The 68,586-nt window shown below is 48.5% G+C and overlaps 4 protein-coding genes and 1 long non-coding RNA gene across 14 annotated transcripts; 1 reads left to right on the top strand and 4 right to left on the bottom strand.

Moving 5' to 3' along the window:
• Positions 1-714: 714 nt before the first annotated feature.
• Positions 715-8,902, bottom strand: TREML1 (triggering receptor expressed on myeloid cells like 1). 4 transcript variants are annotated; one of them, XM_010977313.3, is made up of 6 exons: positions 5,245-8,897; positions 4,720-5,052; positions 2,630-2,747; positions 2,165-2,250; positions 1,610-1,653; positions 715-1,250 (listed from the first exon to the last, which is right to left on the bottom strand). In XM_010977313.3, the coding sequence occupies exons 1-6, from the start codon at positions 5,285-5,287 to the stop codon at positions 954-956; spliced, it is 921 nt and encodes a 306-aa protein (XP_010975615.1). In that variant the 5' UTR covers positions 5,288-8,897; the 3' UTR covers positions 715-953. The 4 variants fall into 4 exon arrangements, with proteins under 4 accessions (XP_010975615.1, XP_010975614.1, XP_064332543.1 ...); XM_010977312.3 differs by having other exon boundaries at positions 2,165-2,253; positions 5,245-8,895; XM_064476473.1 differs by having other exon boundaries at positions 1,112-1,250; positions 1,500-1,653; positions 2,165-2,253; positions 5,245-8,902.
• Positions 8,903-9,040: 138 nt separating this feature from the next.
• TREM2 (triggering receptor expressed on myeloid cells 2) lies at positions 9,041-18,125 on the bottom strand. Of its 4 annotated transcripts, none has more exons than XM_010977314.3 (7): positions 17,043-18,125; positions 16,471-16,793; positions 13,632-14,267; positions 11,777-12,127; positions 10,311-10,401; positions 9,413-9,609; positions 9,041-9,330 (listed from the first exon to the last, which is right to left on the bottom strand). In XM_010977314.3, the coding sequence occupies exons 3-7, from the start codon at positions 13,669-13,671 to the stop codon at positions 9,314-9,316; spliced, it is 696 nt and encodes a 231-aa protein (XP_010975616.1). In that variant the 5' UTR covers positions 13,672-14,267; positions 16,471-16,793; positions 17,043-18,125; the 3' UTR covers positions 9,041-9,313. The 4 variants fall into 4 exon arrangements, 3 of the variants coding, with proteins under 3 accessions (XP_010975616.1, XP_064332545.1, XP_064332544.1); XM_064476475.1 differs by having other exon boundaries at positions 9,174-9,330; positions 9,413-9,537; XM_064476474.1 differs by having other exon boundaries at positions 9,174-9,330; positions 9,413-9,606.
• Positions 18,126-18,262: 137 nt separating this feature from the next.
• Positions 18,263-27,530, bottom strand: TREML2 (triggering receptor expressed on myeloid cells like 2). The gene is made up of 5 exons (XM_010977320.3): positions 27,260-27,530; positions 24,990-25,310; positions 23,209-23,611; positions 22,031-22,137; positions 18,263-21,728 (listed from the first exon to the last, which is right to left on the bottom strand). Exons 1-5 carry the CDS (start codon positions 27,309-27,311, stop codon positions 21,634-21,636), a joined length of 978 nt encoding a protein of 325 aa, XP_010975622.2. The 5' UTR covers positions 27,312-27,530; the 3' UTR covers positions 18,263-21,633.
• LOC116147641 (uncharacterized) lies at positions 22,077-35,672 on the top strand. 3 transcript variants are annotated; one of them, XR_004131185.2, is made up of 3 exons: positions 22,077-22,166; positions 26,279-26,473; positions 35,251-35,672. It is a non-coding gene; the product is annotated as an uncharacterized LOC116147641 (long non-coding RNA). The 3 variants fall into 3 exon arrangements; XR_004131186.2 differs by having other exon boundaries at positions 22,080-22,166; positions 26,353-26,473; XR_010376902.1 differs by lacking the exon at positions 22,077-22,166 and having other exon boundaries at positions 26,149-26,473.
• Positions 35,673-43,083: 7,411 nt separating this feature from the next.
• TREM1 (triggering receptor expressed on myeloid cells 1) lies at positions 43,084-49,660 on the bottom strand. 2 transcript variants are annotated; one of them, XR_004131184.2, is made up of 5 exons: positions 49,506-49,660; positions 47,233-47,589; positions 45,775-45,976; positions 44,042-44,186; positions 43,084-43,486 (listed from the first exon to the last, which is right to left on the bottom strand). XR_004131184.2 is itself a non-coding variant. In XM_010977321.3 (4 exons), exons 1-4 carry the CDS (start codon positions 49,552-49,554, stop codon positions 43,381-43,383), a joined length of 714 nt encoding a protein of 237 aa, XP_010975623.3. In that variant the 5' UTR covers positions 49,555-49,660; the 3' UTR covers positions 43,084-43,380. The 2 variants fall into 2 exon arrangements, 1 of the variants encoding a protein (XP_010975623.3); XM_010977321.3 differs by lacking the exon at positions 44,042-44,186.
• Between the last annotated feature and the right edge of the window lie 18,926 nt (positions 49,661-68,586).

The following is a 68,586-nucleotide window of genomic DNA, read 5'->3' on the forward strand; positions in this document are numbered from 1 at the left end:
AAGAAATTCTGGCAGAAACCTTGAAGGCTCTCCCATCCCCAGCCTGGACTAGCTCTCATTTACTCTTAACCATGGCCACACCCTTACCATTTATTCCTCCTCCTCTCACCCTCATGCCCTTTCTCCACTGGGCTCTTCCCAAGCTCAGAGTTTAGGCCAAAAGGAACAGAGCTACCAGATGGCCCCCCAGTTGATAAAGAGCCAGCTCTGGTAAAACTGATGTCTGCAAGGGTCTTCTATTTCCTGGTGCTTGAAAATCCTTTGTCCTACCAAGGAATAGGCTTGATATCTATATCAGTTTTTTTTCCTCACTCCTGTTTCTTTTTAACCCCATCTCTCCCCTATCTGTCCTGAATCTCCTTTAACTAATTATTATCCCCTTTCTCCCACCATATGTTGTCACACCGTAAGATGTCACTTGTTTACAAGGTACAGAGCAGAAAGCAGAAGAGATTTCTAGACTGAAGCAAATGAATCCATACTTTCAGAAGTTATCATGATAAAGGAAGGAAATGCTTTTGAAGAAGCCTTCTTGATGCCCCTTATATCAAACTGCATTGCAGTATTCTGACCAGGAAGTGAAACCACCTTCCCACTGGCAGGACAGGCAGGAGATCACACACACAAACTCTGGACCAGTCTTTGGAGTTCACAGGCCATGTGAAGTCAAACTTGGGCCCTCTCTTTCCCTCTCAAGCATCAAGAGCTCATATATTATCACTTAAGAGTTTATTTATCACAGTGGTTTAAAGGCAGAGGAACTAGCATGGGGGCTTCCCAAGACACCTCGATCATATCTAAGTATCACTTTCCAGGTCAGAAAAGTCAAGATATTAGATCAGATCCTGAAATCCCTAGTTGCTCGGACACCCTAGGGATCTAGGGCATGGGCTGCATGGATGTACACAGAACCCTGGAGATGATCTCTGTGAGTTTATAGGAAGATGAACAGCTTAGCTGGGTGGAGTCTGGCTATTAGGTGGATCCTGGGCTGGCTCACAGGAGGCTCCTCCACTCTTGTCCCCTCCAGGGAAGACGACTGTGGCATATGTCACAGCCTTAGGAGGCAGAGGGGGCAAAGAGGATTGGGCTGGGGTTGGGGGTTTCCCTGGCAGAGGATCAAGAGGAAGGTTGCTGTAGGTCGTATTGTCGAAGGAAGGTGGTGAGTCGAGCCTAACATATGGTACATCCAATGGCAGATCAGCAGCCGGTCCAGAGTTACTGATGTGGTGGACCGCCGAGGAGGGTGCCTGTAACAAAAGCAGGCAAATCAAGCAAAGAGAAAATGCCTCCCACTGCCCCAGTTCCCTTTGGTGGGAAACCCAGGACTACACTGGATCTGTCTCCTCAACCCTGAGCATGTCAGTGGGCAGGAGGGCTTCGCTTTGAAGATTTTCAAGCCCCACGTTTCTCCCCAAATCTGGGTAGGTGGATAGCAAGATGGGAAGGTGGGAGACCATGGTTGCCAGGTTTACAGCATTTAGGAAGAGAGTTTGGACCTCGACTGGGTCCCAGTCTTTTCTCCACCTCATTATCCTGGGACTTCTCAGTGAGCAAGGCAGATGGAGGGTCTGGACAATTTGGCTGGGGGCCTGCAGAGGTCTCTTACTGTGCCTGGGACTCCATTGCTCTGAAATTGTCCAAGCCTGTTCCCTGTCAGGACAGAAGACAGAAGCACAGTCTGCTGCTTGTGCTGGCTCAGTGTCCACCCCACCGCCCCCGCCACCGCACTCCCTTCAGAAACCTCTGAAACCTCTGTCCTAGTCTATACTCACCTTCCCCACTCCCACCAGCAAAGATTTCCCCCTCCATTGCCCCAGCCCCCTGCCCCAGCCAGCCCTAAATCTCCCTACCTACTTACTGCTTCCACAGCACCGTTCAACCTGCCTCAGCACTCAGCCCATCTCCTGAAATCCCTCACCTCCTCCAGTCACCTGTCCCCCATCCCACTGTCTCACCATCTCCAATTCCTCTCTCTCCCTGGGCTACCTCCCACTGAATCCTTTCTCTCCTCCACCCGTCAGCCATGGGAAGTCTAGGCCAGGGGCCGTTACCAAAGCCTGCCTATAGGAGGAGCAGATCTAGATTCCCAGCCTCAAATGCAAGCCTGGCTGACACAGGACCAGGAGGCCATCCTGGGATAGGCAGGTAGACAGCCACATACCTTTCTTTTTGGCCATTACAGCTAACAGCACCGCCGCTGCCATCACCAGCAGGCCCACCAGGAGCACAGCACCCCAAATCAAGGGTCTGCTGAGGGACACAAAGGGATAGGTGAGCTTAGCCCTGAACCTAGTGAGGGGCTGCTTGCCAGGAATCCTGAAAAAGTGGCAAAAGGATACAGTTCTTTTCACTGGAAGGGAATGAGAAAGGCAGACTCAAGCAAGGCAGAAGAGAGATGCATTATCAGGGTATCCTGGTGGAGATCCACTGGGATGAAGGACTCAGCGCTGAAGTGGGGTAGAGAGAGGTATGTCTGTCTGCCTGCCTGCCAGCCTGCCTGTTCAGAAGTTCCCCGGGGGTGGAAAGAATCATAAGGTTTACCTCTGATTTAGCCTGAGGCTCTGAACATGCCATATCTTCACCATCACCCTTTTCCCAGACACCCAAATACAGTTCTTGTCAGTACCTCTTCTCATCCTGGCTGGGATCCAGAGGGTTGGCACTGCCCACAGGGTTTGAAGAGGAGCTGTCAGCCAGACTCCCAACATGATGGGTCTTCTCTCCCTCCTCTTCCAGGCCAGAAGCTGAGTCAGAAGGAAGTATTTAATTAGCACATGCCCATGGTGGGCAGGGTTCAAGGGCCTGGTGAGACCTGAGGGACTGGGGGAGCAGAGCTGAGGAAGGAGAGGTCCCAAAAAACACAAAGAAGGGGGGTTTGGGATAGTCCTTAGGGGCCTCTCATTCTGGAGGTCAGAGAATGGCCCTCTTTGTGTCTATACCTGGTTGTGAATATGCCCACTTTCCCCTCTGCCCCTGGCTCCCAACCTTTCCCCCTACATTCTTCACCTGTTTCCCTGTGCCCCTCTGTGTCCATCCCCCCGACCCCACCCCAGAATAGGTTTCTCCACTCTCATCCTCAGTGGAGACCTTGCTCCTGGCTCTCATCAGTTGGTCTCCCGAGGGACCTCAGCACAACCTGCTCGACTTCTCCACATACCTGCAACCGTGCGACAGCCCATGCAGGCTGGTTGAGCCCCATCCCAAGCTCTTCCTTCAGGATCTGAGGAACTTGGGGTCAGCTCTGATGTGACACAATGATGCTGACCCTTGCTGAGAGCCTTGCTTGGACCCTGAGACTCGGTTTTGTCACAAGGTTTCTGTCATCCCTGCAACATGCTCCACTCCCATCCGCAGCACTCAAGGTTGGTCTCTCTGTGCCTGAGGATCTGCCTTGGGAACCTGGGCAGTCCTTCTAGACCCTCTGAGACAAGGGTCTTGCCTTGTTCTTAGGGATTCACCATTCCCACTTTCCATCCCATATTAAACCAGGAACTGGAGATGCTGTGGCCCCAATCTTGCTGCATGTGTCCTGCTCTCCTGGTGCTTTTTAAACCACCCGCCTCCTCCCTGGATACTGTGCTCTGCCCGCCTGCCTGAACATCCATCCCCTATGGCTACTGGGGTTCCCAGCACCCGCCCCTCTGCAGGTACCTGTCTCCCTGCCGCCTCTTCCCAGTGCATGTCTTGTCACAATTTGCCATTAGGGAGTTTTAACCTTGACTTACTAGACCTTAGAGTGTCAAGGAAGGAGGCGGACAAAGGATGACTAGGGTTAACAAGAGTATGATTATAATATAAATAATAATTGTGGATTCGAGAGGGATTCTAATGACTGCTTAGTCCATTCTCATAATTCACAGATGGAGTAAAAAACCAAGAGAAGGAAAAATGCCTGTCTTAATTTCATTACTTGGGACACTTGGCACAAATTACTTGAGAAAAGAAGCCCTGAAAAGGCAGAAAATAGGAGCAGAAGGTAGGAGCAGTCTCTGTTTCATCAGGTAGCTGATCATTTTACAGACAACATTTTTTTTATAATATCCTATTTTTCTGGAAACTTTTTTAATACTTTAAAATATTCTTTCAATAAATGTTTAGACATGAGAAACTTACAGGCTGTGGAAGTGAAATCTGTGAAAACAAAACTTTCTATACTGAAAACAGGGCTGAGAATGTTGACTTAACTATTAAGGACACTTTTTCTGTTTTTAAAACTGAGTGAGTGGAAGGAACTCAGGCACCTAGTGTACCCTGCCTGTAGGTGAGGCATGTATTAGATGCTCAGGGAAGACTTATAAAACTAAATAAGATGTAAATCAGTAATTTTTAAGCCATCAAACTCATTATTACAGTAATAAAAACCTGGCAGATATTTTCAAAAAACTAATTCCAGTTCATACACCTGAATTAAAACTTTGTTTAAAACATTTCTAAGGGAAAAAATAGCATCAAATATGTAGAAAGCCAAGGCCATGGGTGGGGAAGGAGGATGTGCCTTCCTGTGGGGAAACCCGCTGTGCGGGAGGGGAAAGGAACTGTTTGGCTGCTTTATCTCAGACGTCTCACCGGTTTGGTTTCCGTTCCCTGCAGAGCTGCCCAAAGGAGATCCCCCTCCCGGTTCCTCCCTGACAAGGGCCCCCACCCCACAAGGACCCCAGAGCAGTAGGTAGGGACAAGAGGGCAGGTCAGAGGGGTGGCCAGGCTAGGATAACTCACCTGCAGGGTGCACGTTCAGAGTGACTCTGTGCACAGTCTGGGGCCCTGAGTGTCCCTCCACCAGGCAGCCATACTCCCCAGCATCCTCCTCCCGCAGGGAAATCATCTCCACCTGGAGCAGGCCGCCCCCCAGGTCAGTGAGAAATACGCGGCTGCTGGCTGGGGCTCTGCGATCCACGGCTGATGACACCAAGGGCTGGCACCCCTCCCGCAGGAAGCGACACCACACCTTTCGAGCCTTGACGTCTTGGAGTCGGTAGTGGCACTGCACCTGGATGGAGCTCCCTACAGGCGCCTGCAGCAACTCAGGGAGGCTGCCAGCCAAGCCCTGGCCTAGGGAAGGAAAGTCACAGGGATGTTGGGCAGGAGCCGGGGGCACCTCCTGGCCCACCCACTGCACAGGGCACAGGGATCTAGAGATCCTTCTAGGCCTACACATGTTATTGTTGCCATGGTAATGCCAGTGATTCCTGGGCATAGAGCGGATTATATGGGGCCCAGAGTGCAACTCCTACTGAACCTTACCTGCTAGTCCCAGGAGCAGCAGCAGGAGCAGTTTGGAGCCCATGGCTGGGCAGGGAGATGCCAGCTCTGGAGCTTGCCTGGGCACTGACACAGCATTCCCCTGAGGGCAGGAAACTTTTGCCTCAGACAGTCACGTGGGGCTCTCCCTGACCGTGGGATGGGAGGCAGGCATGGTGGGCCCCTCCGTGGGTGGGGATAAGGAGCTCCTCCAAGTCCTGGTTGGCTCAGTGCTCAGGAACTGACTCTGAGAGGAGGTGTGGGCAAGAGCGGGTGAAAAGGCCCAAGCAAATGCAGAAGCTTGGGGTCCTGGGGCTCCCCCTAAGGAATGAAGGGGGAGGAGAATCGTGGCAACCAGAGAGTATCAGAGAGAGAGGGAAGATGATCTTCAGGGTATTCCAAATACAGAATCTGATGAGGCAGAGCTGTGAAGGAGGGGAGGAAAGTGTCCTTCCCACGGCCCAGGGCCATCCTGTTTTTAATTTCTGTGTGAGAGCTCCACCCGAGCCCTCCTGGTCCCTGCAGCACAACCTCACCTCAGGAGGTCCCACCTCGACGGTGGCCCCTGGGCTGACCCGTCTTCATCCACTGTGCTGGGAGCTCCCTAGACACTCTCACTGTGAACCGCATCCTCCAGTTCTGGGAGTGGCTTTGCTGCATTGATCGTTGCTTCTTCATCTTCCTTTCTCCCCCTCTGTTTTCCTGGAACTCCTTAATTAGTTGGATATTGAACACGTACTCATGTATTCATCTCATTTTCATGGCTTTTCTCTCTTATTTTCCAGCTTTTTGTCCATTTTGGTCTGATTCCTAGAAGATAGCCTCATCTTTCTCTTCCATCCCTTCATCATGGTCCTTCAAATTTTTATCCCTTAGTGTTTTTAATTTACAAGATTTCTAATTCTCCAAGGATTTCTTATTTATAGCATATTATTTTTGTTTCATGAACGCACTCTCCTCTCTGTTGGGAGACAGTTTTCCATGAATGTTTTCATGTTTCTGCCTGGCCTGGGCCTTCCCAGGAACGGGCACTGACCAAGCTTCATTTCAGGGCCACTGAAGAGCCAACATGCCTTGGGAGTTAGAGACAGTGTATCAGCTCCAGAGAGATTTCCTTCCATCCTTCCCCTTCTTCCTTAGAGAAGATCAGGTCAGGTTCCAGAGTAAAAGTCAAGAGAGAGAGAGAGAAGATGGGCCAATGTGCCAGATGCTCTATATAAGCTCCAAGTCTCATAATTTGGGGTTCTTCTCTCATGACACAAACCCATTGCCTGCACCGGAAACATCTGGCCCTCATTCATGTCACCCTGTGCAGAATTGGGTTTTGGGGAACTTGTACAGAATGTGAGTAATAAACCTGCCAACACCAGGGGGAGCGCCAGGGCTCAGAAAGACAAGAGCTGGCAAGGTGGAGATGGCTGGGAGGACACACTGCCCTGACCTGGATGCTCCCCCCTGGAAAGGGGGCTGGAGAAACCGCCCTGCCTCCGTCCTCTGCCGCCCACCTTCCCTCGCTGCCTCCCAGCTTCCTCCAGGGAATGGGAGGCTGGGAGCAGGAGCCTGAGAAGGCCAGCTTCTGTGTTAAGACGTGGTGATAGGGTGACTAGCTGTCCCTGTTTACCTGGGACTGAGGGTTTTCTGGGGACACAGGACTTTTACCGCTAACAATGGCAGAGTCTCCAGCTAACTAGACAGCTGGGTCTCCCCGGTGAGTACATATACCTGTCCTGCTAATATGTATCAGGCTTTCTCTGACTTCCTTACAAGAAAGTTATTTCACACTAATAGTCACCTGGGAGTGCTGTGTGAAGAGGTGGCCTCTTCCTGAGCACCTAAAACGATACAGCCCCCTGCTGGGTGCCTAGGACGGAGGTGGCCAGGCGGGCTGCTGGCCTCCAGGGGGTGTCCTATCACCAGGCATTAGGGAAGAGGAGGGAAGCCAGCGCCTATCCAGGACCTACTATGCGCCAGACGTCTGGCCAGGGACTTTCATGATGTTATTTCTTTCAACCTCATAAAAACCTGCCGAAGTAGGATTGTTTTGGTTTGGTATGGTGTTGAATGTTTTGTTTGTTTTTTCACGCAAGGACCCTGAGGCTCAGAGGAGTTAAGGAACTTGCTGAATGGTTCTTAGTAGGAGGCAAACTGGAAACTGGAAAACCCCTTCAGTTCAGCGTGCACGCCAGAGTCCGGGGAGGCAGATCCCAATGGTGATCTGAATCCTAGGGTGAGTGTCTCCGACATGGCAGAGCAGGAAGGAGAAAAGGCGGAGCTTCCCAGGAGGAGGAACGTTCCAGTGGCACTCCACGGCCAGGGCCGCCCCCCGGAGCCTCCCCTTCTATCTCATCACACCTGATGCCTGGACAGGGCCAGAGGGAGGGAGGGAGGTGGAGTGGGCTCAGTTTGGGCTCTGCTCAGTCTTGGCTCCTAGACTGTGCCTCGGGTCTGCAGGAAGGAGACAACTTCCCCTGGGCCTGATGGGGAAGTTTCACGTGCCACTGAGTCAGGGAGGCCAAGGAAACAGACCCGAGCTGGGAGCAGAGGCCAGCAGAACAGCCTCAACAGGGAGTGGATGAAGCAGGGTGGGGCAGGCCTGCAACTCGGGGAGTCACGAACAGACGTGTGGCTGGACCAAGGGGCTCCTTCCTAATGATTCAAAACCCCAAAGGCCTGGGTGTCCACACCCAGGTTAGGAGGCAACACAGCCACGTGTGGCCATGGCCAGAGGGGCTCTGAGGCCCAGGACAGAGAGCCTGAGGACGTGGCCAGCTCGTGTCCTCCTCTTGGGGCAGCCCACCCTCCAGGAAGTCTCTGTCCAGTTTCCCCCTCACTCTTCACCCAGGTGGCATGTGTGTGTTGAAAGAACCAAGGTTCTCTGAGCTGCTCGGGCTGTTCCCTCTGCTCCTCACATCTCTGTGGCTCACTTCCTCACCTCCTCCAAGTGTTTCTCAAGGGGTACCTTCTGGCTACTCTTTAGAATTGCAACATCTGCCTTCTGCACTCAGCAGCTCCTAACCATCTGACTGACTTCTTTATTCTATTTGTCTGCTCTCTTCCCACTAGAACGTGGCTCTGTGTGGGCAGATACAGTTTTTTTCACTGTTGTGTCTCCAATGTCTAGACTATTTTTTTTTCACTGTTGTCTCCAATGCCTAGACTAGAACCTGGCACAGAAATTATTTGTAGAATAAATACATGAATAAATGATTGAGCTACAGGGAAGGATAGCTTGAATGCCAAGTGAAATCTGAATTTCCAGGCTCTACTGGGGACTTTGAATAAATCCTTTGCCTTTGAGCCTGTTTCCCATCTGTACAATGAGGGGCTTGGACCAGCAGTCCCCGGCTCTAGTACACTGCTCTCCACCACCCAAGCCCTTGTCATTTCTCCGGAGGGGAAGTAACAGGATGAAACCAAGCCTCTAGGGGGACCAGTGGATGAGTCAGCTGGGAATTGAGGGGGAGAGGGTACAGAGGGAGGGGCGGGGCCTGGGAAGGAAGGCTAGCAGTAATCCTAGGGAAGGATGCACAGGAGACAGGAAAAGAGAGAAAGCCTGGATGCTCGAGAAATTCCGTAGGAGGAGGCCGGACTTGGCAGTTAGGTCTCTGGAAGGGAGAGAGAAGAATAAAAAGATTGGCCAGTTTAGAGCCTGTGGGACTGGAGGAACACGGTATCCTAAGACCCTAGGCCCCAAGGAGCCAGACCTTTTATCTTTTCCTCATCCAAATTCACTCTCCTAGCCCCGTAGCAACAGAGTAGACCTTCGTGATGCCCTAAACCATCAGTTAAACATGAAGTCTTGGATTTATTTGTGAGAGTGTTTAATATCCGATGTGCAGAAGTTGGTAGATGTCCTTCCCACTTCCCATGCATGCACACGTGCGTGTGCGCGCGCACACACACACAAAACACCAATCCTTGCTTCCAGGGGCCAGGGAAGCAGGGCACAAGCAGAGTGGCCTTTTGCCATAGCAGAATCAGGAGACTTAATGGCCAAGGGAGTGAGTGTACAGGCTGGGGTGGTCTGTGCAGACCTTTCCCAGGCCTCTCCTCCAATGTGGGTCCTCTTCTGTCATGTGTCTCTCAGCCCTGCAAGAGACAAAGTACTCATTTGGCCCCTCTCAGCCCCACCTTGCTATCCCCCAGCCACCACTGTGCTCTCTAAGCTCACCTGTCAAGGTTTGGAGCTGGTAACCGGAGTCATGGCCACAGTCCAGCCTGCTGGTCTGCAGCCACCGCCTCCGTTTCTGCCCATGCCAGGCTGCAGCCCAGAGGGCGCTGGCTGCTAGAAGCTTGCTGAGAAAGATGCAGGCCAGGAGAAAAAGGATGGAAGTGGGTGGGAAGGGGGTCTCCTCGTCTGAAAGGCTCCTTGGAGAAACAAAGAGGGCCTGTAGGAGGCTGTGAGGTGGCCCTCAGACTGGAATCTGTGCTCAGAGAAGGAACGGGGAGACGCCAGGAGCTCTGGGGACTCAGATCACCTCCCAACCCAGCGCACCCCTGGGTGAGGCTGTGTGGGGCTCGGGGAGGGATCTGCCAGCTTAGTGCTTTTAAATAGTCACTTCCCTTGCTGAGCAATTTCCTGCCTTACGATTGGTGTGGTATATGTGTGTGTGAGTGTTCACACATGTGTGTTCCATGGTTATACTAACATTGTTTAAACACCAGTACATAGTCAAGAACCAGTCAGAACTGATTCTGGTCCCACCAGGGAAGCAGGGATCTGGGATTCCCAGTTTTGTACTGAAATACTAAAACTTTCATTGTTGCTAAATTCTGGGGATGTCTGAGGGCTGCCGGGGAGGGGTGGGAGGTGGACCGTTCAGGAGTCTTGTAGCAGCAGCTATTCACGGGCTGTCAGAGAGGTACTGCGGCATTTTACCAGCCGGCACAGTCATACCAACACACACTGGCTGTTTGAAGGGGTGTTTAGACAAGATCATAAGCAGACCCTTTCACGTTCTGATCACCTTGGAATTTGTAATTCTGGGACCCCTAACCCACCACCCCATGCCTGTGCTCTGCAGGGTAGAAGACTGCCCAGGGACCTTAGGAAAGACTCGTCACTATACCTGGAGATGCTATGCTCCACCTGGGTACCCTCGAAGTTCTCAGACTCCTCGGGGATCCAGAGATCTCCAGGGTCCTGGTAATCAAGGGGGTCTGCGGGAGACAGAGCCTGTGAGCTTGAGGCCATCTGCCACGGTGAAGAAAACCTCTCTGGGCGGGGTGAGGCCCCCTGGGCTCTGGCCCTACACAGATCAAGTTGTTAACCTTTCTGAGTCTCATTTTCCTAACCTGTAATGTGGGGCAATTAGGAACACCTCCTTAATAATAGTGTTGCAGGATTCGGTGAGAGCAGCCTGTGTAGCTGCCCACTGCAGCTCCCACCCTCCCATCACGCTGGGTCTTTGGGAAGACCAAATGGAATAATGTATGTCTTTGAAAGGCCTGTGTGAACTGTCAAGCCGTCTACACCAGCTTTGGATTAGTGCTTTTATTATTATTATTATTACTTTCCTGCCACACTCCTGAGAGTTGGCTGAGCCTTAGACCCTGTAGGGCTGAAAATTTGTGTCTCCTTGTCCCCTACTCCCCTTTCCCACTTAGAAAAGTGGTGGAGGTGGGGTTTGGGGTCTAGGACACGTGGTCTCCCCTACCCTCCCCACCTGAGACAAATGTTACTTTCGGCCTCCATTTCCATGATAAGGGAAAAGGAGAGAGTCAGAAAGTGGATATGTAACCCCAGATTTGTTCTTCTTTGGGACACAATCACATTCTGGAGACACAGGCAGAGGGCTTTCCTGGAGGGCATCCCCTGTGCAAGCTCAGGGATGGGGAGGACCCCCACCCCCACTGCCCAATCTCATCTAGTCAAGCCTGAAATGAGGACCCCAAGCAGTTAGCAGCAGGGGGCTGGGGCGAAGGCTGTCACTGACCCCAAGCGCTTTTAACTCTGTCAAGTATTTCGTGCCCTATGGGAGCCCTGTGGGGTCTGCAGCACAGAGACCATCACTGCAATTTAAAGATGGGGAAATGGAGGCCCAGAAAGGAGACACATGTTGTCTGGGGTCACAGCAGTGTGCCTTTCTACGGTTGTTTTTCTGTATCAGGCTGGTGCTTAATCTGTGTTGTTAGGTCCATTGGGTGGTTGGGTGAGGAAATAAATGAATGTCCTCCTACTCCTTGAGGACCACCTGCAATGCTCACATCCTAACAGAATGCCAAATGGATAAAGCTGCTTGGGGGAAGCAGGACCACAGCTAGCTCATATGGTGCTTTGGACAAATTAGAGACCTGTACCCTTCCTGCAAGTGATGCAGCCCTCCGCCAGGGAGCACAGCCTAAAGAGAGGCATCCCTTTTGCAGTCAGCAACCTGCAGAACCATCCACAGTGGTCCTGAGTCAGGAGGACAAGATCCACACTGTGGGAATTCCCAGGGTCCTGGAAAGCCCTCAGGGTGGTCCTGTACACAGACACCAAAGACATGAACCCCACCCCAAGAGCAAGTCAGGGTGCAGTCAGCTGCCCACTCACCAGCCAGCACCTCCACCAGGACCTTCCTGAGGGTGTCAGCCTCGCTACCGTGGAGGCTCTGGCACTGGTAGAGGCCAGCATCATGGGCTTGAAGATTCCGCAGTGTAATGGTGAGTGTGCCACCCAGGGCATCATCCGTGATGGCCGTGCTCCCATTCCACCTCTTCAGGAAGGACAGCAGCCATGAGGGGTGGGTACTGACCACCTGCTGGCACAGACCCTCTTCACCCAGCTGGCGGCACCAGGCTTTGCGTCTCCCCCAGTGCTTCAAGGAGTTGTAGGGACAGAAGACACGCAGGGACCGGCCTGCCATGCCCTGGAATACTGTGGTGTTTTGGGCTCGGGACAGTTCTGGGGAGAAGACATTCATTCACTTACCAAATGTTAATTGAACACCTACCATTTGCAATGAACCAAAAAGACAGAAATTCTGCCCTTAAGGGACTCAGGTTCCTACACAAGTTGGGAGAAGGTGGCACAGCCAAGGTATGTGTTTACTGGAAACTGTAAACCAGGAAACCTGGGTCCTGGGTCTGGCTTTATCACCACTGGACTTGCTGGACATCTTTGGAGAAGTAACTGACCTTCTCTGGGCCTATTTCCAGAGACACTTGGTCTTGAAGTTCCCTCTAGTTCTAGTCCACACTTCTCCCTGTCACATGGGACCAAGCCCTCTCCTCTTCCCCTCCATCTCAAGAGAGTAAGGCCAGTGGCCCTCTCAGGTCTGGGGCAAGTTCCACGGGGGGCTGGGTGCCCCTCCCTGCCCCCACCACGTTTGCTTCCCCTGCAGCTGCCCACGCTGGTGCCAGCCCCACATTCTCTTTCTGACCTTAAGCTTCCAGCTTCTCTGTTTCTGTGGCTTTGTTCCCCTTTCAGGAGGGACTCGTCTCAGAGCTATTTTGGAGGAGACATGAGATTGCTATTTTAGGGACCCTCCTTGGGGTTGGGGAGATGGGCTTAGAACACCAGTCTACTGCCAGGGCAGGGGCTGCAGGAGACTCATCTGGAGCCCTCTGCCTCCACCTCCCCTCTCTTCCACCACATCTTCAAGCACATGGCGACAGAAACGTGTAGGACAGGATTGGGGAGCTGGTAGCCTACCTTTTGGAAACAGAGAGACCTAGCAAGTGGTGCCCCCTGCTTACCACCCCATCCAGCCCTCTGCCGCTGGGCAGGCCCACACACCGCCACCCCCGTGCCCCGCTCCACCTCCAGCTAAGAAGCTCTAGCTCTGTTCGGAAAGTCTTTCCTCTCACCCAGGTGTGCCAGTTGTTCTGGGGGAGCAAGGGCCACCCTTCCCCCAGTGAGACAAGGCCCTTATGTACAAAAATGTGGGGTGTCAATCCCCACCCGTTCAATCACAGAACCTTCAGCCCCTTCACCTCCCATCCAGGGCTGAGGACGAGAGGACCTTCAGAGCATGGGAGGGGCACCCCAAAGATGCAGATTCCCAGTACTGGCTCTTTTCTCCCTCCCACCTTGTCACTCCTCTGGGGCTAGTTTTATGTTTAGTGGTTCATAATTTTAGGGGCTCTTACCTGTGCCTCTCAAAACTTCCCCCAACTACTAGCTAGTGCCTGAGATGCCACCATCAGAACTCCTTCCCTTTCCAGGTGGCTGAGTCCACCAGCCTCTGGTACCTTCACACGTGTGAAGAGTCTGACAGTGGGTTCTGATACCAGGCAGGGAGGGAGAGCCTGGGGAATAAGGGGCACCGTGGGAGGAGAGGGGTGCAGAACGTGCCGAGGGTTTCAGCCGCCTTCTGTGTGGCTCAGCGCTCCCCACCCACCCACCCACCCTGCCCTACACTCAAGGAAGGGGAAGGAACGAAGTCAGCAGAAGGAGGGAATCCTACCTGTGACAGAGAGCAGGATGAGCAGCAGGAGAGCCTCCATGTCACCCTGCCCTTGTGAAGGACAGCCAGCCACAGAGTGCTTGGCGCAAGATCTTTCCCTTAAACTACAGAAAGGGTCGGGCTTGTCAGGCGCTGCTCACAAGAACTGGCTCCTGGGGGTTGAGCAATCATCAGGACTGGGATCTGGCTTTATGATTCAGTGAGGGGAGTGGGGTCAGGGAGGAGCGGAGGGGAGGAGCCACCACTGCAGCCTAGCAGCACGATGCTGAGGATCCTAGACTGCCGAGAGGACAGCCCGCTGTCCTGCCCACACCAGCCAGGGTGACCTCACACGGCTGGGGCTGGTCAGAGCCCAGACCAGGGATCACTGCCCTCACTGCCATGTTCAGACCCTTCTCCACTTGTAGCGCCTGCCATTCTCTGGTTCCAGCCTTGCAAGGGATGGAGAACAGCTGCTCCTCTTGAAGGCCAGGACCCTCACCCAGGCCCTTCTAGCCCTTCCCTCCAGGTCAGCAACCCTGTAGTGGCAGCAGTGAAGATCATGGCCCTTGGCTTCAGGTCTCTCCGTCCTCACCGCCTGTGTGTGCAACCACTGCAAACACTGTCCATAATCTTTCTGTGTCTCAGTTCCCGTATCTGTAAAACAGGAATAATAATAATAGTGTAGAGAGTAATTGGGAGGATAACGTGGATTTCTACAGGCAAAGTTCTTTAGACCAGGACCTGACATATAGTAAGCACTCAACAAAATTAACTAGTACTGTTACCCTGGTTATCATGGGAGAGGGAAAATTGGCCATCCAGGAGAGGGAGAACTTTCTCTCCAATTTGCTGCCCACGTTGAGACTCCTTTGCACAGTCGGGCACCTGTGTGCACATGCTCACACAGGCATTATCCTTGGCGCACGCACACCTTGAACCCCTGACCATCCTATGAGCAAGACAGGACATGACATTTCCTGGAGTTCTAGGGCTGGGGTGTGTTTCCTCCACACGTGCAGATCCTGTGAAGGGTGATCCTGGCGCAGGGGCCTGGATGTAACGAGGCACAGAGGTGTGAAACGGCCAGGTGAGCCGCGGATGGGGGCAGGGAGGCGAAGCAACTCCCTTGGGCAGGAAATGGAGTTGCGCTGGGGGAAGCAGCAGGAGAGGCTGGAGGGGTCCATAGGTGCCTACAGATAATCAAAGTCTACTTTGGTTTCCTGAAAGCACTCATTGATTTGTTCTTTTATTCATTTATTTACCCATATTTACTGTGTATCTACCAAATGGACAAGGAATCTGGCTAGAGATGGGGAGTTAATGGTGAACGTAAAATAGCCCTTCACTAAGAGAGCCAACAGCCCACATTTCTATCAGCCCCAAAAAGTTCCCTGGCGTCCCTTTTAGCCAATCCCTTCCTCTGTAATCCTGGTCCTGGTAACTACTGATCTGACTTCAGTGCCTATAGCTTCCTGCCCTTTCTAGAATTACATGGAATCATACAGTATGTACCCTATGAGTCTGGCTTCTTTCACTTATCATATAATTCATGTAGCATGCATGAAGTTGTGCTTCTCAGTAATTCATCCCTTTTTAATTGCTGAATAGTATTTCATTGAATGGCTGAACCACAGGTAGTTTATTCACCAGCTGATGAACATTTGAGTTGTTTCAAGTTTGGGGAAACTATGAATAAAGCCACTAGAAGGATTCGTGTACATCTATTTTGTGTGGACATATATTTTCACTTCCCTCAGATAAAATCTGAGCAGTGGAAGTGCTAGGTCATGTGATAAGTATATGTTCAACTTTATAAAAGCTGCCTGCCCCACAGTTTTGCAATGTGGCTGGAACATTTTTGCATCCCTGTCAAGACTTGATGTTGTCAAGTTTCTTTTTAAACCATTTCAATAGGTTTACAGTAATATCTTACGATTTCGAGTTGTATTTTCCTAATGACGAGTGATGTGGAATATCTTTCATTATTTATTTGCCATTTGTACATCTTACTTGGTGAAGCATTAGTTCAAATCTCTTGTCCATTTTTCATTGTTTATTATTATTAAGTTGTGAGAATTCTTTATATACTCCAAATACAATTCCTTCATCAGACATGTGATTTACAAATATTTTTCCAGTTTGTAGCTTGTTTTTAAATCATTTCCTTAAATGTCTTCAAAGGGTAGATGATTTTAATGTTGATAAAGTCTAAATTATTGAGTTTTCATTTATGATTTGTGCTTTTTGTATTCTACTAAGAAAAATGTGCCTGTATCAAAGTCACAATGATTTTCTCCTATGTTTTCTGTTAGAAGGTTTATAGTTTTGGTCTATAAGCCATTTCAAGTTAATTTTTACATGTGGTATGCTTCTCAGCAACTCCCCGCCCCTTCCCACCTGGGCCTCATGTCTGCCTCACTATCTGGCTGACTCCTATCTATCCACCTTTCTTGACACCCCCCGACTCGGTTACCTGTGACCCATCTCCAGCATAGCCCTCTGAGAGAAGGTTAGGGGTCAGGGTCAGGGGTAGGATGCCTGGGAACGGACCCATAAGCCAGTCTTGCTCAAGCCTGAAGAAGCCCCTGTGATCATTACAGATCTATGGAGGAGTCCTGTTGGTAGCAACAAAAATGTTCAGAGAAATGTGTGTGACAGGGAAGGAAGAACCCCCTGAAAGCCTGCTGGCCTGAATTCCGGTGCTGGTTCACCCCTAACCAGCCAGTGACCTTGGGGAAGGGCCCCAGTTTTCAGCTATGAGAGGGTTGAAGGAGGTAATTTTTAGTGTTCATTCCAGCTCTGACATCTTGTGATTCAGGATGTCTGAGAAACACACAAAAGAAGGAAAGAAACTCACCCTGAGATATACCAGACGGATGGTCTGAGACCAGAGATCCTGGAAGACTCCTCGATTCCACACCAAGTCCTTTGCTCTGAGTTTAGCCACGATGAAGGGGCCTGAGTTGAGGTCATCCTGGCTGGAGATTAGAGGCTCCCAGGGCTTGTTGGGCTTGTCCAGAGCCTGGGATGTTGACTAATATAATTCAACCGTGTGCTGATTGTTTCCCTGCACTGGGTTTTCATCTTGAAGCCGTGCCAGGGGGGGCGGGTACCAGCATCTCACGGAGATTGTCTTGTCCTCCAGTTTACATAGCAGCTCTGGCTTCTATTCTCAGGAGCCTGAGAATAAACCCTCAGGTCAGGGAGCCTCCCAGCTGCCAATGCAGGGCTGTGAGATGGGAGCCTCCCCGCTCAGGGAGCCACCGTCTTCATGTCTACACTCAGAATGCACCCCAGAGCCAGCCTCTGGCCATAGCACCACCCTGTCCCCTACCGTCCCCACCCCATAGCCCCTTTCACACCTACCTCACCTAGTCGTCTCCCCCTCCTCTTTCCCCATTCTCTCTGTCCTTCTCCCCTGCCCCTCACCTGAGGCCAGAAGCACCAGCAGGACAGGTGGCAGCAGGTCTGTGGCCTCCCAGGCCATGGATCCTCATCTTGAGCTGGGGTTGGGGGAGGGAAACCCCTGAGGAAAGAGAGTCCGAGCGGCGAGGATTCAGCCCCACCACCAAAGCCTGCCTCGGAAAGCTCTGGGAACTCTGGCGCTCTCATGCCCAGTTTCTTTCCCGTCAGCCTGTCTCCCTCCCACAGGGGTCGGAAGAGCTATGAAAGCCCAGGAGGAAATGATGGTGAAACTGCAATAGGGAAGAACTAATCTGACTCCATGTTGGATCTGTTTCTTTTCCTTTAACCTGTGTATTCTATTGCTTTTGCTACAAATTAAGAATGCTGCCTATAGCCTGAAATGTACAGGACAGCCTATTCTCAAGGCTCTGACCTTTAAAGATACAACATTTTCCCATTCATACAGAGATAAAAAGTTGCAGAACAGAGAATAACATTTGCCTTGTTGGAGGTTTGCAGGAACATTGTGACCTGACCTGACCTGACCTGACAGCTGCAAGAACAAAGGATTCTGACAAGAAGAAGTTTGCAACAACCAACCACACCCCTTGTTCTTTGGGACACTAGTCTACCGTCTTGTCCACCTGCTGGCTTTCTGAAGAAAGTTGCTATCACTTGCCCCAACAACTCATCTCTATTTACAGGCCTCTCATGCAGGGAGCAGTAGGAGCTTGGACTCCATAACAAACTAAGAACCTGTTTCTCCTTCTTTCTCCCTTCTCTCCTACCATTTTCTCCTCCTCACCAAAGAAGCATGGAAGCAGAAAGTGAGTAACACAGTTAGGGGACCCTTCCGAGATCCCCAGCAGTCAGAGACTTCCCACCCAGGCCTGCCTGGGAATTGGAAAGTTCCATAAGGACTGAGAGAAGAGGAGAAGGGAGATGGAGAGTTTTTCCAGGAAAGGAGGCCCAGGGAGGGTCCCTGGCAAGGGTTGGGGAGAACAAAGCTGGGGACAGGAACACTGGAGGGGTGGGAGTGGGGTTGGCAGAGGGGAAGATGGGTGCAGAAGGAGGGGGAGGAAGAGAGGAGGAGAAAGAGGATCTCCTACCCCTCAGATCATCCCTGTGCCCCAGCTCCCAGCCTGCCAGAGTCACTCTGCAGTATTTGCTCAAAGGCCACACTAATCAGGCACATTTTAAAAAATAATTAACATTAGATGAGCTACAGAAAAACAATCGTCACAGAACAACAATTGTTTATGGTTAATAGATAAAGGAAATGTTGCAGCAAAGTGTGTTACAGCTCAGTTGTGACAGCAACCTAGATTCAGGCGAGAGACCAAGCAGCACTCGGAGGGCTGGAGAATTTAGGCTTATTACACCAGTGGGCCCAGAGGAGTTAACATTCCAAGCTCTGGACCCCATCTGTAGGGTTACACAGCCTTTTATAGGCTACAGTCTAGACTTCACAACATTTTGTGACATCATCTGCAAATAAGGTATAGCAAATGTGAATAATTAGGAACAAGCTTTGCAGAAATGGACCAATCAGGAGCGATTGAAATGGACCAATCAGGAGTTAGCTCAGGGAACCAATAGAATCTTAGGGGTAAGTTCCACTTTCCTAGAAGTAAGCCCTTTCAGAGTTTAAAAAGCGAAGTAATGCCGCTGGACCAGGGAACTGGCTGGTGCTGGCAGGAGAGTAATGGCCTTGCCTGGGGGTCCTGCTGGTCTTTTCATGGGGCTTCCCACCTCAGAGATGACCCTGTAAACCTGCAGTGGGGCACATTAGGCTTGTAAGGAGCAGACTCTGAGGTGGTGGTTGGTACGGGAGGTTTAAAGTGCTTGGGACCAGGCTGGGGAAGAGAAGGAAGCAGGATGGGCAGGAGACCCTTCAGGACTCGCCGCGGAGGCAGGGAGTGCCAGGGCTTCAAACTCCTGCACCAATCAGTGGGAAAGGCGGGTGGCTGCCCTGGGAGGGGAATGCCTGGGGCGAGGCCGCCTTCTGCCCTCACTACTCCCAGCACCTGGGCAAGAAGCCTATCAGCCTGAAGTAGGAGCTGAGCAGCACAGCGCAGTGTCCGCCCACCCAGTATGATGCAGAATGAGAAGCACATTTGCAGCCATTTGGGACCATGAACCTCAGGCTGGCCTACTGGCCTCACAGTGAGAGCACGTGTGTCCTGTGCGGTTAGATCTGTGGCCAGGTTCACAGAGCAAATGTCCTGTGAGGGCTGGGGTTTCTTTTTTGCTCATTCCCACGGCCACGACAGGAAGCAGCCCATTGTTCAGAAAGCCTCCTCATCTCATCCACCAAAGGCAGCAACAGCCCTGGCCTGTCTGATATCCACCCCTGCTCTGCACCTGCTTGCCGTGGATCTGCTGGGGATAAGGGTAAGAGCAGGAAGGAGGAATTGAGAAGCTGTGGTGTGGGGAAAATGTCCTGGGGGCCCGGAGGTCCAAACAGGCCGCCCAAGCCCATAAGAGCTGGGGAGCTGGGGCATGGGGTCTGCACCTCCTTCTTAGGGCTCTGTGTCCTTCCTTACCACAGGTTCACGTGGGGACAGCCTCCATGGGTGAGAGGTCTGCCTGGTCCCAGGAGCCCCATCATCCTGGGCAAACAGGGATAGTCGGTGTCCCTAACAGCTACCGTTTGTAACATCAGAGGACAAAGGCCTCCGAGTCCAGCACCCACCACCTGGGGCCTAATCATGTTCCCCTCCACCCTCCCTGGCCCCTTTCAAACGAGGACAAAATAGAGAAATAGGGTCTGACAGTCTTAAAAATAGACTGTGACAAGCATTAGACCTGGAAAAAGAACACGAGGGCCAGGCATCACGAGGCATTTACTCGTTTGTGTAAGGTTTGTGTTACTTCATTTTATCTTGAAAACAGTCCTGAGTAGGAATTAGGGTCCCCTTTCACAAGAGACGAAAAATGGGGCCTGATAGGGTTAGTGACTTGCACAGGTTCCCACAGGGACAGGTGGCATCACTGGGTCCCAGTCCTGAGCCTCTGCAGTGCTCTCCCACCGACATCCTGATGTCACCTGGGGCAGCGTGTGGTTTGAGTGGAGAATAAACCACCTCCTGTTTACACATCGGGTGATGGCCACACCCTCCTGATAGGGAGGATGGTTATCATCTTGTGTGTGTGTGCGTTTGTGTGTATGTGTGTCCTGGCACCAGGCCTGTCAGTTCCTCAGTCTGCCCTCTAGTGCCCCCTCCTGGATATAGGGAAAAAGTGCTGCCTCCCTGCTGCACCCCAGGATTGCCCCCTGCCCCTTCCTCTCTCCCTAGTTCCACCCTGGAGTGGCCCCGGCCGCCTCGCTGCCTATCAAGGCCCTGACTGTGTCACTCTCCTGACTATGATGTTTGCTCTCCCATCTGGTAGGGCTCTGACTCAGAGCTAAGAGTTGAGAGGCCACGGCTACCCCCAGGCTCTCATTCCAGTGGTTCCAGGCTGGTAGACCCCTCTTTCCAGGGAAGAAATCAGTCCATTTTCTTCAGCCTTCACTGCAGAAGAGGCAGAGTCTGAGCCGGGAGCTGTGAGGAAGGGCAGATCCTCTGGCCATTGGCCTCCTCGCCCAGGCTCCTTGACTCCGTCCTCCCTGCCCTAGCAGTCTTCCAGGCTGTGCTCAGCTCTGAGTTGTCTTTGCTGTATCACAGGGGGGTCCTCTCTTCCCAGGGGACAATGAGTCCCCACGGGGAGGTGATCTCCCCTTTTCTAAGCCATGGTCTCCCTTCCAGTGGTCTCTGGAGGGCCCTCCATCCACTCCAGGAGCCCAGAACCAGATCCCCGGTTTGGGAACTGGGGGAGATAGCCCTGGTCAGCCTCTGCATGCCAGTCTGGGGACAGGCTGGTCCTGCAGCTGGAGGGCTCAGCTGGCAGGTCTCCGCTTTCCCTGGAGGGGGCGCCAGCAGGCAGCAGCAGTGGGAATATGGGGTCTGCTGGCTCCCAAGACGAGGGACAAGCAGTGCTGTCAGGCAGGCACATCCAGAGGCCCTGTAGAGAACACATGGCCCAGGGGTGGGGGGCTTGGACAGCTCTGGGGTCCCCAACGCCTCTGTGGACCCCCAGCTCTTAGTCACCGTCCCTTCCTCTCCTCCAGGATGGGGCGCTTGGAACATGGGCTGCTTCTAGGAGTTTTTCTTCCCCCGAGGGCATGGGGAAGCTTGAGGAGAGCAGAGAGAAACTGAGGGCAGGGCCTGGGCAGGAAAAGGGCAGCCCTCCCCTTGTCAGCTTGCTAGTAAAGTGTTCCAAGGCCAACGGGATCTGAGGTTCTCTGTCTGCAAACAGCACCATCAGGGCTTCTCTGCCATCCAGCTGGGGCCCAGGGGTCTGTGGCTCTGAGCAGAATTCCCTCGGTGCCTTCCCTGGGACTTCCTGCCTGGTACTCTCTGCTCAGCCTCCCTCTCTCCCTGCACCCTCCGGCCAGGTTCCTAGCAGCCCAGGGGAACTGAGCAGGTGCAGTGCAGTCTCCGGTTCTGTGAAGGCCTGAGTCCAGTGTTGCACAGTCCTCACCCCATCCTGGCTCCAATCCAGACAGATCCCCATCTTCATTCCTCCGCTGGCCTCCCAGAACCCCTCTGGGAGAAACTCCCCCTGACCCCAGTTAAGTGTCTTCAGACCAAGCAGCCTTCCACGGAGGCTCCAGACTTGTAGATGGGTCCCTCCAGGGTCTGGCAGGATCATGGCACATGCTGTAGCCTGCAAGGTTGGGGAGAGAGATAAAGAGGGCGAGGTCCTCCTGCTCACCACCCTATGCTCCTGAGCCAGCCCATCACCTTCGGCCTTCTGCCCTCCGCTTCCTGCCAGGTCAGCCCCAGAGGGTTATGCTGTGCTGTCCCTACCTGCCCACCCTCCTCCTTTGCCTGGGTGCCACACAGCCCTCCTGACTGGACGGGGGAGGACACACCACCTGGGGATCAAGGGCAGTCAGGCACTTTGGAAAAGGTGTCAGATCCCCAGCGCTCTGTCCTTGGAATGCCAGGAGGGTGGGCTTTACTCACTTCCCATGTGTCTCTTCTTCCAGAGCCCATAGACCACGATCAGCATCACAGGCACTGGGAGCAAGGCCAGCACCCCAACAAACACAATGAGATAAGAATCCTGGTGCCTGGGGAGAATGGACAGAGCAAGGAGGAGGTGAGCATCAGGGCGCCCCACCCTGGCCCACGTCTTTCTGCATGCCCCACAAGAAGAGTGGGACCAGGGGAAACCTGCCAGCCTCGGTGGAGAGTGATGGCCTCTCTTCTTCAGGGCCCCAGCTGTGGGTGAAAGAAGTGAGGTGCTTAGAGGTCAGAAGACGAAGCACTTCCAACCCCAGCAGAGAGACCCATCTCTCCACTTTAGTACTTCTCCTCTATTATTCCCCCAAATCTGCCGAGGACAAGGATTCTAAGAGACCCCCATTTGTGACGGAAGAGACCAAGATTCTTCCTCTCCTCACAGTGACTGACCTTTGTCCTCACCTTTGTCCTCTGTAACAGATGATGTGGGTGCCTGCCTGTGTCCCCTAGCTGTATCACTTCCACATACGACGGTCCTCAGCACCTCCATTAAAAAAATTTTTTGGCCTGAGGACTTTCTCTTGTCACTTGCTCCCTCTATGCCGCACAGGGCAGGCAGCCCTCTACTAGTAACCAACAGGAGTGGTGTGTAAATACCCCAGCTCCCACCCCAGCCTCCAGGTGGCTGCTTGACACTGGACCCCAAAGTTTCCCCAGCGGGACTGAGCTCTTGCTCCTCACGGTGGTGGCAGCTTGAGTAAGGAGTCTGTCTGCTGCCTCCCCTGTCTCACTTCCCCACACTCTTTTCAGTGTCCCAAATATGACGTGAATCCTCATTTCAGAGTCTGCATCTGGGGGAACCCAAATCCAAGTGCCCCCCATTTCCCACTTCCTACACCCTGAGCTGGTCCCCTTGTCCATCCCTACCCTCTCCTCCTCATCCACAGACTTTTATGCTGACCCATCCCCTGCCCTCATTTCCTGCTGCCATCCTTTCTGTCACGCGTCCATCCCAGCATCCAGTTTCCCATTCAGCAACAGGCCAGACTGAGTTTCTGGGGGGGCGACAGGGGCTGCTCTGCTATAACATTTGCACCTTGAGGTCTGTTTAGTCCCAGGGACTGTTGCCATGTCTGGTAAAATGGCATTCGACCCAGGCCCCCCTCACCCCGGGGTACCTGCTAGGGGATAATTGGTTGAGGAGAGATCTGCTGGTGGTAGGCGATCTGGTGCACAGGTGACCAGCCTTGGTCGGGGTGGAAGCTGGGCCAGCAGAGGAGGCTCTGGCATTGCTGGGAAATGCAGTCACTGTCTGGGGCCCCATGGTCCTCCTGGACCCTTCAGTGGAGGGGCTGGCGTCAGTGAAGCTGTAACCTGCCACGGAGGTCAGTCTGATGGTCCCTGGGGCCGGAGAGGGCAAGGGTCTGGCCAAGGTGAGGAGCCCAGGTGCGAAGAGCGTCGGACTGGTGGTGAAAGGGGCCGCAGGGCCCACAGCAGGGGCAGGGCCTGTTGTAACGACAATCCCACTCTTCAGGATGCTGGCCACCTCCGGAAGAGGAGTGTCTCTCTTGGTTGTGGATGCTGAGGGATCAGAGAGGGAGGAATGTAAGACTGAGTAGATCCTGGCCACCCACACACTTGTCGGGGTGCTTGGGTGGGGCCAGTCCCCGTCTCCCATCCTTGACCTTGGGCCTAGGATTCTACTCTGCTGGGGAACCAGGTGTGTGTTTGTTCAGAGGGTGAGGTTCAGGGAGGAGGAAGTAGGCACAGGAAAGAAAGAAGAGTCTTTCACAAATTTTCTAGTGTCCCCTATCAGGCAACCTGGGCCCAGAGGACACTCCCCTCCTTACGCCTATCTCTCTCATCTCCTCCTGGACTCTGCTCTTTCCTGTAAGTCAGAGATTGCTCTGCTTTGATGTTGAACACAAACTTTCCCAGTTGCTCCATGATTGGCAACTGGGATCCAGAGATGAGGACAAGGAAGCATCCAGGGCCAGATTCCAAAGAACACCACCAGCAGCGGGGTCAGATGTCTTCCCTGGGGGCTTATTAAGAGACACTCAGACCGGTCCTGCCACCCTCATCCATCAATTCAGGGCTGTACCATCCCGTTTTCTAGAGGAAGGCTGGTGTTTGAATGGTGGAAGAGGCTGTGAGGTCTCAGTCTAGGGGGCAACGCTGAGTCTCCCTCACCAAGGAACAGGAAAACGGAGAGAGATGGAAGGGGAGGGAGGGCTGCTGCTGCATCCCACTGCTGTGCACGCCAAGGATGTGCTCCTGAGGGCCCGCGATGAAGGAGGGGGTTGGACAGCAGCAGTCCCCGACTTCCCCACTTCAGGTGCCTGGGGCCATAAAGCCTGGTCTTCAAGGGGGAGTAGAAGAGCATATATTGCTGGAAAACTTGAGTTTTTAATCAGGCTGAGGGCTTCTCTGATCCCCAGTATTTTAGTAGCTCCCCCCACCCCTGAGTTACTTTCTAGTTCATCACATTGTTTTATCTTCTTAAGAACATCTGCTGTTATCTGAGGTTGTTTGTCTGATGATGTGCTATTGCCTGTCATGTCCCGTAGGGCAGGAACGTGTCTGGTTTTGCTCCCCACTGTATCCTCAGAGCCTAGAAGAGTGCCTGGCACAGAATCAGGGCTCAGTGAATATATATTGAACAGATGGCTGAATAACACAAAGCACAGAGCATCCTGAGTTCAAATCTTACCCCGGCCACTGACTAGCTCTGTGACCCTGGACAAGGTCAGAGCTGCAGAGGACTTTTTGGAGCTCATTTCCTTCATCTGGAAGATGGTGACAAGAATGCCCATGAAAGTGTCCGTTAAAGAACTGAAAACCCCACTATATGTCATGCCCATTGATGGATGATTATTCTTATCACATTTGATGTCGGTGGAGTGCAGGGTGGGGAAGACATGCTACAGCATCCCAGTGCCCCAGGGGACCTGCTCACCTGGAGACACTTCCAGCAGGAAGCCCATCAGAGGGTAGAGGATGCCGGAGCTGTTGCGCATGCACCAGTACCGGCCTGAGTCCTGGCGCCTCAGGGCCGCCATGGTGATGTTGACCACCTTGGCCTGGGTATCGTCCTGCAGCAAGTAGCGTGGCCCCTGCACCCAGACACGGGTGAACCCAGTCTCACACTTCCTCCTCCTGATTTTGCACCAAACCTTGCCCTCTACGTGGTTTTTGCGGTTCTTGTAGGAGCACTGCACGGACAGAGTCTCCCCTTCAAAGTGCTGCACTTTGGAGTACACACTCCCAACAGGGTCACCTGGGGAGACACAACTGGTTGAGAAAACAGGAAGGAAGCATCTTGAAATTCAAAACTCGTGGTGAAGGGAGATGAGGTAGATATTGCTCTGCTGTCATGGAACTCAAAGTTTGAAGGAGAAACACAGCCTGACTCTGAGGGAGCTGTCCGATGGGGGAGACACAAGCATAGCCCGCAGGGAGCCCTTAGTCTGATGGAGGAAACTCAGCCCTTGACACTCAGGGAGCTCCAGCAGACACGGCCCTTTTCTTTGTGGCGTTTTCTAGTCTTATGGGAGAGTAAGTCTCATCTTCAGGGTCTTGTGGGAAAGAGTCAGTCCTGCCTTCAGTGAGACAGGCACAGTTAGAGGCACAGATAGAGGCACAGTCATTGTTATGAAATTCCAGAGCACAGTCAATTTAGGTAGATAAGAAAATCCATTCTTTGAAAAAATTGAGTGTAGTTGTTTATTTCACAAACAGGTTCACTATCATCATCTTTTAAATAGCAAGCTGTCTGAGTTCATTCTAGGTGATGTTTCATTTTTAAATATTCTAGTTACAAACCCCTCATAGATTCAATATGCCCAAACATGCCTATAAACTCCCAATGGAGTGTAAACCAAAGAATTTTACAGCTATTCACTATTCATCTAAAATATGTTGTCCTCAATGCCCAGGAATAAGATGTGGTCCGTGAGCTACATAATCCACGGTCGGATGGCGAGAGAGCAGAACGAGGGCTGGGGGTCATGAACCGGGGGCAGGGAGAAAGAGGAAGCCGCAGCAGGGTCCCTCCACTGCTCCACCCACCTTAAGCTCAGCGCTTGCTCCTCTAATACCCTCAGAGCCTCCTCCAAATACACACACACATTTCTCCCCAGTGGGACAGAGGAGAGAGCACACATTTTGGAGTCTAGATAAACATGAATTAAACTCTGGTTCTGCTACTGACTAACCTCTTAATGTCTCTGTTTCTAACCTGTACAGGTGGCTGTGAGAACTGCGCCCCAGCACGGTGCCTTAAATGTAGTACGCGCTCAGCGCGTGTCTTCTTTTCCCAGATGCAGGTTGTTCCAGACTTCTCCAGTGGGACCCAGAGCTGCGAAAGCCAAGGGCCCGGCACCCAAGACATCCACCTCAGTTTCCAACCCCGTTGCCACCAAAGTTGAGGCTCAGAGTAAGGTAACACCCTCTCTGCTTATCACTTTGTCCCACACAAGTTAAAAAGAATAATCCAACTCGCTTATTTGGCAGGTGGCAGGTTTGGGAGATCTCCAGGAGACACTCTCCAGCCCTGGCAGAGATGGGCCTCTCTAGGGTTGGTGCATGAGTGGGGCAATCTTGGAAAGGGTCTCCAGGGCACGGTGTTCCTTTGTGCCCACCATCCACCCCTCTCACAAGGCGGTGCCCAGAACTGAACAGAAAGTGGTAACTCAGTTGCCATGGCAGCGAGGGAAACAGGATTGGGTGAGGCCCCATCAGGGAGCATTGAGGAGCTGTGGGGTGGGAGAGAGACCTTCAGGGGTTGCTTCCTCCGCAGGACAGAGGGTAGGCACAGGGGTTGTGGCATCAGCATTCCAAGAAAAAGCAAGTTCAAAGCGCACATACATTAGGTAATGTTTCCCATAACAGGGTAAAGTTAACCAAACAGGGCTTAAGCTGAGGGAGGAGGGCTTGTGGTATGAGGGAATGGAGTGGCCCTGGTCTAGGTCCTGAGGAAGCCAGCCAGATAAAGGGGCTGGTGCAGGGAGGGTCCAGAGCTTTATCTCACTTTGTGAGGCCTGGGCTAGCTTTGCCTGGGGCTAGGCACTAGGATGGAACCTTCTCACTGGTCTCTGGTAAGGAGCTACTGGTCAGCCAGACCTCCTCCTCCTCCAATGCCACAGGATTGCTGGGCAAGGAAAAGCAAGAAGGGGGTCCAGGAACAGGCCATCCCCTCCCCCCTAGACCACCCACCCACCCTCTCACCTGAGATGGGGCCCTGGAGCCACAGCAGCAGCAGCAGGAAGATGGGAGCCATGGCTCCAAGCAGTGAGGACCACCCAGCGGGGGCAGGAATCCCAGGCTAGGGCCTAGGCCTATGCTGGATCCGCCACTTGGGTCAGCCCGGGACGACCTAGGCTTCTAAAACTGAAGCTGCCCATTTAGGAAAATGAGGAAGTTGTGGGACCCACTGCCATCAGCAGACCACAAGGGGAGAGGGCGGCGCTGGTGCAGTTTACGCCCTCTTCCTCGAAACTTCAGGCAGGTGTGGCCACCCCACCCAGTTTGGGGCCTCACGGCTCAGGGAGGGTCAGAAGACTCCTCACCCACTTCCGATTCCGTCCCGGAATCTGGTCCAATAGGGGTGCCTCCTCATCTGAAGTCGGTTATTCATCTAGGGGGCTGGTGTGAGGTTTCTAGAACCCTGTCAGGTACAGACTTCCCTGGAATCCTCTGGGCTCAGAGACCCAGGGGTAAGGCTATGGGGCTGAGGCGGCGCACCTTGGGCCCTACATGTGAAAAACAAACACACGTTCACAAGGAGCTTTATCTGAACTCCCACTCATGTATTCGTTCATTCATTTGTGCATGCAGGCATTCATTCTGGCCCCTGCCTCTCTCTCCCAGGCTCCTAGCTGGTCAGATCAGTCCCTCATACTCACACTTGTGAATAACCCCCTCCATGCTCAAACAGAGCTTATTTTTGTCACGGTTAAAGTGACGGGGAAAAAAGATGCAAATTGTGAGACTCAGAGCATAAAGTTTGGGTTCAGGGAGGAGCACCTATGCTCTCACATGTGGGGGCGTTCACACACACAGACACATGCACACTCAGACTCCACACTCACACACACCCAAACACAAACAGAAGCTGCCTCTTTGTTTCAATACTTACATGTCTTCTTATCTTCATCCCTCTCTCTGCCTCTCCTACCATCACCTCTAATCACCCACCAGCTCTCTCCAGACTCCTGCTCCCTCCTGCATTCTTCCTAGTGCAAACCCAATGCTTCCCCTCCCCCACCTCGCCTCCAGAAACCACGCCCCCCCCTCCGGCTCTGGCCCCCAGCCAGCACACAGGCATGCCCACTCAGCTTCCTCTCAGCCAACCCTATCTCTCCTAGACAGCCGTCCGGCTCCAGCTAAAGTGACCCAGCATCAGGCCCAAGACCCCACCCTTCACTTGGTCTCCAGGGCTGAGAATCAGAAGGGCAGGCTTCTGGCATCCAGGAGCGGTATCTTGGGCTCCTTCAGGGTGTGGGGACCCAGGTGGGCGCCCATGACTATCTGTGCCCCCTCTAGTCACCTGTGCCAACTTTCTTCTCCTCAGATGGGACTCATAGCAAAATGTCCTCAAGTTTGCATGGCCGCAGACTTACGCTGAGCGGAACCCCCAGGTCCTGAACCAAGACAAGGAAGTCTTATCTTTGCTGACTCCAAACGTTTAGTCTCCTGACTTTGTTCATTCATTCATTCATTCATTCCTTTGTTCTTACAGTCTTATGTGCTATGTGTGGTGCTGGGCATTCGAGGTATATGAATGAGATACAGTTGTCGCTTCAGACCTCTCAGCCCCCACGAGACACAGTCTACTTTCCTTATTCACCCTTCATTTGTAATATTCGCCCCCGGTTTAATACTTCTTCTCAGACCCCTGAGTGCAGAGGCTGTCTCTCCTCCCAACACATGTGGTATCTTCCTTCTCCTCTTCCCTCCACCAGAAGAGTAAATGGCTTTAGGTCTGGGGGAATCTCATTTATCTCTCGGGACTTCAGGTGCCTGGAATCAATGCTTCTACTAAACCCCCACAGCATTCCTGGCTCTGAGTGAGGCCTTGTGAAAAGTGCAGTCGCTGTGAGAGCTACCTGATAAGGATATAAAAACCCAAACAGGTCACAAAGGGCGAGGCCATCAGGCTGGACCATCAGCAGGAGGCTGCTGAGGCCAGACCAGGTGTGAGAGCCACACAGAAGGGCCCGGGGAGGGTTCTCAGGACCCAGCAGTCAGGAGGAGCCTGAGTCTTTGCCCTGTCTCTGCTCCTAAGTGGCTAGACCAGCCCCATGTAATCTCTGGGCCACATGCTATGATGTCTTGGATAGCCCCTAAGATTCTTTTGGCTCTGACTTCCGAGAGGCTCCTCCTCATATCTGTGGGGCTGTCAGGGAAGGAGGAACGACTGTGACCGCCTACACTCTCATCAGGTTTCCTATGTGCCACATCCCTAACGATACTGAGCACTTTACAGCATCCTCATTTTGCCAGTTGAACAGGTATAAAGTTTTTTAATTGACATTTCTTTGATCAATAACAAGTGAGAACTTCACTTGTATGCCTTTTGGATTTCCTCTTCTATAAACTGCCTTTCTTATTGCTTTACCCATTTTCTACTGAGATTCCTGTCTTTTTCTTGTTGACTACCATTAACTCTTTGTATATTATGGATCATATTGCTGTGTTAGTTTTAGACATTTTCAGTTAATTTCCCCCAGTCTGTCATCTGCTTGATAACTTTTCCCATAGTTTTATTCATGGAGTAGAACTCCTCCATCTTGATGTAATCCAATTAATGATTTCTTGCCACGTGATTTGTGCTCTTGAAGCTTTGTATAAGAAGTCCTTCCTCATCCTTAGGCAACACAGATATTCATCTGCAGGTTTTCTTCCTATTAACTTAATAATTTTATTTTTTACATATATATCTTGAATCCATCTGGAGTTCATCTTTGGATATAGTGTTAGGGAGGGATCCAGGTTTTTTGTTGTTGATTTTTTTTTTAATGCTCTGCCAGCTTTCCCAAGGATGTCCAACAAATGATGGGCCTTTGCCCCCTTGGTTCATGGTTCTACCTTATCATAAGATACGTTCCTATCTATACACAGATCTCCTGGAACTCTTTAGCTTGTCCTGTGATTCACTGATCAATTCTTGCCCCCCCCCCCCACTGCCATCAGTTGTGTTACTTAGTAGTGTATTTGGTTGGACATATCTTCCCTTTTTATTTTTACTTTCTCATGGTTGACATAGCTATTCATGCATCTTGGTGTTTCCATATGATTTCAGAGTAAGTTTATCAAGGGCTTTAAAAAGTTAAACTCAAATTGTGTTTGGGATTACATTTAGAAATTTTAACTGGGGGGAAATTGACATTTTTATAATATTATAGTCTCATCCAAGATCATAAATTATTTCTGTTTATGTATTTCACTAATTGGTATTCTAAAGTTTTCTCCAGAGAGACCTTGGTTAAATTAATTCCTCCTGGACACCTTATAGACTTTGTTTTTATTATGTATAGTGTCTTATTTTGATTAGCTTTGCTAAGTGATTATTCCTAGTGTACAGAGGTACTTCTGATGTTTGCCAGTTGATATTGTACCCAGCAGCCTTGAGAAACGCTCCTGTGAGATCTAACCATTTACAGATTTTCTGCTTATTTTTTTCTAGGCAGATGATCCCATCATGTGTAAATTGTGACAGTTTTCACTCTTCCAGTCAAATCTTCTTTCCTCTTACCTGTTTTGCTTTTCTTATAGCATCTTATAAAGGCCAGGATCTCTAATACTGTATTAAGCATTAGTGGTAGCTTTGGAAATACTTGATTTGAATTTATACTTTCTCCTCTAGGTTTACTGTAGTCATTAGTATGCAGTCTTTACCAAGTCATTTCTTCCTATTTCTATTTTATTAAGAGGTTTTCCTTGTAATAATAACCGTGTTGAACTGTTTTCAAATGTTTTTTCTGTATCAGTTAACTTTCCCCCTGTAGTTTATTAATTTGGTTAATTTACAATGACAGATTTTCTGAAGTCGACAATCCTGGTCCTGGGATAAACCCCACATGATTGTAATATTCTTTTTTTTTTTTTGGTATACTGTTGAATTCAGTTAGCTAATATTTATTTTGGGTTTTAACTCTATGTTCATCTGAGAAATAAACCTATCATTTAATTCTCTTGTATTATCCTTAGCTGGTTTTGAGATTAAGATGACACCAGCCTCTTAAAACAAGCTGGGTAGCTGTTGCTGGTTTTCTCTTTTCTGCATCATCTTGTATAAAATATGAATCAAATATTTCTTTAAATATTGGAAATGCCTATAAAACCACCTAAGCCTTGAAATTTTTATGAGGATAGGTCTTTATCTAACATTTCAATTTCTTTAACATTTATTAATCTATTCCAATCTATTTCTTCTTGTGGTAATTTGGGTATTTTAAGATTTTTTTAAGGAATTTTATGCATTCTTGGATTATCAAAAAAGAATTTGTTTAGGATTTATTTATTTATAGGTTATTTTATTCTTTTCTTTCAATTGACTATATCTTCTTTTATCTTCATCAATCTTGACAGAAGCAGGTCTATCTTATTAAATTTTTGAAAGAATGAATTATGACTTTTCTTAATCCCCATGTTTGTAATTCATTTAATTAATTTCAGGCCACCACTATTATGATTTTTTTCCTTTATATTTCTTTATGTACGCTCTCTGCTCACTTTCTGTCTTCCAGAGCCTACTTAGATCATTTGCTTTTAACGTTTTATGTGTCTGACAAATGTATTTAATACTATTAATTTCCCCTCTAAATATTAGCTATGCCCCATAAATTTGATATGTAGTGTTTATATTATCATAATATATTTTATTATATACTTAAATATTTATATAATAATCTAGTAATATATTTATATAATATATAATAGACTTATATAATAATATATTAATAACTATTATTTCATTTCAAAACTTTTTTTTAGCTTTGCTTCTATGCATTCTTAATTTTATTGCATTATGTATGGAGAATATAGTCCTCCTCTTATTAATTAAAAAGCTTCTTTTATTTCCTCATGCGAGATTTGCTTTTGTAAATATTCTCTGCATGTTTGAAAGAATGTATATTAGTATATTATCTTTTTCTATTCATGTACAGTGTTTTATATATGTGTGTGCATATGTATACTTTATATATATTTATACATATGTTTTATAAATATTCATAATACATTTATACAGTTGAAAACACTTAAAACATGTAAATATACTTTATATGTTTGTAAATATTATTTATTTTAAAATACAGCTTCTTATAGTTTAATATTTTATAATATTTCATATTATATTTATTATAAAATAATATGTAACATATTTGAAAATATTATGTAAATATGTATGATGTTTGGAACTTATCTCATTTAGAACTTGGATTCTTCTCTCTATTTTTTATTTATTGATCTATAGTCTTTTGAGAGGGATGTGACTCTCCAATTACAAGTATTAATTATTTACTTCTCCTTGCATTTCTGATAATGTTACTTGATATATTTTATGGCCACATACTTAGGTTCATGTATGTTATGATGGTTTTTTTCTTATCAATTATGCCTTTCACAAGTATATATTATCTATACTTGTATTTTAATTTTTTTTACCTTAAATTCAACTGTTTATATAACACTTACATCATAGCAGGTATTATAAGTAATCTAGAGTTGATTTAAGGTGTACGGGAGGATATGCTTAGGTTACATGCAAATACTACACCATTTTATACAAGGAACTGGAGCACCCACGGATTTTGGTATCCATGGGGGTTCTGGAACCAAACCCCCAAGACACCAAGGGGCAACTAACTGTATTGTGCTATCAGTTCCGTCAGTTCTGCTTCAGAGGATTTCTATTGCTTGGTGTGTTGTCATTCTTTTAAGATAGTAGTTCTCCTAAAATGCCAAGTTATTTTGGCTTCTGAATTCAGATTCCCCTGGGGTCATCATATACAGTCTGATGATAGGTAATGGGAAAGAATAAAGCCCAAATCCTGCTGCCTATGGACTTTTAAAAGTGGAAGGGCTAAGCCTCACAGCATGAGGGGTTCCCTCTTGTGTCCCGTCATTGGCTGCCGTTTCACCTTTAAACTGGTCAGGGTTTCCCCTTTAAACTCTTTGGGAGATATTCCTTACTTTGTAATCCACCTGCCTTGGAGTTTGGAGGAGGAAGGGGTTAGGTGGTGAATGCCTACTGGCAGTTGGCCAACTATATTCATCCATACTCCACTGCCTTTGCCGTGCCTTATGGTCCCCTTGAGCACCTGTGACATGGGGTGTTGCAGCCTGTTTCTGTGCTGAAGGGACGCGATGATGACGCAAGGCCCTTGACTGCAAGAGTCAAGAGCTGAAATCACAGTTTCCTCTCACCTGTTTCTTGCTATGTCTCCAGCCACCATCTGCCCCAGGCTGTGGTCCCTCTCTCCACACCCACCGTTTAACCCTCGCAGCACAGCCTCCAACTCCCACCTTGTTTTGGTTCCCTCTGGTCTCAACCCAGAAAACCCTGTCTCACTGTCCTTTCCCCAGTTCCTCCAAAGTGAATGACCTTATCCTCCTCCCCACTCCTCTCTCCCCAAATCTGTGTCTGAGCCCTGAGGGCTCCTCTGCAGCACCCTGTGCCTCACTCACCTTGGAAAGAATCCTTGGGTCCTGTCTTCCTGATTCTGAGGCTGCATAAGCTACCCAGCCATCCTTCCCAGGCCCCTCCCTCCTGGTGAGACCCTGACCTACCTGTGCTCAGAACCATTGATGGGAGATGGGCCAGAGATCCCCTCTGGAGAAGTGGTCATAACTGAGGAAGACACAAAGGCGACAGGGGCTGCCCAGGAGACCAGAATAGAGAATGGGATTGGCCCCCAAAAATCCTTGAGGGGAAGTAAAGAGGGGACAGAGCCTTAAGGGTCCCTCAAGCCAAAGGGGACTGAAGCCTGGGATTTTATAACCAGAAGAAATCCAGGCCCAAAGAGGAGGAGTTTCTCCCTGGGTTGGGGGGTGTGGAGGGGCAGGGCGGGACACACAGGTCCTGGATCTTCCAGGACAGACTTGCCTCTTGAGATGCCTACCCTATCCGTGGCTGCCTTTGTTATCACATCAGATAGTACATGTTTCTCTCCCTGGGTCTTAAACCCAGCAAGCCCTGAATGTAGCTTCCCTCCAGCCCAGGCCCCAAGGACTCAGCCCCCAGAAGCAGGCCTCCCTGGTCCCTCCCTCCCTGAATCTGAAGTCACTCAAGCTGCCTGGCCCTTCTTCCTCCCTCCCTGCGCTGAAACCCCAGACTCACCTGCACTTGTAGAAGCCGAGTGGAGGTCCACATGGGAGAAGTGGTCAGAGCTAAAGAGAAGAGAAAGCAATGATGGTCCAGAGGCCTAGAAGACAGAATGAGGTCTGGCCCCAAAGCTGTGAGAGGAAGTAGGGGACCCAGAGGTAGTCCCTTAGCCCTAGGGGCTGGGGAGCAGAGTTTTAATTCCAGGAATTGTAAGAATGGTCCCTGGGAAAGGTGGGGGCTGGGGAAGGGTGGCAGAAAGAGAGCTGAGCGGGGATTATGGGAAAGGAAGGTGAGAGGGAGTGGATCTGTGGGAGGAGAGAGCAGGAAGGGCTCTCAGCATCGTCATTTCCGAATCTCCAGTCCTCTCTCCCTAGTGGAGCTCAACCAGCATTACTTGGAGGAATACACGAGTGGGTAAAAAGACGAAAAAGCCTTTCGTTTTAACAATGTGTGTGGAAAACAATGTGAGGGGAAATATGGCCAACACTGGAATAATCTGAGCAACAAAATAAAGTGGTGTTGGATTATAACCTACAGTAGAAAATAAATGTCCAGGTGTCTGCACGAATACAAAGAAATCATTGAATAAATAAACAAATGGGGAAGAATAGGTAAATCTCCCCTGCAGAAGAATTCCAAATAATTCATGTAGATTACTCTGCCCTCAAGAAGGGGAAGCTCACCCACTAAGTGTGGGCCATCCCTAGTGCTGTCCTTCCAAAGAGGACAGTATGAAAACGGCGGGGAAGGGGAACTTTGTGGTGGACAAATCTGACAATCACCACCTCAGAATCACCGGAAATCGACAGTGATAATCATGTTGATAGCATGTACCCCCGGCATTGTGTGATGAGCATGGAACTTGACCTCTGTGGTCTTCTTCCCCCAGACTCCATGAGAAAAAAACATCAGACAATGCTCCCATGAAAGACTCTACAAAATATCTGACCAGTATTCCTCAAAACTGTCAAAGCCACCAAAAAAAGAAGAAGAGGAAATTCTGAGAAATGGTCATAGCTGAAAAGAGCTTAAGGAGACACGAAGACTAAATGTAATGAGTTGTCCTGGGTGGGATCCTGGAACAGAAAAAAAGACATCAGGTGAGAGCTAAGGAAACCTGAATGAAGTGTGACTTCAGCCAATTATAATATATCATTACTGGTTCAGTAGTTACGACAACTGCGCCATACTCACGTAAGGGACGTCAATGAGGGAAACTGGGCGTGGGGGATGTGGGAGCTCTCTGTGATGGCCTCACTTTTCTGAAATCTAAAACTACTCTAAAACAAATAAAAATTCACTTAAAAAGTTGAGAGACCATTTGTACAAAATCTGTAAGTACTTGATAGCAAACAAAGAAAATATTTTTTAAACATTTTGGTTAGACGTAAACAATGCCGACGGTGGTCGTTTAAGTGACCAGTCTGTCAGGTGGGCTCGCTGCACCGCACGCGGGTCCTGTATTCATCCCGGCGGGTGCTGGTTCACAGGGCTGGTTTTCCCAGATGGTCGTAACCCAGCTTTCCCTGGGTGTGTTCTCCCAGCGTCCTGTTCAGGTGGCGTGATGTTCACACCTCCCTAAAATGAGCAGAAATCTCCCTGTCCTCGTCCTGCTGTGGATCCGGGCCCTCGGGAGCCCCAGGGAGAAGGGGGACAACAGGAGAGAAGAGTGGGAAGCTGGAGTTTCTGAGGAAATGTAGGGGAGGCCTGAAGCCCACGCTGTCACTAGGCAGCCGGAGGCAGCCCAGAGAAGAAGGGAGAGTAGGGAGGGGTCTACAGACGCTTCCTGCCCCGGACCGCCTGTCCTCACCACGGGTCTCATGAGAGCACTCAGCTGCCCTGCATTAACTGGACTTCTTGGCTCAGTTAGAGGTGTGGGCCTGCGTTAAGCCCCCATAATCTGTGCCCACCCTGTCTCTATCCCCCAGTGTGACTGTGCTGGGGCTTGTCCCCTTCCCCAGCCCCTGGAATGAAAATGCCTCCCAGGGCTGCTCCCCAACTAGCCTCACTTGTGTGGGATCACAAGGGGGCCCTCTCGCAAGAAGCTGGTGCAGAGGACTCCAGCCTGCAGCCTTCATGAGCCCCCTGGAGCATCCTGGGCCCTGCTCCTGGGCTGTGTTCTGTCACTATCCTGTTGTGGACATTCTTCCATCCTCTCCAGACAGCCTGTGAGACCCCTCAGGGCCAAGCCAGCCTCTCTCACTGAACTGTGTGAGCCCTGCTTTGCTCAACCTTGCATCAGCGTCACGAACACGCTTGATCAGATGGGGAGGGGACCACACAGCATGTCTCCAGCCTCCTGCCTTTTTCCTCGTGGAGGCTGAGATGCCAAGCAGGCCAGTGACTTGCCCATGTTTCCAGACATCACAGACAGATGTCACAGCCGAGCTGGGCATTTGAACCCTGTTCTCCAACACACACCCAGCGCTTTGCCCAGCACTGAGCAGCCTGCAGTGCACCCTGGCCTCTGGCAGTGTGTCCCTGTCATCCATCCAAGTAGACATGCAGGGACAGGGGGACTTTGGAGGAGACTTGGGAGGAATAGGCCAAAAGGACTGAAGCAGCAACATAATATAAACACTTTCTTTGAGAAAGGAAAATAAAAAATCAGATGTATGATTCTCTCTTTAAGAGGAAAATCTGCTTTTGTTAAATGGAAACTATAAATCGAACTGCTCAGGTGTGAAAGTGCCATGTGCTATAAAAAGTTTTAATCTGTATTAATAAGAAGCTAAATTTATAACAAGGAACTGAAAGCTCTGTTAGCCGGATAGTTATGTTGAAACAGAAATATAGAAAGCAGTGCTGTCCCACAGAATTTCCTATGATGATGGAGATGTTCTGTATCTTTCTGTCCAACACAATAGCCACTCGCCACGTGGGGCTGTTCAGCTCTGTGGCAAGTGCAACTGAGGAAACAGATTCTTATTTTTCATCTGCTTTTAATTAACTTCATGTGCAGATAGGCACGTGTGTTTAAAGGCTAGAGAACTAGCACAGGTCTAGATGGAGGTGGATTTTAACAAGACCCTGCCTCCTCCTAAGGGCTGGATTTCTTGGTTGTGCCCTGTGTGTGTCAACACTGTAAAGCTAGGTAGGAAGGTATAGTTCCTGGGTTCAGTCCCCAGGACTTCCATTAAAATAAATAAATATACCTCATTACCTCCCCCTCCAAAAAAAAAACCCCAAAACAGATAAATAAAATATTTTTTAAAACTGTCAAGCTAATAGAAGATAATGTGTGAGAATATCTCCATACATTGTCTGAAAGACAATATTTAGAATACTATTGTGCTTCAGATTGGGAAAAACATCCCAAAACCTTAAGTCATGAAGGGGAAATGGATGGACTTAATGACATTGCTGAACACTGGCTTCCCGAGCATCGCCCACACAACCTGAGTTTATTGCTCGTGGTGGTCAGGGAGGATGCCTCCGGCAGAGCTGTGTGCCTTAGAGGGAGGCAAGGTCACAACGTACTGTGAGGTTTGGTTCAAGGCAAGTCTTTCAAAGAAGGGGCTGGAGTAAGACTGAAGAAGGGTCACAACACAATAGTCCAGGATTGGTAGAAACAGCAGGATTCTGAGGAAGGGATTCGAAGAATCTTAGGGTGCAAACTATCCCTTGATGCTTTCCTTTGAAGAGGTAGTGAGTCTTCCAGGAAGTTTTTATAGTGAACCATCTAACCACTTGCCGGGGCAAGAAAACTCCAGGAAAAGTAAAGTGACACCAACAAGGACGGGGCACTAGCAACGCCATGTTAATACAGACAGTGACGTGTGGTTTCAGTTCTCAGGGTCAAGACGGATGGTGGTTAGAGATGGTTTCAGTTCATGACATAAATTTATTTTTCAAACAAAGGATACTGGGGACAAAAGTGCCACAAGGACCACCTGGCCATCTTGCGTGCACAGAAGCCACACAGGTGAAGGCTTGAACTACAGCTAATCTGAGTCATGGCAAGAAAGCCCTTTGATTTTCCTGGAATGACAGAGACTGAGAGGCCTGTGCGAGCACCTCCCACTCACCTCCCCATCTTCCCTGGGAGATGGTTTCTCACCCCCTCCCGTGTTGGGCCAGATCTCAGGACGGAGCTGCAGCCTCTACGACCACTGAGCAGCGGTCGGGACCGGGTCCTCAGCCGGGGGTGTTGCACAACTCCCGGCGCAGTTGTCTGGCCGCTGCTGTTCCGGCGTGTGGGACGAGGACCACGGAAGCCAGCACCTTTGGTTGATCTGCCCATCGCTGCCTATGTAAGTAACAAACTGTCTAAATCTGAAAGCGGCTGATTGTATCTTTCTTGGGAGAATCAGTCAGGCCTTGGCCTTGCCTTTGTCTTGTGTGCGCTTGACAAGTAACAGATGAGAGACTGAGAGAAATGTCTAAAACTGACCATAGATTAACATCTAAGCGAACCAAGGGGTTATTAAAAGTCAGCCAGCAGGAGAAAGGAAAGCCAGCAGGAAAATGGACAGAAGTAGGCGATACAGTGCAGTAAAGATCCAGATACCTAGTAAGCCCATGAATAGAGGTTTGGCCTCATTAGGTACCAGAGAAATACTGATTTTAAAACGTTGAGATGTCTCTTTGTACTCATCAGATTGGCAGGAATGGAAAAGTTGGATAAGACTCAGTTTCGATGAGAATGTGGGAAAGAACGAATCCTCAAATTCTGCTGGGAGGAGTGATCTTAAAGATTTTATTTAATTCATACTCAGCGAGTGAACCAGGCAGATGCTAGACCCGGTCAGAAGGGCGAGTCTGCTACTTGCCTGGGTGTGTCCTGTCCTGGGGACCCCTCGGGAGGCTGCCTCACCTGAGGAGTGGGAAATGAAAGGTCAGGAACTGAAAATGATCTGTCCACGTCAGCCCCAGTTCCATGTGTGTATATTGCCCACTCACACACACACACACACACACACACACACACACACACAATACACCATGACCACCCCCAGAGCCCCTCTCCTCCGCTCTATCCCGTTCCCTGGACCCAAACGTGCCAGCCACTCCAGCACTTCTTCCACTGGCTAGAGGATGTTGCCCCACTTGGATGTTTTCCGTCTTCCCTGAGAGGCGTGGTTGTCACTTGGCAATTGAGAAACCCTGAGGGAAATGTAGTGAGAGGGAGCAGCTCAGGAAAATGCAGAAAAAGAAGGAAGAGAAAAGGGAGATCACTGCCCTTGTGACATCTTCCTTCCTGATTTTGTTAAGTCACAGCCCCATTGGGCAACGCTCGGAAGCTCCCCATTCTCCACCGGAGTGAGCCTTGACCCAGCCACCCGATGTCCCACCCCTGCTCCACTCAGTTCCTTGGGTCACCAAGACATTCTCGTCACTGGCCACTGACCACTACCTCCCACAACCCCTCCTGCCGTTCTCCCTGCCTGCCTGACACTGTGCCCCGCAGATCTGACGTGCCCTTCGAGGCCCAGGGTAAACCTTCCTGATGGCCCGCCATCTCTCATCTTCCTCCACACCACAGTTCTCGAGGATGGGCGTGTGGCTGAATCACTCAGGAAGCCTGGCAAGCGTACACGTGCCTGGGCTCCACCCCCAAAGATTCTGCACTTTAACAAGCAGCCTAGGTGATTCTGAGGCAAATGGGCCAAACAGACAACACCTGTGAAAGCTCTGTGTGAATCAGGTGGGCCTGAAGCGTTCCTCAGGGGTGCCGCCTGTGCGTGAGGGCTGTGCTTCCCCGAGCTCCCAGTCCGGGCCTGAGCCTGGAGACCACGGTTAGAACAGTACCAGGAGTGACTGCCACGGATTGAGGTCCTACTGTGCGCCAGATGCTTTACTTGGGTTATCTCATTTAATTCTATCAGTTTGGGGATTGGGTAATGGATATTCATCATCCTTTGGCTCTCTGGTACCCAATACCTTTTCCATCTGGGCATGTGCCCCAATGTGCGGGTGTCCTGAGGACACAGAGCTCTACTTCCCCTTCTATTGAGCACGGAGGCAGAATTTCTTCAGCCCCTTCTCCCAGGCATCTATGGTATGGGCCAGTGACTTGACCTAAGCTTGGCCAAATGCATGATTCTGCCTCTGATTCTGGATCCTAAGGGTGTGGTACAAGATGAAGGGCCAGTTAATGATGACTTCCCCAGAGGCAGTTTAAGTCCTGAGAGTCCAGGAATAGTATGGTGACAAAGTACTTGGTGGCTTCCAGTGGGCAGGGGCAGTGACTGCGGCACCATCACTGGACGTCTCAAGCTATAACTTGGTGTCTGCTGTTTTCTAAACCTGGTCCTTCAGCACTGCCATCAGCTCTGTGAGCTACTGATAGTCTTCTAAATTCCTCTGCAGTTAAGATGCCAGAACTGGATTCAGTTGGTAGCATCAAGAATCATGACTGGTGCTGACTATTCTGCCCTTTAAGGCAGTGAGGAATCTCTCTCGGCTGAGGTCTAGCGGGATTAACTGAACTTACTCAAGATCAGACGTATTTCAAGGATGTTGCAGAGCTGGGATTCAAACCTGGGCGCTGTTTAATTCCAAGTCCTGTGTAACTAACCACATGACACTGTTGTATAGGGAAAGGTCCCAGCAAGAAACAGACGGCTCACTGGAACAGGTAACTGAGAAGCGTTTAATGAAAGCACAAGTGGAACTGGGGGAACCAGGAAGGCATGCTGCAGGCCCCTGGAGACAGCGGTGAGGCATTACCGCCTGTAGGCGTCATGGAGCAAGGGACTGGAGCGGCTGCCTGAACTTGGAGATAGCAGCGCTTTGGTGAGGGGCTTGGAGGGGCCTTGAGTAGAGGAATGCAGCCCCTCATGCTGCCCCAGTGAGGGAGCCCGGAGGATAAAATCTCTGATCTCATTCTCTTCCCATCCCCGCTCTTCTTTCATGCTGCCCACTGGCTAAGCCCCAGAAGCTGGTGGGCAAGGAAGCCTGTTGACTTAGCCCACGTTGGTCAGGTTCCCAGCTACAGATCAGGGAGGAGAAGGATGGAGAGTGGGCCTGCAGGTGCAAACGGGAGAGCATCCAGCACAACCGTCTGTCTTCCACTTTACTTTATCTAAGTCCTCAGGCAAGCTTAATATATTGGACTTGTGTTACTTCATCTGTAATTAAATTTAGCACACAAGCCCGCCAAATCACGCAGTTGGTTAACTCAGGATAAATATAGCAATGTGTCATGGTGTTTGGAAAGGAGCATAATGGCCTCTTGGAATCTTGTCTCCCAAACAAGCTTGAGAACCACCAAGAGACAGCTGCAGGCTATGATTAAGTAGATCTGGAGGGGCCCCAGGCATCTGCATTTTAAACAAACGCCCCAGAGAATCTGATGCGGCTGGTCTGAGGGCTACAGTTTGGGAAACACTGCCCATTCAACTGCGGTCCCTCCCTTGCCCTGGCCTTTTGGGTCAACTTCACAAACAAGGGCAGCTTTGGAAGTGCTAAAGTGCAGGTCCCCAACGAGCAACCTCAGAAAGCAAACCCTGCGCGCAGTGCACTTACTGCCTCCACGCGGCTGGGTTCTCCTGGGCAGGAAGAAGATGCACTGAGATGAACAGCTTCCGGATCAGTGCTTCTCAGAAGTCTCTCCCCAGGGTGCCGGGATGACATGAATTCCCTTGACCACCTTCTAATGGACTCAGCTGGGCGATCAGACACAATGTCTCTGGGGTCAGCGCCAACCTCCCGGAGGGCTGAGCCCGAGAGGTCCTCGGGTTGACAGGGAAGTCCTTGGATGATGGCAGTGGACTCAGGGAGGGGAGGGCTGTACCTCAGCACTCAGGGCACTTGTTCCACAGGAGTTGAAGAAGGGCATGCCGATTGTAGAAACATGTTTTCCTATCACAAAATGGATTGTGGGTGGTAGAGTGTGTTTGCTCTTGGAGAATTTAGGATGAAATTGGCCTTGGCCATCATCTCTTCCCACTAATGGGACCCCTTCCCCTTTAGAGCCAAAAGAGGTAGAAACTCAGAAACCACTGATTTAAATCTGTCGGTGGGCCTTGGACACATTTCATGGGTGAGCTTGGGAGCGAAAGGGGAGTCGTAGGGGCAGAGAGAGAGGAGGAGGAAGGCAGCGCACAGAACTAGCAGTGCACATAGGGGACAGCCTCCAGGAGCCTGACTGGTGAGACCTGGGCACGCACCGTCCCTGCCCCTCGTGTGATACAGCAAAGAGGCATTTGCGTAGAGGCGAACTCCTTGCTATCTGTTCTGTAGGGCTTTGAGGGACTTGGTCTTCAGTAAAGGAGCTCCAGTGTTTCTTCCTGCCAGTAGAGGTGACTTACTCCCAGTTGCACACTTCTCTGCCTTCATGGGGTTGTCCTAAGGACCCAGTGACAAGACGCACCCCGGTGATGCACACGATAAATGCACACGGTAGATAAATGATGCTCTCTGTCAGTCCTATGCCTTGGATCCTAGCTCATCCTCCCAGTATTTTCCCAAGACACAACGTTCTGGTTATCTCAGTTCCTCTTTCCCAAATATGGATTCTCACCGTAGCATCTTATCTTCTCCTGGTTCCATGATTTTCAACACTCTGTTCTGGGAGTGTCGGAAAGGGCCATAAACGAAGGGGAGAAACCTGAACGTCTGATTCTAGAGAAGAGGACGGTCCTGGCAGCCAGGAGAACAGGATGCTTCTGTGGTGGGAACTCGGGCCAAAATGTTGTGGTCCAGAGCGAGGACCCGGGCAGAGTTAGCAGCTGCGCCCTCTGTGCCTCACGACCCCGCACAAGACAGCGACAGTGCATAGCATCCTGAAGTGTCTTTATTGAATGCAAACCCTGAGCCGCTGGAGGAATGGACATGTTTGTGGCTGTCTTTTCTCCTCTGAGGGGGCCAAGCACACACTCAAGGTTATCGGTGATATGAGGGGAGTTAGCAGTGCCAAGAAGGTAGGATCCCAAGCCTTAGAAATCACCTGTGTTACAGATTCAACGCATGACATGGTGCACCGCCCCCCCACCCCACACACATACTCCTCTTCGGGCACAACTGCCAGATGGATGTGGATCAGGTCCCAGGTCATTCTCGTGGAGTCCTGGGCCTAGGGTGCAAATGACCTCTGCGTGACAGCAAACAGAACAATGAAGACCAGGCTCTTACTCAGGAGTCCACACACCACGGGAATGACAATGCTGATCCTGGAGACCCTGGGAGAGAGAGGAGACTCAGTGCCGCTGCCAGCTTGGGTGCTCCGCACACCTGTTTGCAAAAGTCCTTCACGCCCCTTAGCTCCTCTGCTCTCGTCCTTCATTTCCCTGTACTAACTGGCCCTGTGCACTTAGTTTGTCCCATCGCCTAAAAATACTGATTAGAAATCTTCTCCATAAAGAGCATGGGGTGCAGGTCTAGAAGAGGCATCGGGGAGAAAGAAGTTCTCCAGCTCCCCAGCCCCTGATACAGAAGACGCCTGTGGTTCCCAGAACCCCCCACAGGACTGAGTCAGACTGCTCCCTGGGGGACTCGCTTTGGTTACCACATCCTTTGTTGGGTTTCCTTCCCTCCCCGGTCCCACTTCCCGAATGGTTTTGCCTTCAATCACTTCCTAAAACATCTGCACAAGATTTTCCCCACAGCCTGTGTCAGAAGACGCCACACTAAGACAGGGTGACAGTGGCTTCCTTGGAGATGCCTCACCCTCCATCCCCAAATTGGCATCTCAGCTCTTCTGTCACCCAGATGAACTGCTCCCTCCACTCAATTACCTCTTTTCCAGACAGCTCAGTGGCTTCTGCTTTGCTTTCCCGATGGGACTCTGACTCATAGACTAGTTCATGTTAGTTAACAGATGAAGCGGCCAGGTGAAGGGAGTGCAGCCTTTAGTAGGAATGTGGGCAAAGATGATGGACTCTTGGTTTACATGCAGAAAAATAAAAGTAGTGGGAAAAAGAAACAAGCTGACTTTCACCAGATTGTTTGTTTTATTTAGCTAGTCCATAAAGATTTAAGGAGCACCTACTGTGTGCCAGGCACTTAGGCACAGCATAAGGGGGCAAGGGCACTGCCTCTACCCTTACAGAGCTCAGAGTCCACTGTAATAGAGAGAGTAAAGCAGTTCCCAGCTCACATCTGTTTTAGCAGGAATATTTTTAAAGTAGTAAATCCTGGTAGGCAGGCCGACAGTGACACTGTCCCCTCCTTAAGTATTACAAATCCCACTGCAAACGGTTTCCCATCTTTGAGAGACCATGTGGCAGTATGTACACAGAGCAATGTAAGTGTTCAAATTCTCTTCAGGGAATTTCTTTTGAATAAACTGTTTGGTGGAGAGGGTGTAGCTCAGTGGTAGAGCGTGTGCTTAGCACGCACAAGATCCTGGGTTCAATCCCCAGTACCTCCATTCAACAAACAAACAAATGTTAGCTACCTACCCCCCATCAAAATGAACCATTTAAAAGAAAAAAAAGACATCTGAAAAAATATGTCCATCTCAGAGTTATCAGTACTGTCCAAAAATGAACATAATCTCAATGTCTAAAAACAGACAAATGATTATGCGAGCTATGGCTTTCTAGTGATAGAAAAGTATGCATTTGTTGAAGTCAGAATTACAAAGACTAGGCGGTAACACTGAAGAATAATTTTAGCATAGAAAAATAGTGCAAATGTGTACACTTAGAATTACTGCCATGTTAAAATATGTATAAACATACAGAAAGACTAAAAGAGAGGACAGAAGAAAAAGACTTGTTAGATTTGCAAGGATATGGAAGAATATTTCTTTTTCTGTTAATTCAATATTTAATGATAAACACATTCTAAGATAAATCAACATTTAATAATGAGCTATATAGAGGAGTATGCATGCGGAGTTAGTGGTTCTTAGCTTTGCTTGCACATTAAGAAATCCGAAGATCTTATAAAGTAATAAAACATACTGAGACTGGCCCCGCCTCCCGAAACTCTCATTCTGTTGGCCGGTAGTAGGGCACACGTATCAGTATTAAGAATAAACCAAACGAAGCAGAAGCTAACACACCAGGTAACCCTAACGTGCTGCAGCTGCTGAGAGCTGCTGGGCTAGATTATCGCTCCCAGCTCTGGTTTTTCTAGCCCCTCCTACTGCACAGACAAGGAAACTGCAGCCTGAAAGGGTTTCTAACTCGCCAAATTCCACTTTCAGTCTGGCTGGCATTAAAATCCAGGATCCCTTTTTCCAGAAAACCGTTAGGGGTCGTCCGAGGGCCCTTGGAATTCAACCAAGATGCCATCTTCCTCTCCTGCCTCCACCGGCCGGCAAGAGCAAACACAGAGGGGAACTGGGGAGAGTCATAGCCTCATCAGGGCCTCCAAGAGTGTCCTCCTCACTCCAGCACTACCTCCTTCCTCCCCTGGGAAGGTCCACCAGATGGAGGTGACTCCAGTCCACCCCTGCCCTCCCCCTCCCTCACTCCCCATATTCTTTATCCTTTTGGGTGTCCAAACCAGGGGCCCATACCTGGGGACATCTGTCACATTTGTGAGGGTGACTCCGAGGCCAGGAGAGGAGAGGCTGGCAGTTGACAACGAGGGGAGACGGGTCACGGCCGTGGGGCTGGTGGGGAGCTTACTCCAGGCCTCGGTGATGAAAGGAGGACGGGTGGGAGTCGGAGTCACGATCTGGGTAGTTCTGTCATCTGAGGCAGGAGTGCCAGAGGGATCTGTAAGAAGGCACATTGGATGAAGGGACAGAAGGATGGATGGTTGAGCGGTAGGGTGAATGGGACTGAGGAGGGAAATGAACATGGCCATTCATGAAGCAAGGTTTTCTTTTGCCAATTTGAAAGAAATAATGTGGTGTCCACCTGGGTCAAAGACAGGAAAAAGGAAACAAGGAAGGGAGAGAGGGAAGAAAGGAAGAAGGGTGGGAAGGAGGGAGAGAGGGAGGGAAAGAGGGAAGCAGACAGGAATTTCTAGGCTTTTTGTGTCGCTGGAAATGCACTTGCCTGCTATTTTTTACCTACTCTAACCCACATGCCCCTCCTCCTTCCAGAATAATTCCCTGATTACCGTACCTTACTGCTTTCTCTCTGCCTTGCACTCACCGGTACCTGTGGCATATTGCTTTACAGGTTACCTTTTATTAATATATTGCATATGTATCTTGTCTTCCTTAGGCATTGAATTCCACAGGTGCTAGGAACCTTAACCTGCCTGCCTCCACTCTGCCTTCCTTAATTCATCCAGTCAATATCTAGGGAGGCCCTACTATGTGCCAGGCACCTCATTAATTGCTAGGGATACAGAGCCGAGCAAGGCACAGGCCTTTCCCTCAAGATTCTCAGGGACGAGCAGGGGAGACAGATAAGAAAACTGGCCACTACTTAACCCAGGGAGTTAGTGTTGTCCATGAAAGGGATACAAAGTGAGCTCTGGAGCTCTGCTACCCAAAACGGAGCCATGGACCCACGGCATCTGCATCACCTGTGAACAGATCAGAAACGCAGAATCTAGGTCCCACGCTAGACCTGCTCCATCGGAGTCTGCATTTGAAGTAAGATCCCAGGTGGTTCTTGCCCACAGTGGGGTCTGAGGGGCACTGCTTTGGATGCACACAGGAGGCCAGCAAATGCCTCCTTGGGGGCAGGGAGAGTGAATCCCAGAGGCTTCCCAAGGAAATGACTTGGGACACTAAATTGTCCCAAGTCTACCTCTCACCTTTCACTGTACCCCACTTCCTACGACAGCACAACACAGTAGGCTCTGCTCCCCAAGAGGAATCCCATACAAAGAAGCCACTTCTTACTGTTGGACCAAATGACTCTCAAGGACCTCCAATGAGGGACAAGGAGCTTCTGGAAGAGCACAGGCTTCTAGAAGTCCTGAGCCACAGCCCTGTCGGTGTCACCACCACTGCTCCACCCCTCCCTGGCCTGGTTCTCCCTACCCTCTACCCCCGAGCCCCCAGGTCACTCACTCTTGGTCACCACCAGGCGGATAGGGTGGAACAACGTGATGGAGTTCTCGGAATTTAGGTAGATCACACATCGATACAGTCCTGAGTCCTCCACTCGAAGGTCGGTCATTCGGACATGCAGTATGCCCTCAGAGGGGATGTCTTTTAGGAAGTAACGCCCATTCTGGACTTCACTGAATTCCCCCGAGACCCTCTGTGTGAGTGCCAGCGTCTGGACCTCCCCTTTATCTTTCACCCTTTGCCAGGCCTTCCGGCTGTTGGAATATGTGTGCAAGGTGACAGGACAGCTCACTTCCAGGGTCTGGCCCTCTGCCAGGATAAACTCTTCCTCGTCTGGTACAGTTGCAGCTTGGATTTCTGTATGCAGAGAATCAGAGTTATTGCTCTGTGAGGAATAGCTTTCCTCTCTTTGGAAAAAAGAGAGAAGAGAGAGCTACCTCTTCTTCTTGTTCAATCACCCATTTTTCAGACAAGATCCTCAAGGTCTCCAGAGAAGATGCAACTTTCCCTGCAAGCCAGCACTGGACCCCAGATCCTTGCACTGTGGGTAGTTTTTTGTTTGTTTGTTTTTTGGTTTGGGGTTATTATTTTTTTTAACCACAACAGCTAGACAGCATATGGTTTGTGCATATCAACTTTTATAAATGATTGTTTTTGAGAGAAGGGTACCCTGACCTTGAACATGCAGCCTCCAAAACTGGAAGAAGTAAATTTCTGTCATTCATAAGACACCCAGTCTGTGGAGTTTTGTTACAGCTGCCCGGATGCATAAGACAGTAGGAGTTGAAGGAGACTGCGATTGCTTACAAACCTGCCTGTTTCTTATGAAAGGAGACGGTAAGAGGTGAAGGCAGAAGTGCTTTCTATGCATCATATTTTGCACCATTGCAAGAAAGGGATTCCTTATCATATGCTAATAAAAAAAAGAGCAACAAATACCTTTTATTGCTAAGTGTTTAAAAATCCTATCTCATTTAATCATTATAACTTAGAAGGTTGATACTGCTATTATTCCTAGTGTAGAGATAACGAAATTGGGGCACAGAAAGGTTATTTAATAACCCAGAGGTTATCCAGTGATCTGCCCAAGGTCCCACAGTAGAAAGTGGTGGAGTCAAGACTCAAACCTGGGTAGTCTGACCCTAGAGTCAGCGCTGAGCCTCTGAGCTAGCTTGTCCAAGGCAGCTGTCTGGTGGGACAGCCCAAGTGTGACGAAGTGCCTAACGATCTGTTCCCTGCGACACAGGAGCTAGAAGGAGCTTTCAGGTTACCCTCTCGTTTACGTCCAGAAGACATAGTGAAAAACAACCCCAAACCACTGGTTTTCTCTCAGTCTTCAACCTTCCACCTTCTCCCAGTTCTCCTTTGGAAAAACATGAATAGGACACAAGGAAGTGCATGGGTCCATGAGAACCAAACTCCCATGTGCCCATCTGGATCATCACCCCAAGTCCAAGAAAACCCAAAGTGACATTGGTGTGTGGGCTATGCCAGGCGATTGTCCGTGAACTTGCTCAAAGCAGTAGGTTCCCAGAAAACACCCTCTCCCTGGGCCTTTCCACGTTTTTCCAAGGCATATCTTTCTCTTAACTCACTGTTGACATTTTCCCTTTCTCTGCTCATTTTCCCAATGTATCCCTAAGGATTGGGAGCAGGAGCAAGTAAAGCACCAGAAGCATCCATTTTGGGGGAAGGTGTGAGCTACGGCTTGGAGCCGGGGCAGTTCCGCGGAGCCTAAGCGACAGGCCCTCAAGGGCAGCAGACAGGGGAGCCTTGGGCCACGGCCTCCATGAAAATGGGCACTTTTCTTCTGTTCACTTCTGTGTCCTCGGCAACAGCATATTTCCTGGCCCATGGTTGGCCCCTGGGAAATATTTGTTGAATGAGCTATGTCTTTGGGGTTTAATAGACTGTCAGCGTCCAAAGCACCATGATGGAATATAAGAGGAAAAAAATCCTTCAAACTCATAAAATCCTTTTAGGTCATGTCAAGTTGAGATTTACTCTCTCCTTATTCCCACCCCCCAGCCCCAGGTTTTGCAAGTCCCTGACAACATCAAAGGCACAGACATCTTGTTTCCCTCACTTCCCCCTCTTTAGGTCTGTTCTCAAGCCCTGGGAGTTCTCTTAATTCTGCCCAGTCTGGCATCTCTTCTGGGTGGCTCTGTCTTGGGTGACCACATCCCCCAGAGCTTCAGAAGAAAACGGAAACCTCCCTTGGGATGGGACCCCCCTCCAGCTCCAGGTCCTGGGCAGAGGCCTCACCGTCTTACCTGCGACGAAGAGCACCCAGAGGAGCCCCCGGAGCCTGGTCCTCCTCATCCTTCATGGGCACCCACGCCAACCACCCTGGGGCTCCTGGGACCGCTACAGGGGACACTCTAACCTAGAGGCTCCAGAAAGTTGCACAACAGGATGTTGGGCCATTGCTGGGAGGTGCCGAGCCTGATGCTGTGTTTCATCACTGGTTGTCTTGGCTCCGGACGTCAGAGACGACACAGGAATCCAAGACAGGGCTCACGTCTCCACGCAGCTGCTCCAAACCCCAGCTTCCTGCTCTCTGGAGACAATGACAGTTAGCTTTTCAACCAACCTCACAACATTTTAGTGAGATACTTTTGTGTAAACAAAATAAGGTGTTAATATGATCCAGGGAGGAGAAGCCCACCTGGCTCTCCTGAGGCGATGCCCAGAGGGGCAGGTTGGGATAAAAATACCGTGCTCCTAGGGTTCTTGTGAGAGCTCGGTGCGGTCCCTACGGTAAGTACCCAACACGCACGTCTCTCTGCCCCACCTCTCTGTCCCTCCTCACCCCAGCCTGCTTCCCTGGGCTTCTTCTGACCTGAGACCCAGCCCCTCTTCACCACCAGGACGGCCCACACCCTGTGTCCTGTCACAGACACGGCAGGGAGCTCACAGAAGGGCAGGAAGCCCCAGAAATGATTTGAGAGGACATGGTCACCACTGAACAAGAACAGACTATGAAAGAAAGGACACAGGATGATGTAGAACAAGACAGTGAGGGGGGAAGAGACAAATCTAACAGGTTCCATGCTAGAAGCAATAAAAAGCACATATGAGTGTGAAAAGTCAAATCAGTAACAGAAGTTTCACTTCAGAGATACTCCCAAATGTGAAATGAACAAGGGCATTTTAAAGCGCTTAGGAGGATACTGGAGGGCAAGTAATAGAAACCCTACCTACAAGTAATCTACGGCTAAGGGATGCTGAAGTGTAACGTGGAACAGTGGCTCATAAACACGGGTAAAAATGTATATTTAAAAAATAACACTTTCCAGACCTGAAAAGAAATCTGAAATTGGAGGTGGAGAGAATTCAACATGGGCAAGGAAAAATTCATGCAGTGAAACCAAGAGTTGGAATTTCCCAGTGAAAAAATTTTACTTTAAATAAAAATTCCTGCTGCTAAACAAACAGGAAAAAAGAAAAGAAAAGAAAAGAAAAAACTTGATTCCTTCAAAAGAGTTGAATTGGACAAAACTCAGATTTCTTCTCTGAGTAACAAACAGTGAGAGACAGTGGGATGATGTGGGGGAAAAACTTCTGACTCTGGAATTTTATACCCAAGGTGATTACTGTTCAAGGTGCTATCATGGGAGTTGGGGTATAGCTCAGGGGCAGACCATGCTTGGCATATACAAGGTCCTAGGTTCAATCCCCAGTGTCTCCCTTAGGGGAAGGGGGGAAGGTGTTACCGTGCCTACAAATTAAGAACAAAAAATAAAAACAAAACCAAAAAACTTCTAAAGTTAACCTACAATTTTAACTTAAAATTGTTGAATGCAGCAATTTATAAAATATAGTTAATAATGAAGAAATATAATCCCACTCTTACACCTTGCAGAGAACATGTAGTTAAGATTTTACTAAAGTTTCTTCTATCCTTTGTTCTACAAATAATATCCGAAACCAGGCTTCCAATCGTGCTTGGACTGAAATCTGCCAGGCCCACTGTTTTATTCGTTTGGCCCACAGGGAGGAAAAGCAGACAGAGAGGTTTTGAAAGTTTCTGACTCAGAGAGGAATCTACATGATTTTTAGAAGGATGAGTCAGATTAGCACAAATCACTCAACAAAGCCCTCTTCTTACCACGTGTGTCTACCACACCTAAATGATTAGTGCAGCACATGCTAATCTTTTGTGTCTTTGCCTCCTTTGTGTTAAGGGTCAAATTCCTGGAAGATTTAAGAGGAATTTTTTTTAACATTTTTTATTGATTTATAATCATTTTACAATGTTGTGTCAAATTCCAGTGCAGAGCACAATTTTTCAGTTATACATGAACATATATATATTCATTGTCACATTTTTTTCTCTGTGAGCTACCGTAAGATCTTTCCCTATTAAAGTATAATATTGTTTACCTATTCTACATTTTGAAATCCCAATCTGTCCCTTCCCACCCACCGCCCCCTTGGCAACCACAAGACATATTCTATGTCTATGAGCCTGTTTCTTTTTGTATTTATGTTTTGTTTGCTTGTGTTTTTTTTTTTTATTTTAGATTCCACATATGAGCGATCTCATATGGTATTTTTCTTTCATAAGAGGAACTTTTTTTTTTTCATTAGTGTTTGCTCCGCGTCCTTTGAGGCTCTTGTTTGTTGCGTACTTATATAGGAGCACTAAGTCTTCTGGGTGGACTGATGCTTTTGTCATTATTATAATGTCCCTCTTTGTCTCTCTATTGTGTTTGCTCTGAAGTCTACTTGAATCAGAAATTAATATGGCCACTCCTGCTTTTAAAAAAATTCATATTTCTATGAGATAACTTTCCCCACCCCTTTTCTTTCCACTTGCCTAATTCCGAGCTGTGAAGTGAGTTTCGTAAACAGCATTTACTTGGACTGTGGTGTTTTCTTCACTCGGTCTCTGTCTTTTGGGTAGCGGTGTTGAGATGATTTATATCTAAGGTGATTATTGATAGTTTAGCATTTTGATCTGCCATTCCACTCCTGGTTTTCTGTTTCTTTCCTCTGGTTCTCAGCCCTCTGTTTCTCCTTGGGGAGCTTTTAATTAAATAGCCCGAGAAGGCTTTCTAGCTAGACTTGAACATCACAGGAAGGCGCCTGCGGCTGCACCCTGCCTAACTGGAGGTGCCCTGAGAGCGCCCACCAGGGGGCAGTCTTTCTCCACCTGCCTGATGGCTTCGTGTACTTGAAGGAAACAGAATGTAAAATGTTCTTTCATCTTTTATCCGTTGTTTTTCTGAGGAGTTCAGTGACCCATTCAGTATTTTGAATTCTCAAACTACGTCTCCCAACCAGCCGTCATCTTTTACGGCTTCTCATTAAATAGTCTTCGGACTCGCGACCTAGGCTCTCTTTTCGTTTTATTGAGGCTCAGTTGAAAGTTCCATTCTCACGCTTCTTCTTTTGGCGACTTCAGCACCAGGAAAGCTCATTTTTAAGGTACTATGCATCTTTTTTGTATTTATTAGTCAAACATTATTTCCAGTACTATTATGAAAGCCTGTGTAAATATTATTCTGGGTTTTTTTTTTCCTTCGTCCTCTTCCTCCTCCTCCTTCTTGTCACTGGCCGGTGTCAGTAGGTCCCAATCTTCATGATGGGGCCACATAGCAGTTTCCTTCTTAATATGGATTGGTAAATCACATATCCGTTCTAACCTAGCTGGAATATATGTGATGTGGAACTTTTTTTTACCATTGAGAATGTGTATATCTTCTTTACTGACTAAAGGAGGGCCGTATGGGTCTGAGACCCAGATCTCTGAATTCTGGTGCTACTATCTCTCAAGAGGCCCAAGAAAGCTGTTACTAGGAGTAGGAAAAACTGCAAACTGGAACCAAGTGCTGCCACTGAGAACCGTGGCCCTTGCCCCAGCCATGCAGTGCCACAGCAGCTGTCACAGGAACAGAATACAAACAGGAAGGGCTACATCCTGCCCCCCTCCTCCAGCCCCCAGTCTCCCTCTAGTGCCCCTGTTGACAGCATACAGCAGGGAACCAGTTAGCAAAAGAAAGATCTGGTTTCAGAATCTCGACTCAGACCAGGGTAGAGAAGTGTTAATCAGAGTGACAGGTGAATAACCAGCTCACTCACAGTCAATAAACAAGGCCCCTCCAGCTGTGGGATGGGACCCTTTTGTGACCCTTGCTCATACACTGTAGCCTTTGGCCATGGAAGCGCTTCTGTTCACTCTTAATGTAAATACAATTAAATGTGAACATTTTTTTAATCTGGGGGAGAAAACCCCAACCTATATTAACACTCATTATTTGCAAAGAAAAAGGCACTCTTCTCTTCCTTTTAAAAATATAATTACATACTCCTAACTTTTCAAGACTCAATTTATCTTAATAGACTGACCTCTGTTTCATTTCTGATGCCCATATAGTCACAATTTGGACAGGGAGTCCTTTTAGCTGATTGCTGTGTTCTTTCACTACCACCCAGAATTACTGAAAGCATCTTCACTCCACAGCAACGAGATGCCCCAGGCGGTCTTGTGTCCTCCCGTCCCAAATTTGGAATCAGTCACCCTCCAAAAAGCCAAGGACACGAACAACTCAACAATAGAAAGAAAAATAACCTGATTTTAAAATGGGCAGCTTTCTCTAAAGAAGATAAAACGAATGTCCAATGTGCATCGTTCTTGGGTCACCTAAGTTCAGTGATGTCCTGGTAAATGTTTAATACCCAGCTCTCTGAGAAGTGGCTTGCTTTGTAGTGATTGCCAATTTCTGTGGTATAAATACTCTCATCATGGTTAATTTCAAGCTACTAACATGACATCACTGATGTGGAACTGGAAAGAGATGCTTACGATCAGCTGTCAAGAGCTGGTGCAAACTGGCTCCATTACACAATGTATAACATATATTATAGAATATAATTATTGAGTAATTACAGCATATAGTTATATTAACAATTATAATAATTCTTAATTCTGTTTTGGTTATATAAACTCTTCCTAATGCCCATTGTTGTTAATTTTCAGTTCAGGAGAGTTAGTGCTCTATTAGCTGACATTTCTTACTTGGGGGTCTGCTTCATATCGGCATTTTGCTACTGCAGAATAGTAAGGTTGACTCTATAAAGTTCAGATTGTGAGCCAACGGGAGAAAGTGAGCAGTTTAGTCTAGAAACCTTACGTTTAGCTGTAACAGGTCCACCACCGATTACACAATGCGTGGTTTTCTGTACACGTGAATAAGTGGGAGCCCCCACTGAACAAACTCATTCTGCATTAACTATCCACAGCAAGAGAAATTCTAGTGATGTGATTGAAATATAAAATAAATGTGTAAGTGAAACTTCAAAATTACTGGTTATTAACTTTGACACAGCTGCAAATTGGCATCATGGTTAATGGCAAAGACCAAACCAACCAAACAAAAAACAGAATATATGCTCTTCAAATGCCCTTTTAGAGGTACCCAATTCAATTTTAACTTTACTGTGTATCATCTTCTATTGAATCTTGATATGAAAGCATATTAATTAGATTTCCCTCTTTTATTAACTTTTTTCTTTCTTGTCAAAAACATTTTCTTAATGTTAAGCCATGTCGTATATTGTCTTACCGTTTCATACTTGCGTGGAGCACGTGGTGACTTTAGGACAGTTCATAGATGCTCAGTTTCTCCCCTGTCACCGCACCTGGAGGGATTGCACCGGCCTTATACCCTTTGAAGTAAGGGATGGCCGTGCGATTTGCTTTGGCCAATAAATTATGAGCAGAAATACATGCCAGTTGGAGTGAGGCTTTAAGAGTCAGCACAGAATTCACATTTCCTCTTCCTCTGGAGTGGCTGTAGAAGCTTGAGTCTCTAAGTGACTTTGATGAGCAGAGCTTTGTTGGCTCGTTTATGTCAGAAACTAGGTAGAGGGAGAAGTTTCTGTGGGTTAAACCACTGCAATTGGGGGAGGAAGAGGGAGATGTTTGCACAACCTAGCCCACTCTGGCTAGTACAGTAATTCAGTCTTATCCAAAAATTTGATGAGATAATGTCAGCAATAGATTTCTTTCCTTTTGCACTTTGGGTTTTAGGAAGAAGCAGCATGTTCTACAGTCTGACAAGTAAACATAGGTGTAGACTCATGGGAATTGGGTGAGGGCTATACTTACTCTTCCTAATTCTTAGCCCAAATATGAGCATTTATTTTACATGGCATTTGCCCACAGTATCCTCTGTTAGTGTGACCTTAGCACAGTATCCACAAACTGAAAAGAATCCCTTCCATTCTAGCCTCAGGAAGAGATTAGGGAGGGTAATGACTTTAGGGAGAATTTCATATGCTAAATGAAAGGGATAGTACAGACAAGAACAAGGTTTTAACGCTTTATCTAAAATCCTCTTGGCTCCTTATTCCATTGTTCAAAACTACATGTGTGTGTGTCTGTGTGTATGTACATCAGATATAGGCAAGTATGAATGATACATATTAAATATTTAATTTAGATTCAGTCCATGATATATACTAGTATTACTTTTTGACTACAATTCCTTTAAATTTTGAACTCATTTCTCAAAAATATTAATATAGAATTATTCACTGCCCAGTACTGTATTAGTCCAAAGTTTATTAATAATCTCATAAAATATGATTAGATTATTATCAATAATCAATTAAATTATGTGAAGAATTCTAGAAATATTACGCTTTTAAAACTTTATCAATATGTCTTAGTTGGAATGGTAGCACTGGTTCACACAATTTACAATTTTATATGGGTTACAAGAAGCAGTTTATATAGACACCAGCTATTTATACAATAATCAGTGTGATAATGGCAACTTTAAAATCTTTTATAAAATAATTACATCAGAAACCCTTAGCCATGTAAATTTTTTTTGCCATATAAGTTTTAATGGGGAAAAAAATGTCATTCATTCGACAATAACTGCACTATTATCAAGTAGAAGAAACACAAACTCACTTTTTAAAGGAAAAATCGTTTTTAAAAGTTAGTTTAAAATTTTCCACACTCAGACATTTGTGTATGTGTGTGTGAGACAAAATAAAACCAAATAAAACCCCTCCAGTCTCAACCTTGTATAAATCCAAAGTCACCACTAGAGGGAGCAATTTACCTGGTTTATCTTTGGATAAGCGTCTAACTTCTTTGGCCTATTAAGTTGGGGTGGCATTCTAAAGGGCAGTAGTTTTTAGACTCCGTATCTTCAGCCTTCGACACTCAAAAAGTTTTATCGTAGTAATATTTTTCACACTAAAATAATTTTAATTCTAGGATACACACACACACATACATATATACACATATATACATATATGTGTGTGTATATATATGTATGTGTGTGTATGTATGTGTGTGTGTGTGTGTGTGTGTATGTGTTTATAACAGCTGGAGTTTGCAAGGAGGTCTACTTATGGAAGCACAAGGTTGCCCTGTGGCCTGGCTGAATCTTGGTCTACATGTAGGGTTTATGGTGTAGGGGGGTCCCAGGGACATGAGGTTCCTCTATAAATGAGTTGTAGGTCTGGTTCTGATTCATTTAGAACTAGCAGGCTGAATTTAACAGATAATGCCAATAAGAGTAGCTTAAACAAAATAATAGTTTGTTATCTCTTACAAAAAAGTTCAGAGATTAGGCACCTCAGGCTGGTAGGGTAGTTTTACATCATCAGGGACTTTGGTTTCTTCTCTCTGCCCTATTATCCTAGTTCATGGCCTCCAAATTCTATCATCTTGTGGCCATAGTGACTGCTGGAGCTCCAGCCATCACATTTGTGTTCTAGGCAGCCAGAAAGTTTTTCCTATATACTTCCTTAGCTTCAGTGGGTCTTCATCTCTTCCCTGGGGATGGCAGGACTTGGTGTTCCTACCCCAGTGGCTTGAGGCTCTTGTACCATAGAGGATAAGGGTCTGCTTTCCCACTCCCTTGCTCCAGGTCCTCACCACGAAGGGAGAGATTCACTGCCTTCCGTCTTTCTCATAAGCTCCTGGAAAAGAGGTTGCAAGTGGGTATGAACACTTCTTTTGTGTCTTGGGATCCTGGAGTTCTACACTGTCATGCTAGCCTGCACGTGACCTTTGATAACTTGTTAAAATCTTAGCTGATCTGCTCTGACCCACATGTCCGGTACTGTGCATCTCTTCTTTCTGTTCTATGGACGGCTGAGCAGGTGACCCCGTCTCAAATCTACGTGGAGTGGCCTGTCCTCCCTTGGATTTTAGGTTATTTGGTTGCCTTGTAACTTCAACTCTCTTGTAGGAAAAGTTATGACTTTGTAGTTTACCTGGTTTTTCCTTCTTGTTCAGACGGGAGCAGTTCTCGCTTGAGCGCTCTACCTCTTAGGCATAACTAAACTTGAGAGGCAATATGTGAAGATGTAATGGCTGAGAATCTTCCAGAGCTGTGAAAAGTCATCCAGTCACAGACACAAGTCATCATAAACCAAGCAACGTAAACAAAAAGAAATCCTCACTGCGGCATATTGTCGAGAAACTGCAGAAGACAAAACAGAGAGGAAGCAGCCATCGCCTATGAAGGACTTTAAACAGCAGGCTTCCCATCTTCAGCAGTGCAAACCAGGAGGCACTGGGATCGTGTCATCAAAATGCTTAGGAAGGATAATGGTTACACTGAAATGTATGCCTAATGAAACGCTCCATAGTGACAGCTGTCTGTGTTAAGATTGGGTTCAGCTCTAAAGAACAGACAAACTCCAAATGATGGTGCTTAACACAGCTCAGAGGTTTATCTCCATCTCGTGTAAAACCCAGCCGTGTCGTCTAAAAGGTGGGTGAGGGCTGTGTTGCACGATGTTCTCAGGTCTCTGGTTTCCTCCGGCTCCGTATGTTTCCATTGCCAGATGTGGTTCTTATACTCATGGTCCAAGGCAACATTCCCAAGTCAAAGTGCCTTTTCTTTAGAGAAAATTATGGTCATAGAAGATGGAAGTTGTCTTTTTGTAAAATAAAAATTTGGCCTTATGTCAGCATGTAAACATACTTTGTGAAATGCTGTTGATCTGAGGCATCCACATTTCTGAGAGCTGTGGTTCAATGTCTAGAGGGACGACCTGGCCTTGAACGTACATCCCGCTGGTGGTGGGAGTAGGACAAGGACCTCTACTCTCCTCTTTAGGCCATAGTGCGTCTGAAAGGATATCAAAGCAGTTGTTGCCTGCTCGTCCTCCCAGGCTTGGAGTCAGTACTTCAGCCATCATCACTACTGTCATCCCTCTAAACTCATGCAAAGCCTTCCCCAGTGCTCCTAACTGCTCTGCTCCATATTTCAGTTGTCTGGAAAGTCCTCAGCACAGGCCAAAGGAACTCCCACTGCTCCCAGCATGGAGGGCTGACTGCCCAGGACTTCCCGAGGCTCCCACCATCAGATTCATTCTGGGACGAAGGTCAGGAATGCCTTTAAACATTGTCATGACTGGTGTTCTCAGGGGGCATCTCTGGACGGTGGGCAAGCACCCTGAAAACACGGGAGACAGTGACAAGAGTTCTGGGAGGACAGTGCGGTGGCTGGTCACAGAAAGATAGATTTCCTCTCACTGTCTCTGCTCCTGGACCTGAGCTGAAAGATGGGGAAAGAGGCAGAATAGGAGTGAGAAATGCCAGGAAATAGGGACAGAGACAGAGGAAAGGTGCAGGCTTGGTGGGGACTGAGGGGCTCAAGGGACAGAGTCAGGGAATGGATTCATTCCACGTTCCGAACTTTCTCCTCCTCATTTCTCCTCTGGTCATGCAGAAATAAAAGAGAACATCCTGGCATTGCCTCCAGTTCAGTCTGGACCTCATGGTCCAAGAGCATCTCCATCCTGGAAGCCCAGGATGCATACTCGCTCCCCTCCCATGTATGTTTACTGGGAGGCCCCCGCCAATGAGCCACACAGCTCCCAGGAAGGGGAAGACCTTGACCTTCTGTGTGTAAAGAACACCGCCTAACACCTGTGGTGCATTCCTCGCCCAGACCGAGGGGCCTCAGTCCGACCTCCTCTCCTCCAGGGTCTCCCTCTACTGTCACTGGCCCCATAAATCTGCCAGTCACTCCAGCTGCTGCTCCAGGTTTTCTCCCTCACCTCCCACATCCTGTTTCTGCCAAGACCAGTCAATTCTATCTTAACCCAATGCTCCTGCATCTCCTGCCACTTCCCTGCTCCCATCTCCCAGGACTCCCATGTCAGCTCTCACCAGACCACTGCCAGAGCCTTCAGAAGCTGATCTTGCTTCACATCTTGTCTGCTCCAGGTCTCAGACTGCTCTTCCTGGAGCACATCTCTTTGCATAACTTAGTTTTTTGAAACCATTCATGGTTCAGAGAGGTCAATAAGAAAAAGGCCAATAGCCTAATGAAAATGCACAAAGATCGTGAATCAGCAGGTCACAGAAAAAAGCAATGCAAATAGTCCAGCTACATTCAAAAAGACCATCACCCTTCCTTACAGTTTGTGAAAAGGTGCAAACCAAAACAGCAACAAAATATAATCTGGACCCATCAGATTGACAAGAACTGAAAAGATCAGTAACTTCGATCCAGCATTAGCATGAGCGTAGGCACCCTAGTTAGTGTACTGCTGATTGTGGAATCCAAGTTCAACCTCAGCGGTCCGAGTGCAACCTTGAAGAGGACACTTTTGACAGCATCGGTAGAAATGCGTGTACCCATCACCCCAGCAATTCCGCCGCTAGAAATCTGCCTATAGATGTGCCACAAAATTACCACTATATGTACAAGGAAGTTGATTGTGGTGCTGTTGGTAAGATCCCTTCTAAACTTTCACAATCATTAGGGAAGTGGTCAAATAAATTGTAATAAAACACCCTGCTGCTCTTAGAAAGACTGCATGGACTCTCAGTATGTAGAGAAAGAACAATCTTCAAGATCAAGTTCCAATTAAAAAAAAGGTGCAGGACTGTATTCGTTACATGGAGCCTTTTGTGTAAAAAAAAAAAAAAAAACTTAAAGATGGAAATATGTGCTCTTATAAATATATAACATTTTCTGGAAGGATTCATAAAGATCAGTTAATGTTGGTTATCTTTGAGGAGAGAAACTGGGGGTGAAGGAAGGACAAGAACGATTTTTACTTTTAATTTTGTACTTCTAAACTGCTTGCAATTTTTTGTTACTATGTGCATGTATTTTTTAATAGACTTTATTTTTAAGGTTCACAATGAAATTTGGAATAAGACACAGACAGTTCCCTTTGCCCCCACCCCCTACATGCACAGCCTCCCTCACTATCAATATCCCTCACCAGAGTGGTACGTGCGTTACAACCAACGAACCCACAGTGATACATCATAACCACCCAAAGTCCATGGTTTACATTAGAATCCACTCTTGGTGTTGTACGCTCTGTGGGTTTGGACAAATGTGTAATGGCATGCAGCTACTGTTACAGTGTCACACACAATAGTTTCACTGCTCTAAAAATCTCTAGGCTCCCTCCCTCCCCGCCTAACCCCTGGCAACCCCTGATCGTTTTTACTGTCTCTATAGTTTGACCTTTTCCAGAATGTCTTATAGTTGGAATCATACATTATGTAGCCCTTTCAGATTGGCTTCTTTCACTTAGCCATCTCTATTTAAATTTCCTCCTTGTCTTTTCATGGCTTGATATTTCATTTCTTTTTAGTGCTGAATAATATTCCATTGTTTGGGTACACCACAGTTTATTTATTTATCACCTACCCAAGGACATCTTGGTTGCGTCCAAGTTTTGGCAATTATAAATAAAGCTGCTATAAGCATCCATGTGGAGGTTTTTGTACAAAAAACTGAACAGAGAGTGGGGAAAGGGACCCCTCTCTGTGCCCTTTTGGGAACAAAGGAAATTCAGAGGAAACAGGGATCATCTAGGGAGCCAGGAATAAAACAGAAAACCTGTTTAAAAGAGACATTCATAGACCCAAAATAGCCCTTGAAAATTTAAAAATATATATCATAGCAGAAATTTAATTTCCAAGAAAGAATTAGAAAATAAAGTTGAAGAGACCTCCCAGATAATAAGAATAAGAGAGAAGGAGAGAGGGAGGTAGAGAGAATGAGCTCAGCAGAGAAACAGGAGAGAAAAAGTAAGTCAACTAGTCCACGAGGTTAGTATTTGAATAAAAGGAGTTCTAGAAAGAGAGAACAGAAATGGGGAATCATCCCTGATTTAAATGAAGAAATTCTACCATGAATTTCTAGATTGAAAAATTTACTCACTGCACTGAACAAATGGGTGGGAACAGACACACTCTGAGCCTCACCCCTATGGCGCTCTGGGGTGCTGGGAGCTCAGAGAAGGCAACGTGACGGCAACAGGACACAGGTCACCACACTTATCCTAATGGCTTCAGACCGTGCAACAGTGGTGGAAGCTCAAAGGTAACAGAGCAATGCCTGCAGGATTCTGAGGACAAATGGTTTTCAACTCAAAAGATTGTGTCAGTCAAACTACCGGTGTCAAAATAAAAGAGAGGCATTTTTGCATGTAAAAGATCTCAGAATGTATTTTCCACTTCGCCTTTCTCAGGTAGTTGCTGAAGGATGTGCTTCACTCATGCAAAGTAAACAAAGATACAAGAAACAGGAAAAGGAGAATGGCATGGGGGAGACGCAGGGAAGCCCCCGGATCGTGGAAAAGAGAGACCCCAAATGATGGCTGTGGACCAGGTATGGAGGGCAGTGAGTTCACACTGGGGCAACAGGAGTTGCAGGAGTGAGTTTTTAGGACATCAATCAGCAGCATCCCCAGTGGGTTGGAATGTCTTAGGAGGACATTCGGACAGATGGCCAAGAATTTGGGGCTGAATTATATCAGAACATGAAAAGTTAAAAATTTAAGAAGACGATTTAGATTTCAGTTAAAACCAATTATTATACAGGAAAGGAAAGAATAATGGTTGACGACATGGGAGAAAACTGCACAAAGAGCGAGCCAAAGCTTCTTGAGTTTGCCTGGAATTCACACTAACCACCGGGCTTCTGTCACCCAACAGAGCTGAGTGAAATGACCAGCTGTCCCCGCGAGGGAATCCGGGCTCCACAGACTGCGCACACTGCACCCCAGAATATGGTCCACATTCTGTGACCATAGTGAAATTAAATTAGAGATAAGTGACCAAAATAGAACTAAAAGTAAATATTTGAAAAATTAAAACCGCATTGCAAAGTAATACACAGTTAAAATTTGCAGAGGAACAGGCAGCCGGAGTGCTTTCCTCTTGCCTGGGAGTGGTGCATATCGTACAATAAGATACCTGACCCTGGAAATGTGAGCGCCTTCCCTTCAAATTCAGGAGCAAGACAGGCACAACCATTATCACCTCTTCCTGTCGGCAATGCCTTAAGGCCAGAAAAAAGGAAGTCAGCCATAAGGATGCGAAGCAAGTGATAGAACTAACGTTTCCAGTGATGTGATAATCTATGTAGACGTTCCAAATGTATATACAATAAATGACTAGAGATATAATAGGAGAAATTATCAAGGCACCAAATAGAAGATCAAACTATAAAACTCAATTACATTTCTATGCACAGTGACAAACGTTGTTTTGTTTATCTTTAAAACAGAATTAAAGGCAGCTGTTACTGATTAACTCTATATTTGTAAACCCAGCTTGCTCGTTTGTCATTTTGTTTTTTCACTTTTTACCTCAGTGAACTGAAGTAAAATTTCAATCTCGAGTTTAAAGAAAGGTACCTGGGTTCTTCCGTATGAAAACTCTTTGGGCTGTCTTTACAAAATGAGGACACTTTAATGAGGCATAAAATTACTGAATCATAATATATTTCCCCCATTCTCGAGAAGGAATAATTTGTTATCTTCTAGCATTTAGTGCAGCAGCAGTAAACTCTGAAACCAAGATTTTTTAAATTAAGTCCTTTGGAAGTAACCTTTTCTTCCCTCCAACATTGATGCTTGTAGAATTTTTTTTCTTAGTTATCACAGAAAAAATTTTTTTTGCTAGATATGCCTACAGGTATGTGGTTGACGTGACTACTATTCAGCATTATTTAGTTTATTTTTATTTCTATCTAGACGAATTTGGGAGAATCATAATTCTTAGCTCTCCTGAAATTGGGCAAGGCCATATTATTGTTTTGTCCAAAGAACTGTAAATGGAAGTGTCACTTCCTGATTATTTACCCCTCTGGCACTTGAAACCCCTCCCCACCCTCAAGGGAATGGCTCCAGTTGATGGCTTAATGTGTTTGAATGTCTGAGATGAAATTTACACTTTGGATAGAGAGTTGAGAAATGAATTAGTGCTAAATACTTGGCAAATAAAACAAATGACAAATATGGCAATGACAGGGGAAAATTAAAGAATTATATTGAAAAGAAAAAATATCACAGTACATTCATTCCATGGCTAGGCTATAAAAAATATTTACAGGGTCAGAAAATGTAAAATCTGAATATCTATCTTTTATGACAGTTGTGATTTGACAGTACTGTGTGGGTTTAGGGACAGAGGAAGTGGGGTGGATGGAAACGTGATGTGCTAAATGATTCAATCCTCACCTTCATTAACAGGAGATTAATGGATAATATGTAAAACTGGAAAATCAACAAATGGCAGTATAAGCTTTATTTTTCCTCTCCCCAAAATACAGAGGTAAATATCAGAATAAATAGATAAAAGACTGGAAGTGGATTCCTTCCAGGGAATGGAAGCTGGGACTCAGAATGGTGGAGGAGTTTTTTGTTATTTTGAGTCTTGTGTATTTATCTTTTTAAACAGAAAAGCAATCAGCACACACATCAAATTACTTAGAAAAATTTTTAGAATTGCTGCTTCACAAGCTAGGTGCGTCTGTTTTCCTTTTTCTGTTTTTTAAAAAAAATGTTCATTGCAGCTTTATTCACAACAGCCAAAAATTAGAAACAGCTCAAATGTCCATCAATAGTTGAATGGATGAATAAATTACTTTTTCTGCCTTTTCATTCATCACCAGATTGCCCTCCAGGAAGAGGCTATCAATTACGTCCTTCCAGCAGCTCCCCAGAATTCCCTTTTCCCGACACTTCTCAAGCACAGAAGATGATTATCATTTATTTTAATCTTCTTTGAATGAATGGGCCAAGCGTGGGGTCTCACTTCATTTCTCATTTCATTATCAGCCATTTTGAATACATGTTTGTACATATTGTTTGTTCTTTATTCTTTAATAAGTTACTTGTCCATATCCTTAGCCCTTTTAAAAATGGCAATGTTTGCCTGATTCTTATTTATTTAAAAGAAAAAGACATTTAGGTACCAAAGCCATTAACCCCTTTGTCTGGCATATAGGATGGGAATATCTTCCCTTCATTGCCGTATACTTTTAAAACGCATGCCAATTTTGAAAATATCAAACACTACATTTTGTATATGGTATGAACTAAGGATATTCCCTTTAACTGGAAAAAGGGGAACCAAAGCTGACAGCAATGGACAGTGGTGACCTGGGTGACCTGATGGAGAAACACGAGGCCCTGGAGGGAGGGAGAGGTGCAGGGAAGGGGAGGATGCCAGCCAGTTGGGTTTGGTCCCATTGAGGGGAGCTGGGTGGGAGGGGCAGCCTAGATGCTCAAGGAGAGTCTCGCAGGTGGTGGACCCATGATTTGGGCATGGAGTTGGAGAAAGCAGTCTGGTGGTTGGTCCTCAGCTCTGGAGGAAGAGGCGCCACCATAGCAGTGGGTCACGTGCTGGGTGGCCTCTTCCAGAGACACAGGAGTGCCTTGTCCTCAGAGGCCCCAGACCTCAGTGGTCATGGAGGAGCAAGAGGAGGTGGGAGGACCCCCGGCTCAGCGGGGAGTGAGCTCCATGGGCCCTGGGGCCTTGGCCAGGCTCGGGGCAGACGACACCACTGCCCCCACTATATTGGTACACAGCCCTGAGAAGTGAGGAGGAGGAATTCAGAACATGAAGTTCCTTCACTGACTGTTCCACACCTTCTCTTCCATCCAGCCCTCTTCCCGGACCTCGGCCCCTAGCTCTTTTCAGTCCTTGAAATCTCTCCTTCCCACTGGAGTCAGTGTGGGAGGAAGCAGGGAACAGGTGGGATCTGGGGTGAGGGCAGCTGGGGAAGGGGGTGACACTCCAGAAACCCCCCTGCCCTCAGCAAAGAGCTCACCTGGGGACACCAGCAGGTGGATTTTCTTGTACAGAATGGTGCCACCTTTGGAATTCTTGGCTGCACGCCAATAGTTTCCTGAATCCACCTCTTTGAGTTCTGCCATGGAGATATTTGTGAACCCAGAGTCAGATCGTGTACAGAGAGTCCTGGGCCAATGTCCTGGGCTTGGAAATGGAGACTAAGCACTTATACTTTGATGATTTCCTCCTACACCAGATTTTGGCTTTATATGAATTTCCTTCTTTGTTTGAGTACCTGCAGCTCTCGGAGAGCATCTGCCCCACCTTCCTGTGCCAAAGCTCCTCCATCTTTTGTCTTTGTATCCAGGAACCTGCAGAAGTCCTCAGGTCAGGCTGAGCGTTGGGACATGCCCTCACTCTAAACCTGACCCCACGTGGCCCTCCAGCCCTAGCGCCACACCTGCTCACCTGATTTCCCCACTCTGGTCACACCTGTCCTTCCCTCCCTGTGCCCCTCCAACCTGTTCCCTCACCTGAGGCCAGCAGAACCAGCAGGACCAACAGCAGGACCAGCAGCAGGACCAGCAGGACCAGCAGCAGGACCAGCAGCAGTGTGAGGCTTCCAGAGACATGGTGCCTTCTCCCTGGACTGGGGTGTGTAGGGTCAAGTATGATGTGACTGCCCAGATGCCCCAACACATCGAGGGCTAAGACTGAGAAAAGAAAGGCCTTAATTGGGTGAGTTTGAGGCCTGCAGGGCAGGTTCTGTGGGCAGTAGGGAGGGGAGGGTCCTCTAGGGGAGTCTCCAGCTGCTGAGAGCACCTCTGCCCTGCAGGGGCAGCCCTGGTACTGTGGCTGCCTTCCCGATCCACCTGCCCACCAGCACCCCCCCCCAACACATACTTCCTCTCTTCTCTCCACACTCCCTTTTTCCCTACTCCTGGCTTTCCTCCTACCCTCAACACCCTACTAAAAGGACAGGTTCAAGGCTGGTTAGGGCTCAGGGGGCCTGACCAGCCCCTAAGCCCCTCTAGTCTCCAGGCCTGGAGGGTGCCTGGTAGTTGAAATGATGCAGTCATACCTCACGCCCTGGCTATCTCTGTTCCTGAGAATGAGTCTCATGGTGATTTTCAGATATCATGAGTCTGGATTTGTCATGACAAGTAAGAAGCATAGTAAAGCATTCCCAGGCCACCCAACCCCCCAGATCAATTCTCCAACTTATCACCGCTATAACCCACCCCAAGATGTAGGACACAATATTACACACCACAATACTAACTACTGTATGATTTAATTGTTAAGAGTCTACTTAGTGGTTCGGGCTGTGGGCAGTAGCAGAGGCTCTATGCGGTGCTGGATACAAATTACACCTCCCTTCCACACGGTAGTGAGCACTGACTGTGGTAGGAAAAAACATGGAACAATGTGTTAAAGCTGCTAAGGATTTTGTCCACGTTAGACTGGGTTGGTCGTGCCCCCAGGAAACACAGTGGGAACCCCAGAATCCCCACCCATCCCCTTGGAGAACATCCGAGCCCCACGCCTCTGACAGGACTTCTGGCTGCATCCTGCCCTGACAGTGTGAGAGTGGCTCCTTCCCCCACCTCCTGAGGACACTTCTGCAGGAGCCCCAGATCCCACCACATGCCCGGTCCCTCTTGCAAAACTTCAAACTGTGCCAGGGGCTGTTGTGAACACCTGGGAGCAGGGCCAGGCTCACCCGAAGCCCAGGCTCCCCTCACTCCAGCTCCCATACCTGGAGCTCCAGGTCCCAGCTGCCAGAGGAGAGCCAGGATCCAGACGGTTCCGGCAGAGTCCTCCGCTGGGGTGCCTGAGTCCCCCATTATCTGCGGACAGTGCTCTCCCCACTCATACTGGTGGGGAGGCTGCAGTCCAGAGAAAGGGGCAGATCCCACCCTGAGAGAGCTTCCTGTTTTGGGAAGCGAGGACCCACGCTGACACAGCAGAGATCAGCTCGGAGATGACCACAGGTTGGAGGAACACAGAGACAGGGGATCATGGACAGAGTGACCTCGAGGCTGCGGAAGGTGGTGTCCCTGCCGAGTGGTTCCAGTGGCCAGACAAGGGGAAAATCAGCGTGGGAAAGGGTTGCTACACACCCCGACACACGGTGACACACCTTTATGCCAGCTAGGCCACCTTCCTCTCCTCAGGAGGCTGCCTCTCCCATGTGGTATGTAATTAGGTTCAGAGAGGAGGCTCTGAGCTCAGCTGAGGGCCAGGACACCCCCTCCCCACCCCAGAGCTGCCTCTGCCTGTGCCATGCAATCATTTCCTGTCCTGTCCATGGGTCAGACTTCAGCTGAAGGTGGCCGGAAGTCAGGGGCCTGGTCTGGTTACACCACTACCTCACCGACCCACTTTGAGCAGGTCACTGGCGTTTCTGGGCCTCAGATATGAGAAAGAAAAGCAATACTACCCTCACAAACCCGTTGTGGCGATTACAGGAGAGGGCCCGGGAACACATTTTGTAAACTAGCATTGTGCGAGAGGGCGGTTGGCGTTGTTCCCAGGCTTTCTTCTGGTTCTAAAGCTCCATCCTGCTTTCCCACCTGTGGACCCTCGGGTACTCACAGCCGATGTCCCCACTGTGTTCTCCTTTTGTCTGTCTCTTTGCCCTTATCCTCAGTCTCTGCTCACTGCACCGAGGCAGAGTGGGGAGCAGGGAAGTAGGAGTCAAGGGGGCGGAGCAAAGCAGTGGACTTAGAATCAATTCCCCTTGATGGATTCAAATTCCCGTGTCAATCATTGATTCTTTACACGGAGCTCCCAGGGCAGGGGTTGGACTGCAGAGCCACCAGTGGCCACAACTGGAATTACACCTCCACATAGTGCTGGCGGATGGTCCGAATCCATCTCTCTCTTTCTCTAATTTCTTACTCTTTGTAAATTGCATCTTTTTAAAATTAAATCTTAAAAGTGCTAACATTCTTGAAAGAAATATGTTAGGCCCTTTCATCTCTTTATGTATTAGTTACACAAATGTTTCTAATATCCGCAGGTGGACAGTTACGGGTGCAGAGATGATGCCGGGTCCAGGCTCCTCTGCTCCCCTCTCTCCCCACCCATGACCACTGACCCACCAGGCAGGCCCAACTGATCAGCCTGGGGACCAGTGGGGCTTCTGGCTCCTGCTCAGACCCCTAAGTGCTCCTGAGCCTGTCACCCACCTTTGGCATGGCTTTCCCCGGAGAGGAAGGCAGAGCCAGGGTGCTGGGAAGAAGAGGCAGTACACAAAGAGAGGAAGAAGAGAAAGCATGGGCGCCTGACCACAGCTTCCTCCTGGC

Source organism: Camelus dromedarius, chromosome 19 (assembly GCF_036321535.1).
Source record: "Camelus dromedarius isolate mCamDro1 chromosome 19, mCamDro1.pat, whole genome shotgun sequence".
NCBI classification, from domain to species: domain Eukaryota; kingdom Metazoa; phylum Chordata; class Mammalia; order Artiodactyla; family Camelidae; genus Camelus; species Camelus dromedarius.

Coding starts and splice junctions, on each gene's coding strand:
- TREML1 (XM_010977312.3), bottom strand. CDS start 5,287: ATGGGCTCCAAACTGCTCCTGCTGCTGCTCCTGGGACTAGCAG. Junction 2,254..2,629: donor CCCAGCCAGGATGAGAAGAG/GTACTGACAAGA, acceptor TGTGTCCCTCAG/CAGACCCTTGATTTGGGGTG. Junction 1,654..2,164: donor TGTAATGGCCAAAAAGAAAG/GTATGTGGCTGT, acceptor CTGTCCTGACAG/GGAACAGGCTTGGACAATTT.
- TREM2 (XM_010977314.3), bottom strand. CDS start 13,671: ATGGAGGCTCTCCTGCTGCTCATCCTGCTCTCTGTCACAG. Junction 12,128..13,631: donor CATCCTGCTCTCTGTCACAG/GTAGGATTCCCT, acceptor TCTTCTCCCCAG/AACTGTCCCGAGCCCAAAAC. Junction 9,610..10,310: donor GTGGAGCATAGCATCTCCAG/GTATAGTGACGA, acceptor TGTTTCTCCAAG/GAGCCTTTCAGACGAGGAGA.
- TREML2 (XM_010977320.3), bottom strand. CDS start 27,311: ATGGCTCCCATCTTCCTGCTGCTGCTGCTGTGGCTCCAGGGCCCCATC. Junction 25,311..27,259: donor GCTCCAGGGCCCCATCTCAG/GTGAGAGGGTGG, acceptor GTGTCTCCCCAG/GTGACCCTGTTGGGAGTGTG. Junction 22,138..23,208: donor AACCAATTATCCCCTAGCAG/GTACCCCGGGGT, acceptor CATTCTCCCCAG/GCACCAGGATTCTTATCTCA.
- TREM1 (XM_010977321.3), bottom strand. CDS start 49,554: ATGAGGAGGACCAGGCTCCGGGGGCTCCTCTGGGTGCTCTTCGTCGCA. Junction 47,590..49,505: donor CTGGGTGCTCTTCGTCGCAG/GTAAGACGGTGA, acceptor CTCTGCATACAG/AAATCCAAGCTGCAACTGTA. Junction 45,977..47,232: donor CCGCCTGGTGGTGACCAAGA/GTGAGTGACCTG, acceptor GCCTTCTTACAG/ATCCCTCTGGCACTCCTGCC.